Source organism: Catharus ustulatus, chromosome 28 (genome assembly GCF_009819885.2).
Source record: "Catharus ustulatus isolate bCatUst1 chromosome 28, bCatUst1.pri.v2, whole genome shotgun sequence".
In the NCBI taxonomy this organism is placed as follows: domain Eukaryota; kingdom Metazoa; phylum Chordata; class Aves; order Passeriformes; family Turdidae; genus Catharus; species Catharus ustulatus.
Genome location: NC_046248.1, coordinates 1 through 60,626, shown reverse-complemented (window position 1 = coordinate 60,626; position 60,626 = coordinate 1). Strand labels below are relative to the sequence as shown.

The following is a 60,626-nucleotide window of genomic DNA, read 5'->3' as shown; positions in this document are numbered from 1 at the left end:
CCCAGGGTGACACTGCAGGGCCTGGTGGGACCAAGGGACCAATGTGACACTGCAGAACCTCATGGGAGCAAGAGGCGACACTGCAAAACCAAGGGGCCTGTGTGAAACCACGGGGCCCTATGAAACTGAGACTGAAATCAGCCAGATAGAAACTTTCCAACACAATTTGACTATTAAAAAGTGTTTTGCCAATTAAGAGGGGCAATTTAAAGAACACAGACACCAATGGAAAGAATGATCTTTTACTGAAAATATAAAGGCAACACAAAAATGAAATGATATATTCAATAAAACTATGTTCTTGGCTTTAGCAACAAGCAAATGCAAGCAAGGTAATGCAGCTAATCATTGCTATATGAGAGAAAGGACAGGGATTGAGAAAAAACCATCACCAATTGCTGAAATACTTTACCACCATCCAGAGACTGCAGTCGCTGGGGAGCTGCGTTTCACAGTGAGGATCTGGAGAACCCTTCCCAGCAATTGGCAAAATCCTACACTCTGTGTCCACCCATAGGTGTGGTCTACAATTTCGCCCCAAAAGTGGGTCCAGCTTTTATAGTCCCAAATCAATTATTTGAAGTGCCTTGATTATATTTTTAGCACAGAAACTCCTGGATCTGATGGCACATATCGTGGCCAGCAGGGACCAGGGCTTGGCCAGAGCCCAGACCTTGAAGGGGAGGGTTTTCCCCTAAAATACCCTACTAACAAGCCTCTATTCATGTCAACTGGGAAAGTTTCTTCAAATGATACATGTCTTGCACATGTCTACACAAAGTTATACAGAGCTAGCATAAGCATCTTTGTCATCTTATTTTTAGCTAAATAATAGTCACGGTGTTAATCACACAGAGCCCAGGATTCATCCTGTCAGTCAGCTCTAGCTGAGGCTGGCTGCTCAGGCCCCAGCACATCACCAGGCAGGAGCAGGAGTTGAGCCTGGCTATGCTGGGCATGCTGCATATCACCAAGGAGGAGAGGCAGAGCCCCCACACAGTTCTGCAGCCATGTCAGGTGAGCCGGGGGTGGAGGGGACAGTGTGGCACCCACAGGACAGCCCAGCATGTCTGGGGACAGCCTGGCAGCCACTGGAAAGCCTGGCACCCAAAGGGAGAGTGTGACATCCATACAGACAACCTGATATCCATCAGGACAAACTGGCACCCGTGAGGACAGTGTGACATCCATAGGGAGAGCCTGACATCCGTCAGGACACACTGGCACCCATGAGGACAGTGTGGCACCCATAGGGGCAGCCTGGCATTGCTGGGGATAGCCTGACATCCATCAGGACACACTGGCACCCATGAGGACAGTGTGGCACCCATAGAGGCAGCCTGGCATTGCTGGGGATAGCCTGACATCCATCAGGACACAATGGCACCCAAGGGTGTCGCTATCATGCGAGGAAAGGAAATGACAGCAACACAGGCTGCTTCCACAAGACGAGGTGGTTTATTGAACAAGCTTGGTCATTTTATAGCATGGTTCACAAAGCTCAGGCAGAACAGAAAGTTATTGGACAGAATAAGAAAACAACCTCTGCCACGTACTCACAGTACACTTGCATGAAAAACAACAGGTGTCTAATCTGTGTTTTTTCCTATTCTATCGCCTGATAGAACTATCTGCCTGGGAAACTCAGCTAGAGGTCTGCAGCCCAAAGCTGTGTATCCAAAAGAGCCTGGGAAGGATTCTAGGTATCTAAGAAAAACTGAAGCTGTGTACTTTTCACAGCCTGAGAAAATGCTGACTGAAATTTTCCTAGGCCACCAGCAGTGTCCACAAGTCCCCCTTTTTAAATTAAAAAAGCAAAGAAAGAGAAGTGTTTGTAATCCCCTACAGGGCCCTTGCAAAGGAGAACAAACACAACCCAAGAGACCTGAGGACATCTGAGGTGCCCAGAGAAATTTTCAAGCCTTCTCAATCTTTTCCCTGCAAAATACAATAACAAAAATCCCGCCACCATTCACCAGACTTATCTCTAGTGCATTCCAGAAAACCTATCTAACAATGTCCCAGAACTTAAAACAGCTCCAAGGAAAACAGGCGAATGTTCACCCTCTGCTTGTAGAGGGTCCATCTGGCTGGTGATCGGCATGTTGATCAGCATTTGAAGGCTGTGCACCGGCCACATTCTGTCTCTGATGTCGCAGGTCAGTGTGGACACATCTTGCAGGTAGCCAGCGTACCCCGGTGTTGGTTGAGACGCAAGCGTACCCACGGCCCCAAACGATAAGGTCATGTGGGCCCTCCCACTCATTTGTGGTCAAGTCCTGTATAAAGACCTTCGCTCGAACCAGGCGTGTCTTGTCTGCAGCTTGCAACGAAGTGAAATGATTCAGGATTATTGGAATCTTGTGGCACAGTAAGATGATTGATGGTATACAATCCTTTCTCCAACCAGCTGTGTGGTGTTTTCCCAGCCATTCCCCTTTTTTGTTTTTCAAGAACACGCTTCAGGGTACCATGAGCGCGTTTGACAATGGCGTGACCTGCTGGAGCATGTGGAGTGCCAAACTTGTGTGAGACTCCCCACATCTGCAAAAACTGCCTCATCTTCTGAGAGACGTAAGCAGGGCCATTGCCAGTTTTCACAGAGGAAGGAATGCCCAAGTTTGCAAAAGCCATCCTCCAATGGGCAATCACATTGTGACCTTCTCCCCAGTGTGAGCAGATGCCCACATGGCAGAGGAAAAGGTATCGACAGACACATGCACATACTTAAACCTGCCAAATTCAGCGATGTGAGTGACATCTGTCTGCCAAAGCTGCAGGGCCTATAGACCCCTGGGGTTCACCCCTGCTGGTAAAGGCACAGCAAGGCCATGACAGTCATCACAAGAGGCAACGATGTCACGAGCCTCAGTGGCCATTAGACGAAACTGCTTCTGCAAAGTATGTGCATTCTGATGGAAAAACCCATGCAATGCTCGAACTTGAGCAAGCTTGTCAGGCTGAGGCACCACACATGCGGGGTTGGCAAACCTATCAGCCCTGGCATTACCTTCCATTAGAAAAGCTGGCAAGTCCGTGTGACTCCGTATGTGCAGGATGTAATATGGATGAACTCGGTCTTGAACTGCACACCACCAGGCCTTCAGGAGCCAGAACAAGGCTGCGTTGTCAACCTCCGTCAGGAGCAAGCAATCCAAGTGCTGAGTTATGTCTACAACATAAGCAGAGTCAGTGACCAAATTCAAAGGTACCTGTGAGAATCATTGGAATGCCGTTGTGACAGCCCTCAGCTCAGTTATCCGAGCAGAACCTGACTCATGGCCCTCCAAGGATTGCCAGTCAGACTCATCCTTCCAGGTAACAATGGCCTTCCCTGTTTTGCCTGACCCGTCAGTGGAGACAGTAGGACCTTGCACTGGTCCCGACTATTTTTGGGTCTCAACGACAGTTTAACTGTCTTTGCCATGTGCAATAGCTTATGGCTGGGTAGATGATAAGCAATCTGTCCCATGAATTCTTGCACTGCACTTTGCAAGGGAACACTATTAATAAAAGCCCCTACAAAAATTTCCTGCTCTATAGGAAGTACAGTCCTGGCGGGGTCCGCTGCCATCAATTGCACGCATCTTTGACGGTAACTGCGTATCAGTCGGGCAAGGAACTCAAACACTGTAGTCACTGTCTTTTTCAGCTGATGTGGCAAAAAGACCCATTCCAGAATGTGCAAGGGATCAGACCAGGTATCATTGCATTGGGCAATGATGCCTGCAGGATGCAAATCTGGATTGACAATGAACACAGTGATGCCAATGGAAGGGTCTACTCAATATACCTGGTCAGTAGAAAGAGACTCAATGCACACCCCCCAGGCAGCCAAAACATCCCGCCCCCAGAGGTTGATCGGGGCTGCAGTGATGTAGAGTCGGACAGCAGCCGTCTGCCCTTGAAGATTCCTGACCAACACAGGCCCTTGACTAACAAAGGTCTGTGCTGTACCCCCACTCCTGCAATGGCCTGGTCAAGTGGGGCCATCGGCCGTGTGGGAGGCCAGGCAGGGAGAGAAATCACTGTCACATCCGCCCCGGTATCGATCAAACCTCTGAGCTGAATCTGAGGCGGGTTGGCTCCTGGCAGTGCCAGGGTGCACACCATTTGAGGGCGCTGATCGGAGATGTTCATGGTCCAATAGATCTGTGGCAGTCCTGTAGATCCAAAACCACTGTCTTTTCGATCCCGCTGATCAGCCCTAGGAACACAGGAACGAAAAGGCACGAGCTGAGCGATGCGCGTTCCTGAGGGAATAGTGACAGGGGGACAAGGAGTAGAAACCATCGCAAGTATTTCGCCTGTGTAATCTGCATCAATGACTCCTGGGTGAACAAAGATTCCCTGAAGAGTGGCACTAGATCATCCCATGAGCAGTGCACTCAGCCCCTGGCCCAAAGGTCCAAAGGCATCCAGAGGAGCCTTATGCACACCGGCAGAGTCTAGGACGACTGTGGCTGCGGTGTGTACATCCACCCTGGCGGAGCCCCTGGTGCGTGCTGGCTGCTGGCTGAAGAACCCTGTGTCAGCACTGGGGCCTGAGGCACTGCATGTATCTGCGCGCTGCACCCCAGAGCGCTCAGCTGTCCGTTTCCCTGGCCAGCCACAGGCTGCTTTGATTTACACTGATGGGCATAGTGACCTGGCTTTTTGCACTTAGCACGCAAAAAGGTAGGCACACCAGCCTTTTGTTGCTGTGGTTTTCCAAGGCTGCTGCTGTCTTTTCAACAAACTGTAAGAATGGCTCTCTAGGACCCTGAGTAATTTTAACATATTTTGGCCTTGGGGCTGCAGCCCCTCTTGTTTTTACAGTCTCTGCAAACCCTATCTTTTGGCACTGCTCCAGGACCAAAGGATCCCAGGTAGCTTGAAGATCAGGGCTAGAGAAACGGTGTGGCCCATTAAAACATCACTCCCCACAGCATATCTGGGGTCATCTTGTGGGTGCAGCATGTTTTCTGCAGCAGTCTTGTCAGCCGTGTGCCTCCAGTTGTGCTCAAAAACCCTAAATTGGACAGGCTGAAACAGCACCTGAGTGATGTGCCTAATGTCTAGGGTGATAACAAGCCTGTATTCAACACCCTAATAATTTGCATCACCTGAGTAGACCCAACCCCATATCTTGTAACCTTGTCCTGTAAATCTTGGACGACACGACAGGCAGTAGGGTCATGTCTGTCGGGTTGTCCCAAGCCGGGCACAGCCTTAAAAACAGGAAAGGCTTGAGGACCTTCCACGTCCCGGGGATCCACACCATTAGCTGGTGGCAGGGGATCCTCAGGAACCGACCTGAACTCAGTTGAATGCACCTGAACATTGTCCTCCACTCGAAGGACTCCTCCCCTAGGCATGCCCAGGTGCTCCAGTAAATTCCAGTCACCCTGCTGCAACGCCCGAAATCTCACAACTTCCCAAAAGCTGCGATGATTTTTCGCCTGCACTGTCACATAGCGCGGGGCAAGAGTCCACAGATTGTTGCGGGGAGAGGCTGCAGGATTGGTGCAGCGCCGGCTCTCCAGAGCAAAACCACGGCTCCAGAGAGGGGCTGCTGTCCATCGCCACCGGCAACGCAAGGCTGGAGCGATGGAGGAAGCCCCCGGGCCAGGGAGGATGACGCAGCCGTAGCTGCAGGTGGAAAGAGCTCAGCCACGGCTGCAGGAGCGGCAGCAGTGTCTGCCGCCGGTGAGGCACAGAACGATCCTGGAAATGGTGAGGGACCCGGTGGCATTTCTGAGGGACCCCACGCTTGCGGGTGGGCGGCACGGGTTGCTGGGGCCAAGGCAGGCAGAAGGCAGCATGCCTCCCACCGCCGAGGAGGTGTCCCGCCGCCCCAGCTGAAGAGGCGGGCCGGGCTCTGCCATCAGCGCTGGGGGGACGGGCGGCACCGGCCCTGCCCCTGCAGCGAGCTGTGTCTGCCAGCCCGAGCCGCCCCACGGGCAGAGGGGAGCAGACGGCACAGTAATGCTGGCTGTCTGCTGCTTCTCCGCGGGCTGTCCTGGCCCTGGTGCCCGAGAGGTGGAAACCGCGGGGCACAGCGGAGCGAACAGAGGCGGCCGGGTGACCCCGGCTTCCTGCGGGGCGCCCCTGCACTCCAAGTTTGCTAGAGAGGGGGATTTTGACCGTGGAAGTTTCGGAGAGGGCGTTAAAGTGCTGCAAGTGCCCGAAGTTGACTTCTCGGAGAGGCCACTCCCCTCCTCGGTTTCCTCCCGATTTCTCTCTGTGCCCATGTTCAGGACACGATCGACGACTCCCCAAGTAGCTACCAGGGGAGAAACTGAAGTGTCCCCTTGCCACAGAGCGTCCCACAGAAAGTCTCCCAGACTTTCCCATGGCTCCAGAGAAAAAGCTTCTTCAGGATCCTCTGGGAATCCAGCCTGTTTTACCCAAGCCAGTAATGCGATTAAGTCGTTGTCTGGAACGGGATTTTCCATGAGTTCCAGGACACCCTTCCAGATGGTGAGAATGGATTCTTGCTGCCGAGTCAAGTGAATCTCCATCATTCAGAATTTCCCACCTAGGCACTAAGCCAGGAGGAAGGGGAACAGAAGCAGTGCCTTTCTCCGATGAGGAGAGACAGAGAGAGAGAGAGAGGTCTCACGGCTTCTCGGGCAGATCTTGGTGGCTGCACTGCCTGGGCTCTCAGCTCTGCTCCGCACGCTCCGCTCCGCAGGGCACACTCCGCAGGCTGTGCTCCGCTCAGCTCCGCGGGCTCTGCTCCACTCGGGTTTTCGCAAATTCCATCCGATGCTATAAAGTGCTATCTCGGTGCACACCTCCAAATGTTGCTATAGAGCCAGGGGAAGCAAGACAGCACACACGGGCAACTTCTAGAGAAGAGGCCATTTATGGACCAAAACACAGACATATTTATAATGAGGATTGCAAAGCTCAGGAAGAACAGAGAATTATTGGACAGAAAAGGAAAAGAATCTCAGTCACGTACTCACAGTACAATTCTAAACAGTACACAGTCTAAAACAACAGGTGTCTAATCTATGTTTTTCTTTTTCTGCCTGGGAATGTCCTCAGCCCCAGCCTGTGTATTCTAAACAACGTGGGAAGGTTTTACCATTTATGAGAAACAAGAACTGTGTACTTTTCACAGCCTGAGAAAATCCTGACTGAAAATTTCCTAGGCTACAAACAGTGTCTGCAAGCTCTGACCCCACAGAGCTGCTATGACCACGTGGACAACAAGCATGGCCAAGAGCAGGACTGTGGAGGCAGTGCTGCAGATACTCCTGGATGTGTGGGCAGACTGGCCAGGGCACAGCACATGAACCTCTGATGGGGACACAATGGGTGTCTGCCCTGGCTGTGAGTTTCTGGAACCCTCCTTCCCCCACATCATCTCCCTGCCTCAGGTGTTGGGCTGAATCCTGGCCTAGAGGCAGCTTCAGGGCCACCAGGCCCAGTGCTCCCCGTGTGTTTCCCCTGGCTGCTCCCTGCCACGCTCGGGCCCTGCCACACAGACACCTCGGCACTGAGCACTGCCTCGGGGTGCTTTGTCCTTTGCAGGCAGATTTGGTGATGTGGAAGATCCTCCAGGTGCCTTGCTGGCCACATATAATGGTGATGTATTTCCCCTGCATATTTATGCAGCTGCTCTTCCAAGTGTTCTTCAGCACTCTGGATACGCCAGAGGAGGTCAAGATCTTGTGGAAGGGATGGCAAGAAGAACACGGCCTTGCCACCAGCCCCAACAGGTCCTTCTGTCACATCCCAGTCCTTCTGTCCCTGCCATGTCCCCAGGGAAGGAGCCAGCGCTCCCAGCGTGACCTGAGCTTTGCTCTGCACACAGGTTGGCAGTGCGGACCCTCAAGCCCCTGCTCTGCTTTCTGCAATGTGGGGATGTGGTGATGGCCATGGAGCGCAAGCGTGGCTGGGACATGCTGCTCGGTGTTGACACCCACCACTATGCCGTGGGTCTGCTGGCCAGGTGAGATCCCCTGCTCTCCACTGCACCCAGCATTTGTGCTCTGTGCCCGGGGTGCCCCACAGAGTTCCTGTGGCCATGGGCCAGAGGGCCTTGTCACCAAGGGACGGCCAAGCAGACTGGAAAAGGTGGGGAGAGGAGGGTGCCCAGGAGCAGCTGCCTCCCAATGGGGCCAGTGCCTTTGAATTATCGTAGGGAAAGAGCAGAGCACTGTCACACTATCCTGGGAGAGGTTTGCTCCCCCAGCTCAGGATCCTGGTTTCTTTTTTAGCCTGCTAGGGAGATGCATCATGCTTCTACAAGGCTGTGTTCCAGTATTGCACTCCACCTACTCCAGGTGCTCAGCGCACAGGAGCTATGCTGGGATCTTCCTGCCATGGCATTCATTGTGGAGGTGAGCCTGGTGGCCAGTGCTGCCTCGCTGAGCTGCCTCCCAGCTCTCTGCCCTCTGTAGCCACAGCTGCCTGGGATAGTGCCTGTGCCCTGTGCTGCTGTCTGGGCCCAGCCCTGTGCAGTTCCAGGCTCCTGTGAGCCAGCTCCTCTGTCACTGCCCTGTGCCTTTCAGGTCCTCAGGTGCCTGGACCCACATGAATGTGGTGGCAGTGTTGTAGAGATCTCATAGGGGTACCTGCAAGGCAAGTGCAGGGAGAGGTGTTGCCTGGTGCTCAGGGCCCTTCTGGAGCTCATTGACGATCTCTTGATGGGGAGAAGGGGCCAGTGGCTGAAGCTGCACTGGGGAAAAGAGCTTCAGCTGCCCGAGTGCTTTGGGACAGGCCTTTGGCCTCCGGGGCCTGAGGCAGCAGGGGGGCGTTTTACAGACTTGTGTTCCACACAGGCTGAAAAAACGTGGAGCCTGACTGAAAGCCTCATGGAGCTACTGTGGGACAAGGATGCAGAGATACTTGGGATGACGCTCACCACTCTCAGCTCTATCTTCTTGCACAAATACATCCTGATACCAAACCCCATCGCCCTGCAGCTGGCTGAGGCGCTCTTGTCTTTCTTTGACACCATAAGGCTCTGTGCCCCAGGCCATGGCCCCTGAGTACTTCTGGAAAACTTGGTGCCCTATGGATTTCAAAGTGGATGCTGAAACGGTCCTCGATTAGCCAATGGGGAGGTCTTTTCTCCTTCCTTTTATGCAGGATGATAGCCAGGTGCAGCTTCTCTCCATAAGGCTGTTCCAAGATCTGATGGAATAATACATGGAAGAGAGAGAAAAGCTTTTGGAGGATCCAGTGCACCAGAGTCTTCTCCCACTATTTTTCCACTGCCATGATGAGAATGCACATGTAACACAGGTGAGGACTGGTGGGCTGCGGGTGTCCCTCTGTCAGGGGGCTCAGCTGCCTCTTGCTCTGGTGCCTGGCGGGCTGCAGCCTCCTCCAGGCCTTGGCACAGGGACACAGGTCCTGTGCCCTGGGCTGTGGGGCCATCTCCACATCTCTGCTGCTCTGCAGGCTTCATGCAAATGCTGTACTGTGCAGTCAAATTCCTAAAGAAGGGGTATCTGAAAAAGCTGGTGGAGGAGAAACTCTACAAGTTTGCCGAGTGCCTGGTAAGGACGGCCTGGAAGCCCCAGGCTCAGCCTGGAGAAGCCCCCTGCCTGCGGTGCTCATAGTGTGCGGTTGGCAGCTGTGGCCCTGTCCAGTGCTGTACCCAGGGGCCGCACGTGCTCTTCTCCAGGCTCCTGAGGGCCCGAGCCGAGTGCCCACGGAGCCCCGGTCCAGCAGGGTTGCGGGGCAGGCCGGCACCGCGGCTTCCCGGGCACACCCGGCCCTGTGCCCCTGCAGAGCCCGGTGCCAGTGGCTGCTGGCCGCGCCTCAGGGCTGTGCAGGCAGGGGAGGCCGGGGCCGGGCACGGGCAGTGCTGGCAAGGGGGCAGAGCCCACCTGGACCCTTCCCTGCCGCCGCTCTCTGCAGCTGGCCGAGGACAGGAGCCGAGCGGCCGAGCACCTGCGCCAGGCCCTGCCGTACCTGGACAGCCCACAGGAGCCCCTGCGAGAGGCGGCCATCAGGTTCATGGGTGAGCCCGGGCTCCCTCCCCGCCCCGCCGCAGCTCGGCCCCAGCCCCGCCTGCTGCCCCGGCAGCGCCATCCGGGCCCGGTGCCGTGGAGCCCCGGCTGCCCTCGGGGGTGCTGCTGCCTTCTGGCAGCCATGCCCTTGGGCGTCAGCATGCGGCAAGGGCCCTGGCTGAGCTCTGCCGCGCCAGGAGAGCGAGTGGCCACAGGGCTGGCAGCACCAGCGCTGGCAGGGAGCTGTGCCACTGGGGCCGTGACAGGCTCTGTGTTCCCAGGGATGGCCGGGCAGTACCTGAGGGGGAATAAGGAGAAGCTCCAGGTGCTCAATCAGGGCGAGTAAGGCTGTCAGCGGCGGCTGGCAGGAGCAGCTGCAATCCCTGCTTTGACTACTGAGGGCTCTGCTCCCTGTGTAGACGGGCGGCAGCGTGGGCAGAGCACACAGATATTCAGGGGCACGTGGGGGATTCGTGTCTAGCACCTTCGAGCTGATCCCTTTGGTCCCCACTCCCTCCTGACCATGGCTAGAGTGGGCTAGGATGACCCTGCTACAGGTGTCTCCTCAGATCCCCATAGATCCAGGCTGTGTCCGTGGCACTGTTCCTCTCTCTCCCAGCCCCTCAAGTCCAGAGTTAATACGCGAGCCCATCATGATCTAACCTGAAAAATTAAGCCCAGTTCCCCCACAGAGGTAAAGAATTAGAGTCATCTTCAGGATCCAGTGAATGGGTATCTCAAGAACACACCAGGAGACACTGAAGATACCAGGAGACATCAGCTCTCTGTGCTGCTGGAGCTCCAGGCAGATGTGATGATTGGCACAGCTCTTGTGGCTTTGGCCCTCTCACTGAGTGTAGATAGCACTCTGCCTCTAGCTTTCAGACACTGCCCATCCCCTTTTTTTCCCCTCCACTTTCTGTCTCTTTTGACAGCTCCTTCCCTCCTGCCCTCTAGACCATGCCCATCCACTTTTTTCACCTTCAGCTCATCCCTTTGTTTTGCCATCCATCAATAAACAGTTTGGCTTCTTCACTTTGCCTGCATCTCTGTGGAGCTGAAGTGGTGCAAATCCAGAGAACTGGGAAACACAGGCCCCTCCTGCCGTTCTCTTCCACGCCGTGTTTTGTGCAGAGGAATGGGGGCAGATCAGGCTGGAAAGGTCTGTGTGCTGAAGCTCCAGTTCCACAACACTGGAGTTCAAGGTCTTGGCGAACACCCTGAAGCCCCTGGGTTTTAGAAGAGCCACTGCACCTGATTATGCTCTGAACCCAGCTGGGAGGGATTCCATGGCAAGCATCCACAGAGGGCAAAGGAGCTTGGAGTGCTGGAAAGTTTCAAGAATAGTTTCCTGAAAGCACAGCAATGCACAGGGTCAGGAAGAGGGCAGAAACAGAGACATCAGGGCTTCACAGAGAGCTTTGGGTGTGCCAAAGAGCACGTGAAGCAGCAGCACAGTGCCGACTGTCACACGTGTGACCATGGCAGTGTCCGAAGCACTGTCAGGCAGTGCCGGGATCCTGGGTGCTGTTCTGGTCCCCACAAGTGAGGAATCGCAGCCCCAGCCTCAGATCCAGTCAGAAAGCCAAGTAAATGAGACCAGAGACAGGGTACCCTTCCAGTCTCTCTTGGGCATGGCTGCAAAACAGCCCCTGCTCCTTCACTGGGAAAGCGCCAGAGCAGCTGTGTGTCAGGAACAAGGCAGCTGCCCAGGGGCTGTTTATCGCCTCTGACACTCAGTTCCTCAGGGCTTCCTACTGCCCTGGCCCCTCAGGTGCCTCCGGTCCCCTTGTAGCCTCCTGGCACCCACTCCCTCACACATCACCCTCGTGCCTTCCCACTGTCTTGTCCCATCACGGTCTCCTCAGCCCCTCATCCCTTCATGGCCTCCCAGTGCCTCGTCCCCTCAGGGTCTCCCCTACTCCGACCAAGGTGCCCGGCAGCAGCACTGCAGCCCCACAGGAGCTCCAGAGGAGCCTGAGCAAGAAGCCCCACAGAGCCCTCAGCAATCCAGCCAGCATCACCCAGACAGGAGGACACCGACAGTGCTTCCTGGCTGGGACAGGGGCCGTGGCCATCTCCAGGCAGTGGTCTCGCAGGGATCCCCACAGCTCTGGCCCCTGCTCACACGCTGTTACCAGCACAAAGTTTTCACTACAACCACCAAAGGCCAAGGGGCTTCTGGCCAATTTTCCTGCAACACTGCACAGGTGGGCAGCTTGCTGAGCACAAGCACACCTCTCCCCCTCTTCTCCCAGACCCTGCAGACCCTCGGCAGCAAAAGAAAGCCCCTGGGAGTCTGTGTATTCTAAAACATGCTATATTTCTATACTAAAGCAAAAGCAAAAGAAGAAGTGAACAACTTGACGAAAAAAAGAAAACAAATCCCACTGCCTCAGGTGGCCCTAGCAATCAGAGCCTCTCAGATCAGCCCTCTGCTGATCTCCAGCACTGCAGCCAGCCGAGGCCCGACAGGCGAGGCCGTGTTCTCCACATCCTGCGGAGCCCATCTCGCAGCCTCTGCAACCTGGAGATTGGGGGCTGTTCTACTGCCCTGAGCATGCACCTAGTTTCAATTGCCAGGCTTCTGACCACAAGGCTGCTGTCATCTGCCATTTCTTCAAGGGCTGGAAGAGAGAGGAACAGAGCCATGGTCAGATACCGCATCTGCATGGACAGGAGGAGATCCATGTGCCAGGGTCATCCCAGCCAGCTCTACCCATGGCCAGGAGGAATCAGGGATGAACAGGATCAGCCCAAAGCAGCTGGCCACGAATCCCCCACATGCCCCTGAATATCTGTGTGCCCTGCCCCTGCCACACCCCATCCACACAGGGAGCAGAGCCCTCGGCAGCCGGAGCAGGGGTTGCAGTTCCTCCTGCAAGCCCCTGCTGACAGCCCGCTGCCCTCACTCACCTTTGCAGAGCACCTGGAACTCTTCCTTCTGTTCCCTCAGGTACTGCCCGGCCATCCCTGGGAACACAGAGCCTGTCACGGCCCCAGTGGCACAGCTCCCTGCCAGCGCTGGTGCTGCCAGCCCTGTGGCCACTCGCTCTCCTGGCGCGGCAGAGCTCAGCCAGGGCCCTTGCCGCATGCTGACGCCCAAGGTCACGGCTGCCAGAGGGCAGCAGCACCCCCGAGGGCAGCCGGGGCTCCACAGCACCGGGCCCGGATGGCGCTGCCGGGGCAGCAGGCGGGGCTGGGGCCGAGCTGCGGCGGGGCGGGGAGGGAGCCCGGGCTCACCCATGAACCTGATGGCCGCCTCTCGCAGGGGCTCCTGTGGGCTGTCCAGGTACGGCAGGGCCTGGCGCAGGTGCTCGGCCGCTCGGCTCCTGTCCTCGGCCAGCTGCAGAGAGCGGCGGCAGGGAAGGGTCAGGCCAGGCTCTGCCCCTTTGCCAGCGCTGCCCGTTCCCGGCCCCGGCCTCCCCTGCCTGCACAGCCCTGAGGCGCGGCCAGCAGCCTCTGGCACCGGGCTCTGCAGGGGCACAGGGCCAGGTGTGCCTGGGGAGCCGCGGTGCCGCCCTGCCCTGCAGCCCCACTGGGCCAGGGCTCCGTGGGCACCCAGCTCCGGCCCAGAGGAGCCTGGAGAAGAGCCCGTGCGGCCCCTGGGTACAGCACTGGGCAGGGCCACAGCTGCCAACCGCACACAGTGAGCACTGCGGGCAGGGGGCTTCTCCAGGTTGAGCCTGGGGCTTCCAGGCCGTCCTTACCAGGCACTCGGCAAACTTCCACAGTTTCTTCTTTTCCACCAGTTTTTCAAGGTCCCTTTTCTTTAGGAATTTGGCTGCACAATTCAGCGTTTCCCAAGAGGCCTGGAGAGCAGCAGAAATATGGAGATGGCCCCACAACCCAGGGCGCAGGGCGCAGGACCCATGTCCCTGTGCCAAGGCCTGGGGGAGGCTGCAGCCCACCAGGCACCAGAGCAGGAGGCAACCGAGCCCCCTGACAGAGGGACACCCGCAGCCCATGAATCCTCACCTGTGCCACACGCCGGTTCTTATTGTGGCAGTGGATGAAGAGTGGGAGCAGGCTCTCCCGCACATGTGTCTTCAGGTGTGTTATTTCTTTTTCCAGCAGAACAGTCACCAATGCTTGAAAGATCAATATGCACACCTGCTGAACCTGGCTATCATCCTGTATGAAAGGAAGAAAAAAGACCCCAGCATTGGCTACCCAGGGCTCAGCTGGGTGCTGGCCTGCAAATCCACAGGGCACAAAGTGTCTGGGCTGCTTCCTGTGGCTGGGGGCACAGAGCCTTACATGGTCAAAGAGTGGCAGGAGCACCTCAGCCAGCTGCAGGGTGATGGGGCTGGCTATCAGCCTCTCATTTTCCACCACTATAAAGCTGAGTACCATGACTGACATCCTCATTATCTCTCCGTCTGTGTCCCGCATCAGTTCCACAAGATTTTTAGTTAGGCTCCGCATTTTTTTGGTCTGTGCAGAACACAAGTCTGTGAAAGGCCACCCTGCTGCCTGAGGCCCCAGAGGCCAAAGGCCTGTCCCAGAGCACTCAGGCAGATGATGTGGGAGGCAGGAGAGGTGGAAGCAGCTGCCCCAGCACCCAAAGCCCAGACAATCACAAAGGGCAGCTTTCCCTAGCACAGCTTCAGCCATTGCCTCCTTACCATCAAGGGATCGTCAATGAGCTTAAGAAGGGCCCTGAGTGCCAGGCGACGCCTCTCCCTGCACTCGCTCCGCAGGTGCCGTGAAAGGATTTGTAGAACACATTTACCACTGTGTTCACTCAAGTCCTGGTACTTCAGGACCTGAAAGAGACAGGACAGTGACAGGGGACCTGGCCAGCAGGAGCCCAGAACTGCACAGTGCTAGACCTGATAGCAGCACAGGGCACAGGCACCGTCCCAGGCAGCTGTGGCTATGAGAGGGCAGAGAGCTGGGAGGCAGCTCAGTGAGGCAGCGCTGGCCATCAGGCTCACCTCCACAATGAATGCCAGGGCAGGCAGATCCCAGCGTGGCTCCTCAGTGCTGAGAATGCGGAGAAGGTAGCGAAAGATGCGGGAACAAAAGCGTCGGGAGACACGGGACATCTCTCTAGAAGGAGTAAAAGTAACCACGATTATGAGCCAGGATTGGCTCCCAGAGGTCTGGTTTTTGCCCAGTATCCTGCAAGGGGGCCTGGACCATTTGCAAGCAGCTGCTTTTGCGTACCCTCCTCTCCCAGCCTTTTCCAGTCAGCTTGGCTGTCCCTCAGTGACAAGGCCCTCTGGCCCATGACCACGGGAACTGTATGGGGCACCCCAGGCACAGAGCACAAATGTCAGGGGCAGAGGGGAGAGGGGGTTCTCACCTGGCCAGCAGACCCACAGCATAGTGCTGGGTGTCAGCACAGAGCAGTGTGTTCCAAGCACACTTGCGCTCCATTGCCATCACCACAGCCTGAAGCTGCCTTCGGCAGAGCAGGGACTTCATGGCCTGCACTGCAAACCTGTGTGGAGAACAAAGCTCAGGTCATGCTGGGAACACTGGCTCCTGCCCTGGGGACATGGCAGGGACAGATGGACTGGGATGGAGAACCTGCTTGGGCTGGCAGCAAAGCCGTGTTCTTCCTGGCATCCCTTCCAGAATTTATTGAGCTCCTTTGGTGTATCCAGAGTGCTAAAGAACACTTGAGAGAGCAGGTGGACAAATAGGCGGGTGAAATGCTCTGACCCTGTAGGTGGGATGCAGGGTACCTGGAGGATCTTCCACATCACCACAGTTGCCTGCACAGGACAAAGCCCCCAGAGACAGCGCTCAGTGCCAAGGTGTCTGTGCGGCAGGGCCCAAATAAGGCAGGGATCGGCCAGGGGAAAGGCAGGGGGAGCACTGGGCCTGGTGGCCCGGAAGCTGCCCCTAGGCCAGGATTCAGCCCAGCATCTGAGGCAGGGAGATGCAGTGGGGCAAGGAGGGTTCCAGAAACTCACAGCCAGGGCAAAGACACCCGTTGTGTCCCCATCAGAGGTCCATGTGGTGTGCTCTGGCCATTTCCCCATCACATTGAGGAGTCTCAGCTGCACCAACTCTGCAGTCCTGCTCGAGGACATGATTGTCTTCCACATGGTCATTGCAGCTCTGTGGGGTGAGAGCTCTGTCTCAGGGTGGTGTCACACACAGCACCATGGCCTGGGCAGCAGCGGGGACCTGAGCTGGCTGCCAGCTCTGCCTCTGCCCACTGCCCCTCACCAGGCAGCCCAGCCCTGTGGGACAGGCCCCTGAAGGGGAGGGAGGGAGCATGGCAGCAGCCTCAGCGGCTGACATGCCAGGGCTGGGAAAGGAAGCAGACAGAGGACCCTGGGACTGGAACAGGCTGTACAGGGTTATGGGCTGGTGAGGCCTGAGCCCTCTGGGCAGGTGGGCCCCATACCTGTCACACGATGGGGCCACCCGCAGGAGAGTCATCACCACGTCAGTGGGCTGTGCCTCGGTGAGATTCACCAGGGTCCTGTCCAGCCTGTGCTCAGCAGACTCATTGGCCAGGAGCCACTGGTGGATGCACTTCACCATGGCAGGCACCTGAAGAAGGCACGGGGAGACTTGGAAAGGTGTCAGATGGAGTCATGTCCCCAGCTTCCCAAGGAAATGCTTCCCTTCCCACCGCAATGGCCTCAAAGGCTTACAGGGAGCAGCAGGCCCCAGTGGCCTGGCAGGCCACGCAATTGCTGGGAGGATCAATCCCTGGCCACAGGCTGCTTACTTGCTTTGGACTGGGCAAACCTTCTTCTCCAAGCATATCCAGCAGGGCAGCACTGGTCGTGCTGGTGTAGACATCATCGTTCTCCATGGACCCAGTGCCCATGGTGCTGGTCTCTTCCTGCCAAATGCATTTGATGAATTTGCAAGTCCGGTAGGAGAGGAAAGGACAGGGAAGAGAGGGAGTTCCATGGAGTGCTCCAAGCGCTGTGCTGGGCTCAGCAGTGACAGCAGGCCCAGCCCAGGTGGGGATGGCTGCAGTACCTGCGCTGTTCTGCGGAAGCAGCCACCGGTGGGTTCCTGTTCTTGTGTCCGGTCCATGGCTGCACCTGGCAAAGAGCGAGTGCAGCCAGGGCTGAGGGACTGCGGGAGGGGACGGAGAGCACAGCCCAGCCCTGCGCTCCCCTGGGCCTCACCAGCCCTGAGGCCCAGATCTCCTGCTCACCCTTCTGTGCTGCCTGGAACGGCACCACCTCTTCAGTCTCCTGTGCTGAGGTAGCTCCAGGAGTTTCTTCCTCCTCGTTCACCCAGGCCAGTTTGGGCACTCTTGGGGGTCTCTGCTTCATGTCAGTGACTGGATTGATGGATACTTGCAGAGAGATGCCTCGGAAAAGCTCCGAGTCAGCAAGTCCTGCAGTCCAGCCTGGAAGGCACCTGCAAGACTAAAGGCCTGGGAAAGTCTTCTCAGCAGGATAGGTCCTGCACTGTGGTCTAGAGGGCTGCAGCCACAAGGATGGGAGACTCCTCGTCAAGGATTGTGGCCAGCAAATCCCTCAGTTGTGCCACGAAGTCACCTGCAGGAGTGACACTCAGAAAAGCTCCGGGTCAGACACAAACGAGTGAGCTGTGCGGGGGCTCCTCACAGCACCGCTCTGGCGCGTCCTGTCCCGTCGCGTGCTCTGAGCACTGTGGTGTGGCTGTGTCACTGCCAGCTCCTATGTCACCACATGTCACAAAGGGTCCTTTGACACCCTGTCCTGTTCCATGCCATGGTGACCATGGTGCACTGTGTCACAAAGGGCCCTTGCACACACTGCCACCTGCCCTGTGGACAGCCTCAGCCCACCCTAAGTGGCCAGGCTGGAAGGAATCCCTTGGCCCAAGTATCAGGAATGTCAACAGGAATGTTTGGAATGGCTCTAACCATCAGCAAATGCTGCCCTGCTCTTCGGGCTCAGGGCATTTAGGAATCCTCAATTCAGGAAAGCTTTCCTTCCCAATTGCTCAACCCAAGTAGTTCCAAAAAGTTCCAAACTTGGCAACTTCATTGCCGTGGCCTGAGAATGGAATTTGAGATTTGCAAGTTTGCTTCCCATCTCAAAGCAGCAACTCATTTGCCTTCAAGTCATTCCTTGAGAGTCACTTTAGAAAACAACACTACACAGAGGCAAAAAAAATAAAAAAGCCATTCTTTGGTTTCCAAATGGTTTTCAATGAAGAGATAGTAAGACCCTAATTCTGGGGAGGAATAAAAGCTCACGAGGAACGAAAGTCCAATCAGTGTTGCAAAATTAGCCCAAACAAATGAGCAGATTGCACAATTGCCAGTTTTCCTCCTGGTGCAGATACCTAAGTGGCTCATAAAGTACAGCTGTCACCTCTTCTTCCCTGCCGGAAAATCAGGACCATTAACAGGAAAAATCAGCTATTCCTTCTGCCCTCCATAACCAAAGCTGTGCCAAAGCACAGATGCTGCCTTCAAGCTGATTCTGGTTCCAGCCCAGACCTCTCACCTTCCAGACAACTCCTTCCCCAAAACCCCCACCAACACCAACCCCCCCCTAAACAGCCTCACAGAAACCCTCAACAGCCGGCCAGGACCCCCAGCTGTCCCCATCCCTCTGCAGAGCTTTCCCAGCCTCCATCAGACCCCCTGTTTCCCTGCAGGGACCATGGCATGGCACTCAGGAGGATCTGCTCCAAGGCTTTCCCCGGTAGCCAGCTCAGGTTGCCAGGCCTCTGATTCCTGGGATCATCCTTCCCACCAACCCTTCCTGTGCACAGCTGTTCCATTCACACACTGGCGCTCAGCTCAGACTTCTGCACTTGACCAGGACTGCTGGGAAAGGATGGAGAGCAGTCTAGCAAGCTCTTTCTCCAGCTCCCTCTTTACTCTTGGGGGAGGTAGAACATTCCACAGGAAAGCAACTGCTGCCACAAGGAGTGGGCAGCATCAGGCAGCTCTGAGGGGAATCCTCAGGACTGCTGTATCCTGAGGGAATACCATTGGCTTTGACCTGTAGGCACCTGCAAAAGCTTAAAATCAGCTGCCTCAGGTTCCAGGACATCTCTTGGCCAATATCCTGATGTGCATGCAGGACTGCTGTGAAGCACCACTGGGACCCAGCAGGACAGGAGTGGCTGCCTTGTGTCCACCTAGCACCCCCTGACAGAGCCAGGGTCATCCCAAAACCAGACAAATGATCTGGTGTCAGCAGAGAGGAGTGAGGAGCACTGGGCTGGCTCCTCTCAGGGTATCTCAGCTGGCCTTGCTCCACAGAATCACTGGGTTTGAAGAGACCTTCAAGATCATCAAGTCCAATCCATGCCCTAACACCTCAGCTAAACAATGGCACTGAGTGCCACATCCAGTCTTATATGCATCCAGGGATGGTGACTCCACCACCTCCACCAGGGGCCATTGGTCTCCTTGGCCACCACGGCACACTGCTGGCTGTCAACCAGTACCCCAAGGTCCCTTCCTACCTGGGCCCTGTCCAGTCACACCATCCCCAGCCTATAACACTGCAGGGGCTTATGGAGGCCAAAATGCAGGACTCAGCACTTGGATTTATTAAACTTCATTTTATTGGACTCTGCCCATCCATCCAACACTTCCAGGTCACTCTGCAGAGCCCTCCTACTTTCCAACAGATCGACACATGCTCCCAGCCCAGTGTGTCTGTAAATTTACTAATAAAACACTCCATACCCTCATCCATATTGTCAATGAAAATATTGAACAGAACTGACCCCAGCACAGACCCCTGAGGGACACCACTGGTGACTGGCCTGGCCATCCAGGCAATTCTTAACCCAGCAAGGAATGCTTCTGTCCAAGCCATGGGCTGCAGCTTTTCCAGGCAATGCTGTGGGAGACAGTGTCAAAGGCCTTGCTGGAGTCCAAATAGACAACATCCACAGCCTTTCCTGCATCCACCAGATGTATCACCTGGTCATAAATGGAGATCAGGTTGATCAAACATGACCTACCCCTCCTAAACCCGTGCTGGCTGGGTCTGATACCCTGGCCATCCTGTAAGCACTGCATGATGGCACTCAGTATAAACTGTTCCATTCCCTTACCTGGTACTGAGGTAATTCCTAAAATTCATACAAAACATTGTGTTAGCCAGTTCAGATTAGGTAATCAAGATGTTAGAGCTTCCCACAAATGTTTACTCCAAGATGCACTGTCTTTGGTCACTTCAGGGAGTACTTTTGCATGTTGCCAAATGCTATGGATATCCCCTGCTATTTGCCGTGACTCATCTAAGTGCAACAAATGGTGTAAATTAGAATACAAACTCCTCCCATTCGGTTGTTACCATATCTAACAGCATGCACTTTTGAAAGACTACTTGTAGTGAGTTTATTTCAGTTTGTAGTCTTCTTCAGGCATCTGCTCTTGAAGTAGTAATCAGCTCTATTATGGTTGAGATGCTTGAAACGGCCTTTTGCAGTTGTGCAATTCCTCAGTTTGGGAGCAATGCCCTAACAAATCTGTGAAGCTTGATGCTGTATCACACCGGTACGTTATTGGGTGTTGTCTTAGTCAGTCTGTTCTTCCATAGCCCTTGAATACCACCTGTCATTTCATTAGTTTGATTTGTAATCTGTAACTGAGGGACAAGGTATCCCATGGTACATTGGCCAGTCCAGTTTCCTGGTAATTGTTTCAATGCTATTCCATTCCCACAAAGGCACCAAGATGCATCTGGAAGGTCGCAGCTGGTGTTAATTCTCACAGACTCGTTCCTGCTATGTCTATCAAGAAGACAGTTTGCCCACATTGGCTGAGTGACATTGACCCACCCAGGTGTGTTACCAGAAAAGTTGCTGAGATTTGCTCCAGAGTTGTTCAGCCCTATGGATATGAGAGAGTCGTTGATCGGTAGTACAGTAAATTCACGAATACAAGCCGCACTGAGTATAAGCCGCATCTCTGGGTGTTGGCAAATATTTCGGTTTTTGTCCATAGATAAGCCGCACCCGAATATAAGTCGCTCTGTCGTTCGCAGCGAGGACCCGCGTGCAATTAGTAACAGAACCGCAGGAGGGCGGGGTTTACTGGCTGAGCTAAGGCTGTGCAGGCTCAGCCCGCTAGGGGCCGCTGACAGGGCTACGTGGCCCAGCCCGGTGCTGCCGCTCGGGGCTGGCCGCCGCTGCCACTGGGCTCGGTCACCCCGGGTCGGCGCTGCCCCGCGGTGGCAGGCAGGGACGGAGCTTTCCCCGCTCCTACGGCAGCGGCGGCGGGTGGGGACGGAGCTTTCCCGCGCCCGTGGCGCCGGCGGCGGGCGCAGACAAAGCACCCCACCTCCTCCCCGAGCCGCGGCAATGGCGGCGCGCACTTCCCCCCCCCTCCCCGAGCCGCAGCAATGGCGGCGCCCCCCCCCCCCGTCCTCCCCGAACCGCGGCAATGGCGGCGCGCCCCCCCCTCAACCCCGTCCTCCCCGGGCCGCGGCAGAGGAGGAAAGAGAGCTCTCCCGCCTCTCTCCCCGCCCCCCGTGCTGCCTGCAGGGAGCCAGGGCAACACAGTAACAACTGTAACAATCGCGGAATGCCGGCTTTTACTGGCAGGTGTTTGGCTCGGCGCCCTGGCTGGCAGGTCTGGGGTTGTAAATGTCAGAAAATTATTCACATATTAGCCACCCCCGACTATTAGCCGCACTTCCGGGTTTCCACCAAAATTTTTGTCAAATTGCTGCGGTTTGTATTCGTGAAATTACTGTAATTGGAAAAGGGACTTTCCCAAGGAAGATCCTGCCTGTCTGCATTGAGCACAAGGGTTGTGTAAGCTCTAGGGGTTCAAATGTGACCAATTGCTTGGTCTGTTAAGGGGAGGTTCCACTGTTGCACCTCTCCGCTAAACCAGCAGTCCCTGAGTCCTGTATAATTAGCTGTGGTTCCTATTAGTGTTACAATTGTGATAACATCGAAGGCAGTATATAATCAATGAAAAAGACACTGGTTTATGAGTGAATTTCAATTTTAGTCCATGATCCCCAACAGGTTTGGATGTCCAGGGTGTAGTGGTTTTGGTTCGCTAATTTTAAATTTTCTTGTTGTGAGCGAGGATTTGGGGGAAGGCATCCAGGCTGAACTTTAAATGGTACAAAGAGAAACTTTAGAACTAGAAACTATAAGAAAAAAACTCAGAATGAAACTAGACTACTCTTTCTCCCCTACACACTTCCTTTCTTTCACACTGAAAACGTTTAGAAGAAACTCTGTCAGTTTACCATCTCTAAAATAGTCTTTTACCAATTCATTGGGAGAGGAGAGGAGACTTCCCTCTTCCATCTATGGAGATTTCTCCACAAGAAACAGTTTTCTTCTGGCCTTGATGTTGCAGTGATTAGGTGTCTGGGAGAATGGAATTTTGATCACTATGTAAAAACCCTTTCTTTAACTTACAGTTTTCATACAACTATTATTGAGGACCATATCAACTATGTGGCACACTTTAAGGATTATAACAGTTTAAACAAAACGTTTATTTTTGAAAAAACAGAGGTTTTTCTTCTTCCCTGGGGAGTAGCTGGATGTCTTAACCATCTTACTATTAAAACTTAAGGGATCACAGCTATTTCAACATCTACTTAATCTAACACCAATGCCTTTGTTTATAGTTAGAACAGTTATATTTACTCTGCAATATTTTTATGTGTTATAGGGAAACAAGAGTCTCTTCTTAAAAAAGGAGAAATTTCAGTCCATGACTCTCCTTCTTCCTTCTGTCTGACCTTGGTGTTTTCATGCTGTTTCTGTGTCTATCCCCATCTTGCTCCTTGTCTTTCACTCAGGAGAGAGAACAAAGTGTCTGCAAGTCTCACTTTGGGCAGTGAAAGAGTGAATACGCTGCCCGGGCAGCGCATGGTTCTGTGATCTCTTCCAGGCCGAGGCCAGCAGTTGTTTTACCATACAAAGTTTGTTAAGGCCGCGCTGGGGCTGGGCACGGATTGTAAGGGCTCAGCCAGAAAGCGGTGATGAGTTTTCTGGCTTTGTGGCTGTTTCCCGGCGTTTGCTGCATTCCATCCCAGCCGGGGCTGGGGCTCTTCCCTCCCTGCCCAGCAGCCCAGGCTGGGGGCCCTGGCCAGAGCGGGCCCGGCTGTCTCTGCCCCAGGCCGCGGGGGCGGCGGGGCGGGCCCGGCTGCCCGGAGCCGCTCTGGGCCGGCGGCAGGACAGGGTTCTGCAGAGCCGCGGGCTCCCTGCCCGTGCCCAGGGGCCGGGATCTGAGCAACAGGCCTCTGCTCCCCCTGGCTATCGGGCCCTGGGTGCAAACGGGGCCCGGCAGCTCCCTGAGCCTGTGTCAGAGCCCGCCCGGCCCTGCCCGGCCTCGGCCGCGTGGAGGGGCAGGGCCGGGGTCACCTTCGGAGAGAGAAGGCACAGAGAGCTTTCCCGGCGGGCTTTGTCTTTACTCGGGCGTTTCACAAAGACGCATCCACTTTCTCATTGGTGTAACAGTGAGTCAGTCTTAAAAGTCTGACACTGATTGGTCCTTGTCAGGTACAAAGGAAACTGCCCAGGTCTTGGCAGGTAAAATTTCAAGAAACCTTTACAAACCAGTGCACACAGGGTTTAGCCGGTGATTTCTTCACTGGTGCAGTCAATCCAGGTAGGTCTTTCCTTTACTCAAACGGATGTAAAGGTAGTCAGGAGCTCTTGGAGCAGTCCATGCCACTTTTCTTGCAGAGGATCACCTGTAAAATTCTTCACATACACCCAGTGACCTGGATCAATTCTATGCAATTTATGATTTGGCTGCTTAGGTTGGTTCTCAAACACAGTATTAAACATCTGGTGCAACTGTTTGTTTATAGCCATTAAATATTCATAGACATATTGATTACCAACTTGAGCCAAATTTTTATCATGAGTAACATTTAATCCGTAAGGTCTGCCACAAAGCATTTCAAGTGGGCTAACTTTTTCTTTAGACCTAGCTTTTCTTCTGAGTCTGATGAGGGCGATAGGTAAAGCTTGATACCAATTTAAATTCCCTTCTTGATAAAGTTTAGCTGTCCAAAAGCAGCTTGCCAGCTGACTGAAGAATCAGTTTTATCCTACCCAGCAAAGGGGGAACCTTTGGTTCCCAGCCAGGCTGTGCAATGCCCAAATCTGGGAGCATCCCTCTGAGTCTGGACTCATCTGCAAATTTGCTGTGGAGCTTGGCTTTGAAGAAGGTGCCAGAATCCAAGTCCATTATGTTTAGCTTGCCAGTGGCCAGGTGCAGGAAGAGGTTGTCATCCTTGATGTCATCCTTGCTGTCCCCAGCAGCAGCAGCAGCCCCACCTGGTACAGCTTCTCCTTCCTTGGGGGTGAGCCCAGGCTGTCAGTGTTCTGCCCAGGGCCCCAGCTGTCAGTGAACCAGGACAAGCCAAACCAGCTTGGAGCAGAGCAGCTCAGCTCCAGCACAAGGGCTGCGTGCTCCCATCTGATGCCCCCTGTGCAGTGACACAGGCAGGACAAAAAAGTCTGGGCTTCTTTGCTTCTCATTGCCAAGGCACGTGTGGAGCTGTAACTTAGTAGGGCCCTGCATCGAAGTGTGCCTGTGGCTCTCTCCCTTCTTCTGTGGCAGATGAATATCCTGCATCCAAGGATCACAGAACAGGTCTTCCATCAAGGGCCTTTCCAAGGAGTACATGGATAAACACCACCTGATCAGATCTTGGCACTCTGGGGAGGGAACCAGAAACCACTGGTCAGTTGGAGACGGCTCCAGTCCGCTTTGCCCCACTGTTCCCATGCCCAGGCCATGCTGCATGTGCTCAGAGCTGGGCCTAAACCTTCCCACTAGTTCTTTGTTTTGGAGGAAAGCAGGAGAGCAGGACATGTGCCACCTCCTCAGCAGCTGCCAGAGTGGGATGCTCACGAGCCCGCTGCTGTCTCCCAGCACTGGTATTCCCCCTGTGCCCAGAGATGAGGATCCACCTTGAGAGAGCCGTTGTGGCAGCGAGAGCTGCTGGTCCCAGCTGATGTTCTGGCCCCTCCTGAAAGGGTGCTCCCCACAGACCATGTGGTGCAGCAGGATGCCCAGGGACCAGATGGTAGCTGCCTTGCCATAGTACCAGCCCAAGTGGATCCGTTCCAGGGGGCTGTAGGATGGTGTTCCTATGGAATACAAATGGAGTTCATCAGGGGGATCCTGCTGCTCCCAGAGCCTGGCCCCAGCATCTCTGGGCATGCAGGAGCTGCCACAGTGGCATGTGCTGTGACCTGCTGCCCTCTCACCAGCACCTGGGACTTGTGTACAAACTCGGACTTGGAAAAGAAGCCACTGGAAGAGGGCAGCAGAAGCTCTTGGAAGGCCCGACCATGACAAGGAGAAACCCACTCAGTGCTGGGGAAAAACCATGCCTTTATCCTGCCTGCGTGCATTGCCCCAAAAAGTCATTATGAGGCCAAGGCAAACAAGGAGAGCACAGAAGTCCAAGCCCTTTCTCAGCTGCACACCAAATCACATGGTGCACAGGTTGTGGCCCTGCCTCTCTGCTATCCCCACCCATGTGTGTTTCAGTTGGGCAGTCCTGGGCAGAGTGTCTGGCAAAGGCTGCCAACAGGGCTGGAAGCCGGCCCCCACCCACCCCTGCTCAAAAGCAACTCGGCTGAAGGCTCAGTGCCATGACTGGCAGCAAAAGGCAGAATCCCCAGTGCCACACCCAGGCTGGGCCTTGAGATGTTCGGCCATTAGATCCCAGGACTGGAGCAACCCCTGCATGGGTTCACGTGCAAAGTGAGTGTAGGCTGTGTCCTGCAGGTAAGTGCCACAGCCAAAGTCAAACAATTTTGCCTGCCCAGTGGCCAGGTCAGCCAGGATGTTCTCTGGTTTGAGTCCTTTCCTCTTCTGACTCTATTCCCCCATTTTGGGTCCTTTCCCCAGTTTTAGGTGCATTGTTCAGAATTTGGTCCTTTCCCTTAACTTTGGATGCCCTCCCCTGGCTTTGATGCTTTTTTGGGTTTCTGCCCCACCTCAACCCCCATCCCCACCCTTCCCCCCATATGCCCCCACCTCCTGCCCACCCCTGTCCCCCCAGGTGTCCCCCCAGGTGTCCCCCATGCCACATGGACTCTGTGACTGACACCAGGGACACCCTCGAGTCCCCTGTGGCGGCTCCCCTGTCACCACCATGGCACTGGGGCATGCACTGAGGGTCTGCAGCACCCTGGAGTGCCAGGCAGTGCTGGGTGAGCGCCCCCAGGACCCCCCCGGGTCTCACTCCAGGCAGGGGCAGCTCCTGACTGAGCTCCTTTGCCATGGGATGGGTGTCCCAGCAGGGCTGGTGGGAGGGGGTTTGGGGTGGTGGTGCTGGGGCTGACTGTGCCCTGTGCTGTGCTCCATGGTGATGTCCTGTGCCATGTCCCATGTCCTGTGCCCTGTGCCCAGCTCCATGGGCATGTCCCACGCCCGGTCCCATGTGCCATGTCCCATATCCTGTGTCCTGAGCCGTGCTCCAGGGTGATGTTCAAACCCACGGCATGTCCTGTGCCCTATGCCCTGTGCCATGTCCCATGCCACACTTCACACCATGCCCCATGCCGTGCCCCAGGCCCCACACCAAGCTGTGCATGGCTGCCTCCTTCTGTCACTGTCCCCATCACCGTCCCCATCACTGCTTCCTTCTTCCTGCAGCTCCTAGGTTAAAACCCTCAGCTTCCTCCAGGACAGGCGTGGCATTGCCCAGCCCTGGGCCCTGCTGGTGGCTGCCCTTGTCCCCAAGGATGGGGTGTGACACTGGCACACATCTGGCACACAGCTGGTATGGGGGCTGGCACCCATCTGGGACCGGGGTGAGACTGTTCTGGATAAGTGCTTGGCTTCATGGCACCAGGCCTGGGAAATGAGGCTGGGAACTGGGACTGGGGCTGGGAACTGGGACTGGACGCCACTACTGGGCACTGACACTGAGGACTGGACAGTTGGACTGGACAGCTGGGATGGGCACTGAGGCTGGACACAGGCACTGGGCACTGGCCATCATAACTGGGCTGGACGCTGGGAATGGACACTGGGAATGGACACCAGAACTGGGCACTGAGGCTGGACACTAAGACTGGACACTGCGGCTGGGCATCGGCACTGGGCGCTGAACCAGGAGCAGGATAAACCCCTCTGTCCCTTTGTCCTCCTGAGCCCCCCTTTGCCTACCCAAAGCTTGGCTGCACCAGATCCCAGCAGGATTTGGCACCTTTGGGGGATGTTTCCCAGGGAAAGAGGGGTGGTCTGGGGGTACTGGGTGTGCTGGCTCTGTCACACCCAGACCCAGATGGGGAGTGGTGACTCTACCACCTCCCTGGGTAGCCCCTTCCAATGCCCACTCACTCGTTCAGCTAAGAATTTTTTCCTAGATGAAGACTGTGTCCTCTCATTCTGTCAGTGGTTGCCTGGGAGAAGAAGGCAGCCCCCATCTGATTACAGCCTCCTTCCAGGGAGTTGGAGAGAGTGCTGCAGTTTTGGCAGCGGTGACACTCCTGGTGGGGAGAGCTGTGGGATAGGAGTCCCAGTGACACTCCTGTCCCTGCAGGGTCCCTGGCTGGGGGTCCCAGTGACATTCCTGTCCCCACCAGAGCAGTTTTGATGGAGTTCTGGTGACACTGCTGTGTCTGCAGGGTCCCTCTGAGTGCAGCAAACAGGAGTTCCCAGCTCATGGAGCCCCACTCACAGGGACTTTGCTGCTCACCCTGCTGCAGCCTGCACAGCTCCAAGGGGCTCCTTTGCACCCCTGTTTAGAGGGCCCCAAGGGATGGCCTTTATCACAACCAGGTTTCATCCTGGCCCCACTTTTGATCGACAGCTTTCTCTGCAAGTGTGATGTTATAAGTACATATTACATTATTGGCTTTTTGTCAATATTAATTCTATATGTATAATGCTGGAAAACTCAGCTGTATGGATATAGTTTCTTTTAGTTCTGTATTAACAAAACTTAGAAATAGTAGTGTGATAAATATATATTTTTCTTGGTCTATAGCATGTTAATGTAAAAAGCTTTTGTTCATGTAACTAACTCAGAGAATGGTAAAAAAGACAATCAGGAAATTCTTCACATTCTTGGATTATCCTATCTTGATGAAGACATGGGTGACAACACCAGAACTCCAGGGAAGGAATTTATTGATCAGGGAACAGACACAGAAGGGCACAACAAATAAAAAAAACAAAAACACCACCACCACCAAAAACAACAACAAAACTACAAACAAACAAACAAACAAAAAGTTGCTTTACAGATTGGGGGGCTGATTTTAAAAGCATGAAGGTCTATGAATATGAAACATGTTGATGCATTTAACGAAGAGTTTTCTGAGTTAGTGTGTGCTCTTGGCTCCATGTCAAGCACCTGGCCATTATGACCTTTTGCTTTATTGTTTGTCTCCTATTGTCTTTTAATAAACCTTGATAAAATTTACCAGGAAAGTGAACCTCGTTTTTCTCACTGCGATAAAGGCCATCCTGTGTCCCCCACAGTCCTCATCCATGGGATACACCCCCATGTCACCATCTGTGTCTGTGACCCCCTAGGCCTGATATCTCCATCCACAGCCTTGTCCACACGCAGGTCCATATGCATGTCCATGTCCATATTCATATCAATGTCCATATCCATGTCCGTATCCACGTCCATGTCACCATCCCCATCCCCACTGTATCCTCACCCACATCCCACAATGTCCCCATCCATATCTTATTTCAATGTCTTTATTTTTACCCCAATGTTGGGTGAAGGGATGAAGAAAAATGAAATAAAATCAAGGCCAAAATAAAAGGATTTACCTCTCCATGCTGGCTGAGTATGCATGTGCTTGGGTGGGTGGAAAGAACCTTTTTTAGAGGACTTTTCACTCCATTGTCTCCAAAATCTTGGGTTTTTTTTGCTGTAGTCCATCATACTTTGGCTGTGGAAGATGCCTGTGGCCCAGAGAGAATTAGACTCACTGCATGATTTAGGTTGGTAAAGACCTCCAGGACCATGCAGTATTCCTTGATGCTGCCAGATGAAATGATTGGATGCAAAAGGGGAAATATTTTGGGGTCGAAAGCAAAATCCACTGTCCCAAATGAATTCCTGATGTCAGTCTGCATCCCAGTGGATTTTTGGCCTGCTGCATCCAGATGCCCACAGGGAGCCAGGAAGATGTGGAGACCACCAGCCCAGTGTGTTCCCAATATGGATCACCAGGACCATGGATCACCAAGGCTCTGCCCAGCCAGGGTCACTGGGGAGCATCCAACGGGGTCCTCCAGTGGGGATGGAGCTGGAGGAGCACGAAGCTCTTCCTGCACACAGGGCACTCACAGGGCTTCCCTTTACCGGTGCCCCTGTTGGTGTTGGGTCACAGGAGGGTTCTCGGAGAAGCTCTTCCCACACTGGGGACACACTTCACACACCAGGGCCTCTCCCTGGTGTGGATGCACTGGTGGGTGACGAGGGTGGAGTTTTCCTTAAAGCCCTTCCCACAGGGGCAGCAGAAGGGCCTCTCCTCTGTGTGAATCTGCTGATGCTTGAGCAGACTGGATCTGCTCTGAAACTTCTTCCCACACTCAGGACACCCAAAGGGCTTCTCCCTGGTGTGGATCCTCTTGTGAGGGATCCAACTGGAGCTCAGGCTGAAGCTCTTCCCACATTCTGAGCACTTGTAGGGGCATTCCCCTGTGTGCATTGCCTGGTGCATGATCAGGTCAGTGCTGTCACAGAAGCCCTTCCCACATTCCCCACACTCGTAGGGCCGTGCCCCAGTGTGGATTCTCTGGTGGATAATCAGGTGGGAGCTGACGCTGAATCCCTTCCCACATTCCCCACACTTGTAGGGCCGTTCGCCGGTGTGCGCTGTCAAGTGTCGAATCAGGGCGGAGGTGTCTTTGCAACCCTTCCCACATTCCCCACACTCGTAGGGACATTCCCCAGTGTGCACTGTCAGGTGTTGGATCAGGTCAGAGCTCTCTCTGAATCCCTTCCCACACTTCCCACACTTGTAGGGCCGTTCCCCAGTATGGATCCTCTGGTGATGATTAAAGTGGGTGCTCTTGTGGAAACTCTTCCCACATTCCAAGCACTGAAGGGGCTTCTTGCCATCATGAAGCTGCTCATGGTCCATCAGCTCAGAGCTCTGGCCAGATCTCTGGCTGCCTTTCTGGCCTAGGGTAGGGTCTTTCCTCCTTGGATCCCCATGATCTGTGTTTGCAGCCCCTCCTTGTGCGGAATCTCGGGGGTTTTTCCTCCCTGTTGGATTCCTCTGCCATGGAGCCGATACAAACGGCCTCTTCCACGAGGTTCTGCTGCAGGGATTTGTCCTCCCTGGTCTCCATCCTCTGTTCCTTGTCTGGGGGAGGAAGGACAAGGAGAGGATGGGATTTGCCTCTGTGCCAGAGGGAACGGGAAGGAGATCCCCCCCAGTCTGTCTCCGGCAGGGCAGCATCAGCAGCAGGGCTGTCCTGTAGCCAGGGGCCGTGCTGGGCTGGGAGATGGAGCAGGATAGAGGGGGAAAGGGGCAGTGACATCCTCCTCACCTGCCTGGGTGTCCTGGGGCATCTTCCTCTCCCTCACAGCCTTTTCCTCCATCCGGATAAGACCTGGAAATGGGAAATCGTGGTTTGGGGGAAAAACAAGACGTGAGCTCATTGGCTTTGAAGGTCCCGCTGTCCAAGAGCATCTCCGAGAGTCTGGTGTCCACAAAAGACCTCCAATAATCATGAAGGAGCCCCAAAACACTGTCCCTGGAGTTCCCTGTTTGCAGTGTCCTTACTTTGGGGTTATGGGGGTCCCTGTTCTCAGAGCTGCTGGGAGGCCCATGGCTCCTGGGGATACCCCCTCTCCCGGGTCCTGCTGTGGCACCTTGAGGGCGTTTCGGGGGTCCCAGGGCTCATCCTGCCCTGATTCTGTCCCAGGGTCCCCTTCTCCAGCATCCCCCCACTCCAGGAACTCAGGGCTTCCCCCGCTCCCCACCAGCGCTTTTTAGGCTCGGGGGACCCGGACCCCGCTCATCTCCAGGCTCCACCACCCCTCCAGGCTGCCGGGGGTCTCCCAGTTCTGCTGTCGCCCCTCTCCCCACGCCGGGGCTCCCGCCTTTCATCCCCCGCCTCTCCGGGGGATCCCCAAAACCGATGTCCCGCCCCGCAGGGACCGGGCGATCGCCACGTGGGCCCCTCCAAATCCCCCCAAGGAGAATTCCCCCCATTTACGGCTCGGCTTTGGACTCCTGCAAGAGCCAAAAATATCTCCTCCTCATGTCAATAAAACAATACCTCTCCCAGGAACACACACATATATTTGGGACTCGATTCCGGAATATGCGAGGCACAAACCCCACCATCCATCCCCCAAAATAACCAAAACCCAACCAACCGAGCCGGAGGTGCCGCGACAGCCCCGGGGCGAGCTTCCCCTCCCCGCTCACCCGCGGGATGCAGGAATGCGATGCTGCCGGGGCCAGCGGAGCTGCGGGCTCAGCGGGCTCGCCCTGCAACACCGCGATTCTCCGTCTGCTGCTGCTCCTCTTCGTGCTGCCCCTGCTCCTGCTCCTCCCCTTCCTCTGTGCCTCCTCTTCCTCCCGCTGCTCCTCCGCTCGCATCCCGGACCCCCCTTTGCCACCCCCTGTGCCTCACGACCGCCGCAGCAGCGGCTGCTGGGGAGGGGGCAGCGCCCCCTGAGCCTGCAGGGGAGACAGAGACATTGAGAACTGGGAATGGAGCATCCAGAAATGCTCGGACTAAAAGGGGCTGAGAAAACTGTATGTTTGCTGCAATTTACGGTGCTTCCAACAACAGGAGGAGGGCAAGGCTCCAGGGTAAGATAAAGAGCTGGAATGTGCAAACAGGATGGAAGGACAAAGGCACCACAGGATAAGGGGGATTCTTCCGATCCCTGAATCCAGGAAAACTGGCATCAAAATCCAGATGACCAAAGGACTAAAATGACCATGTCGAGGAGACAAGATGAAAAGTTCAGCTGAGAGGAGGACTGTCTACTTCATCCCAAGGGCCCCCAGACGATCCAGCAGAGAGACCATCAAGGAGCAGTGCACAGCCACAAAGAGGCGTGGAACTAATTTTAATATGAAGCAGAGACAGGCACTGAAAATGTATGAGGTGTATTGTGCTGTGCCAGCAAAGGGGAGAAGCTCCTCTGCCCGGCTGTGCCCCAGCTTTCGGCTCACCTGCCATGTGGGTGTACAAGGTGTCCTGGAGGATGGTGCCGCACCCAAAGTCAATGAGCTTTGCCTCGCAGGTGGCCAGGTCAACGAGGACATTCTCGGCCTTGATGTCGCGGGCTGGTGCAGTGCCGCACGGCCTGCAGCACCTGGTGGAACACCCCCCACGCCACGGGCTCTGGCAGGAACCCTCCTGCGTGCAGCAGGTGCCAGAGGTCTCGGCAGCGCTCCGGACGCTCCATGACCAGCACAAAGCCATCGGGCAGCTCGAACCATTCCAGGAGCTGCATGACTCCATGGAAGCCAGGGCACGACACCATGGAGAGCAGCACCAGCTCCAAGGCCCCTGAGCCGGCCGGGAGCCCAGACCTCCATTCCCAAGGCCCGGCTTCTGCACATCAGCCGTGCAGCCAGGCAGGGGAGGGAAGCCGCCTGCATGGGGAGGCTGCACAAGTCCCTCCCTACACAAGCTCTCCTTGCACTTTTGGTCTGGGTTAGTGTTGTATGCTCAGAAGAATCTGTTCAGGAGGCTGTTCAGGGTTTATCACACTGCATGAATCCCTTGCTAGGGTTGTTGATTTGGACTTTTAAGCTTATGGTGTGTTCAGACACCTGAAAGCATGGTGTATGGCTGAGATGTTTCTCAGAGCTAGAACTAAAGGTGGTTTTAACATTAAATCTTCTCTTTGAGCTCCTTGCTTCGCACAGTAATATCTGAGGAAGCAAGTTTGGTGCTTCAGAAATTCCTTAACTCAGTCAGTTTGACACTAGGGGAACACACATTTGTCATCTCACTTGTATTCATGGTGCAGAAAAACAGAGGAGCACTGCTTGTGAGCTGTCTAACCTAAGGGACCTTGCCACCAAGAAGTTAGAAAAGTCACAGTCATTCCAGCTGCAGTGGTTTTGCTGCAATTCAGAAAGAGGTGGTTCTACACAGCTTTACTTTTGGTGTTTTCCATGTCATTTAGCTGGCCTTCATTAGGGTCTGTGTGCTGATATTAGGCAATGAAGCCTTTGGGCACCATGAAGGGAGGTGCCATAAGTAATGCCCTTCCTGGTGATGCTGTATAGCAGGCTAGTTTGGAGGTAGAACTGCTTGGGAGAGGGAAAAACCAGAGGCATGTGGAAGCTGGCTTTGTGTTACAGGAAAGCCAACGGCAGATGCAGCTGTGTTTATCCATTAATTTCTCGTACTTAAATTTCACTTGGCCATTTTTAATACCTTAGATAATGGGGCATGGTCCTCTTCATTTAGGGGGTGATCTTACCCAGCCAAGAGTTTCCTGTGACATATTTCCTAGCTATTACTCCTATGAAATGAGGCCTAGGCAGATATACCTGACTGCCTGCTTTCTGTACTGGTCCCACTCCCAATGGGTCCCACAGAGAGCTCTGGCTGGAATCAGGGGAACAGGAGAGTTTATCATCTTTGGGGAAAGGGGCAGGCAGTGCGGGAGGACTCTAAGGCTGTTGTGAGGTTATGCAGGGACCAAATGAGAAGGGACAAAGCCCAAGTTTCATCTGGCTACTGCAGTGAAATCCTAGAATCCCAGAATGATTTAGATTGGAAAGGACCTGAAAGATTGTCTACTTCCAAAGCCTGCCTGTGCGTACTGACACCCTCCACTAGACCAGGTTGCTCAGGGACCGATCCAGCCTGGTCTTGAATTCTTCCAGGCTTGGGGCATCCACAGCTTCTGTGGGTAACCTGTTCCCAGTGCCTCATCAGCCTCACAGTAAAGAATTTCTTCCTAGGAACTCTCAAAAGAGAGTAAAAATATTTCTGTAAATACATCAGCAACAAAAGCAGGATTAAGGAGAATCTCTGACTTTTATCAGAGGTGGGGATAAACACAGAACAAAGGATGAGGAAAATACTGAAGTACTTCATGCACTCTTCCTTGGGGAAAAGCTGTCAGGCTGGGCAGGCCCAGGGAGTGGTGGAACTCAATGGAATTAAATCCAGCTGGCAGCTGGTCACAAGTGGTGTTCCCCAGGGCTCAGCACTGGGGCCAGTCGTGTTCCATATCTTTATCAATGATGTGGAGGGGGGGATCAAGGGCACATCAGCCTGGGTGGGAGTGTTGATCTGCTGGAAGGTAGGAAGTCTCTGCAGAGAGATCTGGACAGGCTGGATCATGGGCTGAGGCCTCTTGTATGATGTGGGAGTATTGAGGGGGATGATGGCGACGGGCAGGACGGTCGGGACAAACGGAGAGATCTCTACAGGCAGGGCTTTCAGTTTGCAGTTTATTGCATAGGGCGTGGGTAAAGAGGGCCCTGCTTGGAGCTGCCAGACGCAGCTCAGAGCAGGGCAGAAGGAGAGTGTAGGGTGGTAGGAGTTCTAAGTAAAAGGATGAGGTAAGAGTTAAGAGATTAAGAGAGGGAACAAAGGGCTAAGAGAGAGAATAAAGAGAGCTAAGAGAAGGAATAAAGAGAGCGAATAAAGAGAGAGTAAAGAGAGTGAGTTTCCCCTTACAATAGAATAAATTGTCTTCTATGTTGAATATTCTAATTTCCACTAACCAATCTAATACAGGGTACAAATTCTCTAACATTTGCATGCAACCTATAGAAATTCCTATACTACCATGTTTTATTGCTTTCTTATCTCTAAACCTTATCTTGGACCCTTTCCCTTATGCTTGGAGAGGGTCTCTGCTGGCTCTTGGGTATTTGTGGCATCTGGCATTATCTAAACAAAGGAAGGAGGCCTTGAAGCATCAACATTGTTGCTCTCAGGCACACAGTCGAAAACTGCCATCATTTCTAACTTGCTTATGGTTTCAATATTCTCAAAATCTTTTGCTGAACAATCACATTTATAAGGTTTTCCTGATTCATCCTCCCCAACAGTATGAAGTTCAACAAGGTGAAGCGCCCTGTCCAGGACTCCGGTCACAACATCCCCAGGGGAGGCTGCAGGCAGGGGGCAGAGTGGCTGGAAAGCCACCCAGCAAACAAGGAGCTGGGGGTGCTGGTTGGCAGTGGCTGAATGTGAGCCAGCGAGTGCCTAGGTGGCCAAGAAGGCCAATAACATCCCGGCCTGGGTTGTGCTTTAGTGGTGCCTTGGCAGTGTCAGCGGTCTCAAGTTATTGGGGGGAATTCTCTGGTGTTAAAGGTGTTTTCCAGTGGAAACACTTCTGCAATTTTCAACCTGCACTCCTCGTTTTGAAGGATGCAGTCCCAAAAAGACCTACATTTGTGTTTTTAAGGAATTGTGTTTCTAGAATCTTTCCTTGAAAAGAAAGGGAATCAGGCTTTTATGAGACACTTTTATTCCTTGTCCTTAATGTGTGTGTTTGAATTGAGGTGCTTTTGTACAGAAAGGTTGGACCATGGGATAAATGCAGGTAACTTAGCAGCAATGGCACTTTTTTCATTGTTTTCTGCTTCCTTTACCCATGGGTGGCAGATTTGGGAGTATTTGTCTTGTCCTTTGAGTTCTGGCTCAGACTTGTTCATGGATATGTTGTTAAATGTTGCTGCTTAAATCCAGGTACTCTTGTATTAGAACGGAGTGAAGTATTTTAACTCCACAGTCCCCTCCCCTTCTGTTTTAACACCTCTTGGGGGAAGTCCTTTATGCCATTCCAAGTCTTTGTTATCAAATGTGTGATGGTGCTGCTGTAGCAGCAGCCTGAGTTCAGTGGGAACAACTCCAGAGCACTGGGTGCCACAGCAGTGGGCACGGTGAGAGACTTGTCTCTGCTGCCATGGCCATCCTGCCATGGGGAGAGCAGCTGCTGGGGCTTCCCCCATTCTGCTGACAGCAGTCTGCCCCACCATGTGGGCTGTATGGCCGGGATTTTGGCAGAATGTGGAAAATGTATTGTTTCAATGTATTTTTCTGTTGTCTAACATGACCTGACTGGAGCAGTTTGGTAGGCAGGACGCCCTGTGGGCTGGGCCATGGCATGGATGTGTGGCTGTCACTTGCACTGGCAATGTCATTTTTCCAGGCAGGCTCCTGATACAGCTGTGGGGGAAGGCACCAGCAACTGAATCAGGCCCAGCCAGCAGCAGCAGCACCTTGAGGAAGCCTTCATCTGCAAAGAGCCCGTCACCCCCCCTGCTCCCCCATGGCAGCACAAGATGATTCCAGTGCAGGTGAAGGGCTGCAACAGCCTGGAGACTCCTTCAGCCAGGACTTGCTGCAGTCTCATTGCTGCATCTGTGCTGGGATGATGTTGGCTGCAGCAGGGGTGTCCATGCCCAGGAATGCTGCTCAGCTCAAGGAGGCAGAGTGTGCACAAAAGCTGCACTCAAAGCACTGACCACAAAACCCTGGAGCCACTGGCAAGTGCAGCAGCTCTCCTTCATTCCATGGAAGTGAGAGCCCAGCCTTGGAGCCTGTCCCTGGGAGCAGGGAAACACTCTGAGTATGGTTCTGAATTTTCAGGGGATGCTTTTGAGGCAGGTGTTGCAGTATTTGGTTGGAGTGTGTCTGCAGGAAAGAAAGCAGGAATAAACCCAAGCCACAACCAAGGACAATCTTGGCATGGTCAATTTACACCCTACAGATACACTGATCATATTGGCCCTGGGAACACAGGGGGCTTCTAATGCAGAGTGCAAATCTTCTTTGAATAGATAGGAGAGATGAGACTTGAAGATATACAGTAATTTCACGACCATAAGGCGCACCGGACTATAAGGCGCACTTTTTTTTTGCCGCGAAGATCCGTGCTGAGCGCAACAAAGTAACTACTTAGTAATGGAATCCCACGATCATGGAGTTTACTGGCATGTGCTCAAATTGGAAACACTTTAACAGATTGGTGTAGCCTTTTAACGCAGCCCCAGGCGCCGTCCCCGTGCGCGGGGCCCGACACTCCCGCCCGCCCCCGGCTGGCGAGGCGGGGCTCACGGCTGCCGTGGTTCAGGGCGGCCAAGGCTCACACCTCGGGGTTGCTGCGGTTCAGGGTGGCACTGCCCGCTCCCTCTCTCCCTGTGCGGCTCCTGCTGGCTGGGGGGTGCCCACTCCCTCTCTCCCTGAGCGGCTGCCGCTCAGCCAACGCGGCTGGCAGGGACTGTGAGCAGGGGCTGGGCGGTCGCTCTCAGCCCGCGCGGCCGGCGGGGGCTGGGACCAAGGGGGCGGGGGGTGCCGCCCAGCCTGCGTGGCCCCGCTGGCCGGGGGCTGGCCGTTCCTGCCCCCCTCGCGGCTGGGCTCACGGCTCGCAGGTTTTTTTTGCAGTGAGGAGGTGAGCCGCGTGCAAAAAGTAATGAATTACTGCAGTTTGCAAACATTTTTCACAGACTGGTGTAGCCTTTAAATGCAGCCTCGGGTGCCCTCCCCGTGCCGCGGGCCCCCACACTCCCGCCCGTCCCCGGCAGGCGCTGCTCGCAGCTCCTGGTTACCACCACACGGCTGCGGGTCCCGGCTTTCCCTGCCCGGCATCTGCAGCTGCCACGGACCCAGGCACTCCCGCCCGGCGCTGGCTGGCGCAGCTCCTCCTCTGCACCGCCCGTGCCGTGTCGGTGGCAGTGGCTGCTCCCTGCCTCATTCTCCACACCGCCCGCGCCGTGTTGGCAGCAGTGGCTGCTCTCTCCTTCCTTCTCCGCACCGCCCACGCCATGTCGGTGGCGATGGCTGCTCTCTCCCTCCTCCTCCACACCACCCGTGCTGTGTCGGCGGTGGCAGCTGCTCTCTGCCTCCTCCTCTGCACCGCCTGCACCATGCTGGCGGCGGCAGCTGCTCCCTGCCTCCTCCTCTGCACCGCCCGCACCGGGGCCGGCGGTGGCGGCTCCCTCCTTCCCTGCGCATTGGCTGGGGCTGGCTCCCTCCCTCCCAGCGCGGCTCCTGCCGGCCGCACTGCCTGCTCCCCTCGCGACTCGGTGCTCCCGCGGCACCGCCCCCCCACTGCGGCTCCTACTTCTGGCGTGGCAAATGTCACAACTTTGCCCATATATAAGGTGCACTGGACTATAAGGCGCACTTCCGGGTTCGGGGAAGAATTTTAGTCAAAAGGGTGCGCCTTATAGACGTGAAATTACTATAATTTTCCTGATGAAGAAAAAGGGATCATACCCACTGGCCTCTAATTCAAGCTTAGTTCTGCCAAATCAAGCATGATTAGTTTTAACTGCTCTGTTGGAGGGTATTTCAGAAGGACCTGCCCCGTGCTATTTCCATTAAGAAAATCCTGAATTGTCAGGAACTGCCAAGTTCAGAAATGTTTAGAGGCAAATTGTTCTTGATGTTGGGTTTCAGTGTCTCTGCAATAAAAAAGTAGGGAATAAACCCCTGAAGCAATGAAGGAGAGCTAAGGTGGAACATTTGGATGATCAATTTGCTCCCTACAGATATCGGCCAACAGAAATCAGGGGTCAGACAGAAGCACGGGTTTAAACATGGATTTTACTGGAAAAGGAAAGAGCGCAGAAGGAAAAGGTGAGGATAGGAAGGAGCCGAAAGGCCTGAGCCATATGGAAAAAAATCTCACCAGTTTTCAGGGAAAACTGGTCCATGGTGGTCATCTCGGGCTGTGTCAGAGTTGGTGGCTGACAGCTACAGGTGATCTGGCGAGGACACCCATGGCATCACAACGTTCTGTCATTAGTTTACTCTGCTTCCTCCTTTTTGACAGTAGCCAAATCACTCATAGTGTCAGCCAGGACAGGGACTGTGACCACAGCTGACCACAAATCAGACATAGTCTTGAGATGCAAGTCCTGTTTCTTTCTTTGCCATCAATGTTGGGTCTCAGTACAGAAAAATTTCCTGTTCTTCCTCTGCTTGGTGATTGATTCCAACACTGAGGATGATATTACAGTGCTATAAAAACACCAGCAAGGCCTGCCTGCTTGCTGAGAACTCTTTGTAGTTTGCAGAAAATGCAGTCACAGCGGTGTGGGTCTTTCCTGGGTATGCACAGAAGGCCAATGTCAAGAAGAAATCCTTTCTCCCTTCTTATCATTGAAGCCTTCTAACTTTCCCTTCAGACTTCCTAACTCAATGATGTTCAGAGGAATTATGAATAGGCTAATTCCATGAAAAATAAAACCAAAGAAATTTTCTCAAAAATTCAAAAATCCCTCTAGTGCCTCAACGATTAGATATGTTTTCCATCCCAAATTTTCCTTTTTTGCCCCGAATTTCCCCCCTTTGGATCCCATTGGATGCTCTGGCTTAACCCGGACTCCATTTCCCATCAGCCACCTCGCCCACTTCCGGTAAAAAGCCTGCCGCTTTCCTTTTTATTCCGAGGCGACTTCCGCTCCCGCGTCCCGCTGCCGCCACCATGTTCCTGCAGTACTCCTTTTAGCCCCAGATTTCCCTTTTTTGGTCAAAATTCTCTTTTGTAGTTCCTCAATTCCCATTTTTTGCTCTCAGATTCTCCCTTTTTACACCCAAATTCCCCGTTTTAGACCCAAATTTTGCTTTTTGCACCCAAAATCTCCTTTTTCACACCCAAATTTCACTTTTTGGGTCCAAATTTCCCCTTTTTAATCCCAAATTTTCTTTTTTAGACCAAATTTCTCCCTCTATGAACCCAAATTTCTCTTTTTTCTCCCTAAATTTCCCATTTTTAGGTGAAAATTCTCCCTTTTTGGCCCCAAATTTCCCTTTTTGGACCCAAACATCTCATCTGGGTGCCAAGATTTCCCTTTTTAAATCCCAAATTCTCCTTTTTTGGACCCAAATGGCCCTTTTTCATCCCAAATTTCCCTTTTTTTTGCCCCAAATTTCCCCCTTTGGATACCATTGAATGCCCTGCTTTATCCCGGACTCCATTTCCCATCAGCCACCTCGCCCACTTCCGGTACAAACCCCGCTCACTTCCTTTTTTCTTCTGAGGCGACTTCCGCTCCCGCGTCCCGCCGCCGCCGCCGTGCTCCTGCAGTGCTACGAGAACGAGCGTGGGGAGCGCGTTTACACCCTGCGGGTGCGGGAGGATTTTTTGGGGGCTTTGGAGATGTTTAGAGGGGATTTGAAGAGGGGTTTAGGGAGATCCACGGGATTTGAGTGTCTGGGGTGCCGTTTGGGAGCGATACGGGGGAGTTTGGGTGTTGTGAGGGGGAGAAATCCGGGGAATTTTGTGGGGATTTTGGGGTCTCTCTGACACACTGCCCCCACAGAAGGTGGCCCCGGACGGGACCCCCACATGCTCGGCTCATCCCGCCCGTTTGTCCCCCGATGATAAATTCTCCCGGCACCGCGTGGCCCTGAAGCGGCGATTTGGGGTTCTGCTCACTCAGCGGAGCCGGCCCCTGCTCTGAGCGACCCCAAAAATCCGCCCCGGACCCCCGAGATATGCCTGAGATCCTCGGAATGATCCCTGCAATGAGAGACCCGCAAATACCCCCAGAGACCCCCAGAAGAGGAAGAAGGAGGCGATATTAAAATGTGGATGGACTGGAATAAGGTGAAAGGAAGATTTTTAGAAGGAGGAAAAATTAAATATTGAAGAATTGGGTGGTCGCGAGTCTCTGAGTTTTGCTGTCCCAATAAATTGGGGATTTTTTGTCTTGCTTTTGGGTCGGGAGGGAGTTTTGGGGGAACTTGGGCTCTAACGGCGTTTTCTGGGCCGCGGGGCGTGATGGGAGTTGTAGGCACGGGTATAATGCGGGTCAATGGGGCCGCGGGGCATCATGGAACTTACAGGCATAGCCGTAATGGCGTGCTATGGGCGCCGCGAGGCATTATGGGAGCTGTAGTCCCGGAAGTCGCTGCAACGGAGCGCTTGGGGATTCTGGGGAGCACTTGAGGGTCCACAGGGGCCCCAGGGCCCATCCTATGGGGTTGGGAAGGCCTTGAGGGGATGTTGCGGGGCTCTTACGGGTCTCTTTGGGGCGCAGGACGTGACGGGAGTTGTAGTTGGCTGAGGGAGGTGCTGTGGCCGCGGGGGATGATGGGAGATGTAGGCACAGTTAAGTCTGGATGAGGCGCGGGGCATGACGGGAGCTGGAGTCCCAACTTTGATGGCGCTCTGTGCGTACCGCGAGGCATGATGGGAGCTGTAGTCCCGAAGGCGGCGTTAGGAGGCCTCTGTGGTTTGGGCCTCTTGTGGGTCCGATGAGGCGTTTGGGGGTCCCGAGTGGGCTCGGGGAGGCTCCTGGAGGGCCCGGGGGGCGCCTATGGGGCACACGGATGGGAATAAGAGGCTCTGGGGAGCGCGGGGCCTGACGGGAGTTGTAGTCTCGTAGCCATTTGTCCGCTATGGGGTCGCGGGTCATGACGGGAGTTGAATGCACGCCGCCGTTACGCGTCTTTGGTGCCGCGATGCATGACGGGAGTTGTAGGCTGAACGCGCCTAAAATGGCGCCCACGCCAGGCCCCGCCCCCAGATTGTGTTCCCCGGTTCTGATTGGTTGTTTGCCATGACAGGCAGGCGCTTCAGCCAATGGGAGATGGCAAAGGTGGGACCGGCTTATTCAACCCCTCCAGACCCTCCCAGTACGGCCCAGTTCATCCCAGTACACCTCCAGGCCCTCCCAGTACCCCCCAGCATCCTTCCCCAGCGTTCCTAATGTCCTCCAGTATGTCCCAGTCCATTCTCGAATCACTCCCAGTTTGTCCCAGTATCCCCCAACCTCACTCCCAGTATAGCCCAGTCCCCCCCAGTCCAAACCTCCGCCCTGGCCCTGCCCACTTCCTTGGCCACGCCCCCTCCAAGTCCCCCCTCCTCCAATTTCCAGTTCCTCGTGGCTGCTCTGGGAAGGTGAGTGGGGCCCCCAGTCCCTCCCAGTAACCCCCCAGTCCCTCCCAGTAACCCCTCAGTAGCCCCCCAGTCCTTCCCAGTTCATCCCAGTAACCCTCCAGTCCATCCCACTCCCTACCAGTTCATCCCAGTAGCCCCCCCAGTCCCTCCCAGTAACCCACAGAAGTCCCCCAGTCCCTCCCAGTTCATCCCAGTAACCCCCCCAGTCCCTTCTAGTCCCTCCCAGTAACCCCCAAAACCCCCTAGTAACCTCCCAGTTTCTCCCAGTAGCCCTCACATTTCTCTCCGAGTCCCCCCCAGTTTGTTCCACTCCCACCCTGCTCAGGAATCCCAGTGACTCATCCCCCCCCAGTCCCGCCCAGTTCATCCCAGTCCCGCCCAGTTCCTCCCCAATCCACTCCCAGTGCCCCCCAGTTCATCCCAGTCACGCCCAGTTCCTCCCCAATCCCCTCCCAGTTCCCCCCAGTTCCTCCCAGTTCCTCCCCAGTTTGTCCCAGTCCCCCCCAGTTTGTCCCAGTCCCGCCCTGCTCAAGAATTCCAGTGACTCACCCGTCCCCAGTTCCATCTCAGTCCCTCCCAGTCTGTCCCAGTCTGTCCCAGTCCCATCCCAGTTCCCTCCCAGTCTGTCCCAGTTCCCCCAGTCCCCTTCCAATCCCCTCCCAGTCCATCCCAATTCCCTCCTAGTTTGTTCCAGTCCCTCCCAGTCCCCTCCCAGTCTGTCCCAGTCCCCTCCCAGTCCCCCTAATCCCCTCCCAGTCCCTCCCAGTCTGTCCCAGTTTGTCCCATTTCCCTCCCAGTTTGTCCCATTTCCCTCCCAGTTTGTCCCAGTCCCTCCCAGTCCCCCCCCCAAGTCCCCTCCTAGTCCCACCCCATTCCCTCCCAGTCTGTCCCAGTTTGTCCCATTCCCTCCCAGTGCCCCCCAATCTCCCCCCAGTCCCTCCCAGTGTGTCCCAGTTCCTCCAGTCCCTCTCCCCAGGACCCTCTGGAATTTCCCCTGCCCCCCCAGGGATCAAAGGTCACGGAATGGAGCGGGAAAGGCTCGGGGCACTGGTGATACTGGGAGGTACTGGGAATGGGACTGGGATGGACTGGGAGGGATTTCAGGGAAACTGGGATGAACTGGGAGAGACTGCGAGGAGGCTGGGAGGGAACTGGGATGAACTGGGAGAGATTTTGGGGAAACTGGGATGAACTGGGAAGTACTGGGAGAGACTGGGGGGGACTGGGAAGGAACTGAGATGAACTGGGAGGGAACTGGGAGGGACTGGGAATGGATTGGGATGGACTGGGAGGGACTGGGATGAACTGGGAATGGATTGGAATGAACTGGAATGGACTGGGAATGGATTGGGAGGGACTGGGATGAACTGGGAATGGATTGGAAGGGAACTGGGATGAACTGGGAATGAACTGGGAGGGACTGGGATGATTTCGGGGGTTACTGGGAGGAACTGGGCCCAGTGCCCCCCCCAAACTGGTTTAACTGGTGTCCCCTCCCCCATCCCAGTTCTGTCTCTGGCCAGAGGGGACCCCCCCTGGTGAGTGACTGGGACAAACTGGGACAGACTGGGAGGGACTGGGAATGAACTGGGAGGGACTGGGTCAGACTGGGAGGGAACTGGGAGAGACTCGAGGGACTGGGAGGGAACTGCAACAGACTGGGAAGGGACTGGGAATGAACTGGGAGGGACTGGGAGGGATGGGATGAACTGGGAACTGGGATGAACTGGGAAAGGACTGGGTCATACTGGTCATACTGGGATAGAAAACCCATACTGGTTTATTCTGGGTGAGGGAGGTCTGTACCCCCAGTTCATACTGGTCCATACTGGTTTATACTGGGAGGGTGGCTCCAAACTGCTCTGTACTGGTCCATACTGGTTTATACTGGTCCATGCCAGCCCATACTGGTCTGTACTGGTTCATAGTAGTTCCTGCTGGTTTATACTGGGAGGGAAGATCCACAGCGGCCCATGCTGGTTTATACTGGGAGGGTGGGCCCATACTGGTCTGTACTGGTTTATACTAGTCCATACCGGTCCATACTGGTTTATACTGGTCCATACCGGTCCATACTGGTTTATACTGGTCCATACTGGTCTATCTGACCCCTCCCTTTCCCCCCCAGATGCTGCCAATCCCTTCCATTACGGTGAGTGCTGGGAACTGGGAGGGACTGGGAGGGACTGGGAATGTCCCAAAGTGTCCCCAGGTGTCCTCAGGTGTCCCCAGGTGTGTCCCAGGTGTCCTCAGGTGTCCCCAGGTGTCACCAAGCTGTCCCTCCGTGTCCCCTCCCCAGACTGGTGTCACCTGCGCGTGGGTGGCCTCGTGGTGGCCGCGGTGCTGAGCGTGGTGGGGATCATCATCCTGTTCAGTGAGTGACACCTGTCATTGTCACCTGTGTCACTGTCACCTGTGTCACCTGTGTGTCATTGTCACCTGTCATTGTATCCTGTTCAGTGAGTGCTACCCTTGTGTCACCTGTGTGTCACTGTCACCTGTCTGTGTCACCTGTGTCACTGTCACCTGTGTCACCTGTTCAGTGAGTGCCACCCCGTCATTGTCACCTGTCTGTGTCACCTGTGTCACCTGTGTGTCATTGTCACCTGTGTGTCACTTGTTCAGTGAGTGCCACCCCGTCATTGTCCCCTGTGTCACCTGTGTCACACCTGTGTATCACCTGTCATTGTCACTTGTGTCACCTGTATCACCTGTCATTGTCACCTGTGCAGTGAGTGCCACACCTGTGTCACCTGTGTCACTGTCACCTGTGTCACCTCTGTGTCATTGTCACCTGTGTCACCTGTGTCACTGTCACCTGTCACTGTCACCTGTTCAGTGAGTGCCACCCCATCATTGTCACCTGTGTCACCTGTTCAGTGAGTGCCACCCCTGTCATTGTCACCTGTGTCACTATCACCTGTGTCACCTGCCATTGTCACCTGTGTCACTTCTGTGTCATTGTCACCTGTTCAGTGAGTGCCACCCCTGTCATTGTCACCTGTCATTGTCACCTGTGTCACACCTGTGTGTCACCTGTCATTGTCACCTGTGTCACCTGTATCACCTGTGTCATTGTCACCTGTGTCATTGTCACCTGTGTCACCTCTGTGTCATTGTCACCTGTTCAGTGAGTGCCACACCTGTGTCACCTGTGTGTCACCTGTGTCACCTGTGTGTTACCTGTGTCACCTGTCAGTGTCACTTCTGTCACCTGTGTCATTGTCACCTGTGTGTCACCTGTCACTGTCACCTGTGTGTGTCACCTGTGTCATTGTCACCTGTGTCACCTGTGTGTCACCTGTGTCATTGTCACCCATGTCACCTTTGTGTCCCCTCAGGTGGGATGTGCAAGTGCCGGAGCAAGGCCAAGTGAGACCTTGGGACATTTGGGGACACTTTGGGGATGCTTGGGGACATTCAGGGACACTTGGGGACACTGAGCTGTCCCCTCCCCCAACAGCCGCCGCCGCCCGCCCCCGAAGCTGTCACCTGTGCATGGGACAGGTGAGTGTCCCCTCCTCCCGGGGACATTTGGGGACATTTGGGGACAGTGCCACCCTGACCCTCCCCCGTCTCTCCGCAGGAGCCGCCAGCTCGTGCTGAGCTGTCCCCAAATGTCCCCAAATGTGCCCAGAATGTCCCTGGAAAGGACAATGAATAAAAAATGGGTGCAAAAAACGGATTTTGGTCATTGGGGGAGGGGCGGAGGTGACATCGGAGGGGACACTGAGCGATGGTGGCCTTGGGGACATCGGGGTGAGGGTGGCACCAGGAGGGGACACAGAGCCAGTGGTGACATCGGGGTGACAGTGGCTTTGGGGACATTGGGTCAGTGGTGGCCCTGGGGACAGCACGGGGAGGTGGCACCAGGAGGGGACATTAGGTCAGTGGTGGCCTTGGGGACATTGAGGTGACGGTGGCACCATTGAGGACAGGAGACCAGTGGTGACACTGAGGTGACAGTGGTGGCCTTAGGGACATTGGGAGATGGTGGCACCAGGAGGGGACATTGGGGTGACAGCAGTGGCCTTGGGGACATCGAGGTGATGGTGGCACCGGGAGGGGAGACAAGGCCAATGGTGACATTGAGTGATGCTGGCCTTGGTGACACTGGGTCAGTGATGGTGGCCTTCGGGACATCATAGCCATGGTGGCACCAGGAGGTGACATTGGGTGATGGTGGCAGCAGCAGGTGACACAAAACCAATGGTGACATCGGGGTGACAGTGACTTTGGGGACATCAGGTTGCTGGTGGCCCTGGGGACAGCACAGAGAGGTGGCACCAGGAGGGGACATTGGGTCAGTGGTGGCCTTGGGGACATCGAGGTGACAGTGGCTTTGGGGACATCGGGTGCCCGGTGGCATTGGGGGAATTGGGTCAGTGGTGGCCTTGGGGACATCGGGGCCTTGGTGGCACCAGGAGGGGACATTGGGGTGACCGTGGTGGCCTTGGGGACATTGAGGTGACAGTGGCACCATTGAGGACATGAGACCGGTGATGACACTGAGATGGCAGTGGTGGCTTTGGCCAACGGTGGCCTTGGTGACATCAGGGTGACAGTGGCCTTGGGGACAGCGGCATGGTGGCACCAGCAGGTGACACGAGGCCGAGGTGCCATCGGGTCACTGGTGGCCTTGGGGACATTGGGTGAGGATGGCACCAGGAGGTGACACCAAGGCAGGGGTGATGCTGGGGGTGACACTGGTGGCCTTGGGGACATCGAGGCAATGGTGGCAGTATCGAGGACATGAGACCAATGGTGACACTGAGGTGACAGCGGTGGCCTTGGTGACACTGGGTGATGGTGGCACCAGGAGGGGACAGCAGGGTGACAGTGGTGGCCTTGGGGTTATCGGGTCGCTGGTGGCCTTGGGGACACTGAGTGCTGATGCCACCAGAAGGTGACACCAAGGCAGGGGTGACATTGGGGGTGACAACGGCCTTGGGGACATTGAGGTGATGGTGGCACCATCGAGGACACGAGACCAATTATGACATTGAGGTGACAGTGATGGCCTTGGGGACATTGGGTCAGTGATGGTGTCCTTGGGGACATCAGAGCGATGGTGGCACCAGGAGGGGGACATCAGGTCAATGGTGGCCTTGGAGACATTGGGTGACCCCACGTCCCCGCTGGTGTCCGGTCAATGTCCCCGCGTCCCTCAGGTGACCGAGCCCTCGGGGATGTCCCCATGGTGTCCCCAGGTGTCCTCGGTGACGTGATGGCCACTGTCCCCGATGTCCCAATGTCCTTGGCAGCATGGTGGCCACTGTCGCCATCTGTCCCCAGCTGTCCCAGTGTCCATGGTGACGTGGTGGCCACTGTCCCAGCTGTCCCCTCATGTCTCAATGTCCATAATGACGTGATGGCCACTGTCCCCTGATGTCCCAATGTCCTTGACAGCATGGTGGCCACTGTCCCAGCTGTCCCAGTGTCCATGGTGACGTGGTGGCCACTGTCCCAGATGTCCCCTCATGTCCCAATGTCCACAATGACGTGATGGCCACTGACCCCAGATGTCCTTGGTGACACGGTGGCCACTGTCCCCTGATGTCCCCTCATGTCTCAATGTCCTCGGTGACACAGTGGCCACTGTCCCTGCTGTCCCTAGGTGCCGATGTCCTCGGTGACACTATGACACAGTGGCCACCATCCCCTCACATTCCAATGTCCTCGGTGACACAGTGGCCATTGTCCCCTCATGTCCCAATATCCTCGATGACGCGGTGGCCACTGTCCCCAGATGTCCTTGGTGACATGGTGGCCACTGTCCCTGCTGTCCCCTCACATGCCGATGTCCTCAGTGACATAATGGCCACCATCCCCTCATGTGCCGATGTCCTCGGTGACATGGTGCCCACCATCCCCACTGTCCCCTCACATCCCGATGTCCTCGGTGACACGATGACACGGTGCCCACCATCCCCACCGTCCCCTTAGGTGCCGATGTCCTTGGTGACACGGTGACACAGTGGCCACCATCCCCGCTGTCCCCTCACGTCCCGATGTCCTCGGTGACGTGCGCGTAGATCTGCATGGCCCCCTTGAAGCTGGTGGCCAGCAGGAAGTGCTGCCGGCCCGCAGCCAGCGCGACGAAGACGCGGGGCGCGGGCGCCGCCAGCTCCTGGCCAGGCTCCAGGCGGCCGCCGGCGCTCAGGCGGAACACACGGCTCGGCGCGAAGTCGTTGCCCAGCAGGACGTAGCGCTGGCCCGCCAGGAGCAGCGGCTGGAACACCAGCGAGCCGCGGGCCGGCACCTGCTGCACCTCGCGGAACATGGAGCCCTCCCAGCGCATCACCTGTGGGGTCATGGGGTCAGGTATGTGGTCAGGGGGTCAGCCATGGGGTCATGGGGTCAGTTATGGGGTCATGGGGTCAGTTATGGGGTCAGTTATGGGGTTATGGGGTCAGTCATGGGGTCACTCATGGGGTCAGCCCCAGCGCAACACCTGCGGGGTCAGGGGGTCAGTTATGGGGTCACTCATGGGGTCACTCGTGGGGTCAGCACCTGCTGCACCTTGTGGAACATGGAGCCCTCCCAGCGCATCACCTGTGTGTGGGGTCAGTTATGGAGTCAGTTATGGGGTCATGGGGTCACTCATGGGGTCAGTTATGGGGTCACTCACAGGGTTATGGGGTCATGGGGTCACTCATGGGGTCAGTTATGGGGTTACTCATGGGGTCATGGGGTCACTCATGGGGTCATGGGGTCACTCATAGGGTTATGGGGTCATGGAGTCACTCATGGGGTCAGTTATGGGGTCGCTCATGGGGTCATGGGGTCAGTTATGGGGTCACTCATGGGTCATGGGGTCACTCATGGTGTCACTCATGGGGTCACTCGTGGGGTTACTCATGGGGTCACTCATGGGGTCAGCCATGGGGTCACTCATGGGGTCAGTTATGGGGTCACTCATGGGGTCAGTTATGGGGTCAATCACGGGGTCACTCATGGGGTCAGTTGTAGGACCATGGGACAGGGTTGGAGCCCTCCTAGCATCACCTGAGCATGGGGTCAGTTATGGGGTCATTCATGGGTTCAGTTATGGGGTCATTCATGGGGTCGGGGGTCAGAGGAGGGGTCACGTGACCCTGATGGACCCCTGTGGTCATGTAATGACCACCATGACCGGGGTGACCCCACCTGACCCTGATGGACACCCATGACCACACGATGACCACATGACCCCCATGACCTCAACGGACCCCCATGACCCTGATGACCCCCATAACCCCACAGGCCTTCCAAAACCCCATAACCCCCATTAACCCAAATAACCTCACAACCCCACATCCCTCTCACCTTGGCGTCCTCCAAGAACCACATCATGCACAGGCTGCCCACAAAACCCCACAGCCCTATAACTCCATAACCCCATAACCCCACAACCCTATAACCCAATAACCCTATAATAACCCCATAATCTCACCTTGGTGTCCCCCAAAAACCTCCACAGGTGCAAGAAGACCCCACCATTGGCCCTGAAGTGCTTGGCCGTGCACACGTGCAGGATGTTGGTGTGGGGCACAATGACCCCACGACAACCCAGTAACCCCATAAATCCCTCAATAACCCCATAATCCCCCATAACCTCTCACCTTGGCATTCTCCAAAAACCTCGTCAAGCACAGGAACACGCTTGACCCAGAAGTGCTTGACCGTGCACAAGTCGGGCACGTGAGGGATTGTCGGTGTGGGGCGCAATGACCCCATAACCCAATAACTCAATAACCCAATAACTCAATAACCCCATAACCCAATAACCCCATAAATCCCCAATAACCCCATAAATCCCCCAATCCTGCTCACCTTGGCATCCCCCAAAAACCTCATCAGGCACAGGAACACGCTGCCCTTGACCCGGAAGTGCTTGGCCGCGTACACGTCGGGCACGTGCGGGATGTCGGTGTGAGGTGCGAAGCCGCCGCCGCTCCAGTGGTAAACCAGCGGCCGCCGCGCCGCGCTGCACACCACGAGCGCCGCGCGCCCGCCCAGCTCCAGGAACTCCAGGTGCGTGTCGCGCTGCCACGGCCGCAGCCGCTGGTGCGGGTAGAACCCTCCGGAACTCCAGCGAAACACGGTGCTGGTGCCGCCCTTGGAGCTGTCGGCCACCCCCAGGTAGAGGTGGCCACCGAGGCGAGCGGTGGTGATGGCATGGGGACGGTGGAGCTGGCCCGAGCCCAGCGCTTGGTGGCGGATGAAGGGCGAGTCGGGGCCACTGGAGCAGCGCCAAACCCAGGAGCTGCCGCCCAGCTGGGCCACCACCAGCAGCAGGGTGTCACCAACGGCCAGGGGGTGGCAGGCAACGGGGGAGGAGCCTGTGGGGATATTGGGGGGTCAGGCAGAGATTGGGGACATTGGGGGGATTGGGGACATTGGGGACATTGGGGGACATTGAGGGGGATTGGTGGGATGGGGGACATTGGGGACATCAGCCACCCCATTTTCCCTCTATTTTCCCTCATTTTTTCACCAATGTTCTCCACTTTTCCCCCATTTTTCCCCACTTTTCCCCATTTTTCCCCCTTTTTCCTCATTTCCCCCATTGTCCCCTGTTTTTCTATTTTTCCCCCATTTTTCCCCATTTTTCCCATTTCCCCCCGTTTCTCTCACTGTTGATGATGCTTTGGCCCCAGAATCTCCTCCCCCATTTTATCCCCCATTTCCCCATTTTATCCCCATTTTTCCCTATTTCCCCCATTTTATCCCCATTTTTCTCCACTTTTTCCCCATTTTCCCCCATTTTATCCCCATTCTATCCTCATTTTTTCCCCATTTTATCCCCATTTTTTCCCCATCTTTCCCCATTTTTCCCCATTATTTCACTTTTTCCCCATTTTTTTTCACCCATTTTCCCCATTTTTCCCCATTTCCCCCCCCATTTTATCCCCATTTACCCCTATTTTTCCCATTTTCCCCTTTTTTCCCCCCATTTCCCTCACTGTTGATGACAGTCTGGGCCCGAAATCACATCCCCCATTTCCCCCCAGTTTTTCCCCCATTTTATCCCCATTCTATTTCTATTTTTTTCCCATTTTATCCCCATTTTACACCATTTTCCCCCCTCATTTTTCCCCATTTTCTCCCCGTTTCTCTCACTGTTGATGATGCTGGAGGACCAAAATCACCTCCTCCATTTCTCCTCCCATTTTTCACATTTTTCCCCATTTCCTCCCCATTTTTCATCCATTTTCACCATTTTTTCACCCATTTTCTCCATTTTTTCACCTATTTCCCCCATTTTTTCCCCATTTCCCCCATTTCTCTCACTGTTGGTGATGCTCTGGGCTTGGAACCTCCCCCTCAGATGCTCCCACTCCCACCCCATTTTATCCCCATTTTATCTCCATTTTTTCACTTTTTTTCACTTTTTTCCCCCATTTTTCCTCCCATTTTATCCCCATTTTTTCACTTTTTCCCCATTTCCCCCCATTTTCCCCCTGTTTCTCTCACTGTTGATGACGTTTTGGACTCAGAATCTCCTCCCCCATTTTTCCCATTTTTCTCCATTTTTTCACCATTTCCCCCAATTTTTTCACCCATTTTCCCCATTTTTTCATGGATTTCCCCCCCTTTTTTTTTTTTTTAATTTCCCCCCCCCCATTTTTCCCCATTTTCCCCCCGTTTCTCTCACTTTTGATGATGCTTTGGGCCCAGAATCTCCTCCCCCATTTTTCCCCATTTTCCCCCCATTTTTCCCTATTTTCCCCCTTTTCCTCATTTATCCCCATTTTCCCCTTTTTTTCCCCATTTTATCTCCATTTTTTCACCCATTTTATACCCATTTTATTTCTATTTTATCCCCATTTTTCTCCACTTTTTCCCCATTTTATCCCCATTCTATCCCCATTTTTTCACCCATTTTTCCAATTTTCCCCCATTTTTTCACCGATTTCCCCTGTTCTCCCCCATTTTCCTCCTTTTCCCTCTGTTTCTCTTACTGTTGATGACGCTTTGGGCCAGGAATATCCTCCCCCATTTTCCCAATTTTTTCCCATTTTATCCCCATTTTATCCCTATTTCTTCCCCATTTTATCCCCATTTTTCTTTTTTTTCCCCATTTTTCCCTCTTTTCCCCCCATTTCTCTCACTTTTGATGATGCTTTGGGCCCAGAATCTCCTCCCTCATTTTTCCATTTTTTTTCCATTTTCTTCACTATTTCCCCCCAATTTTTCACCTGTTTTCCCCATTTTTTCATGGGTTTCCCCCTTTTTTTTCAATTTTTTTCCCATTTCCCCCCATTTTTTTCATGGATTTTCTCCATTTTTACACCCATTTTCCACCATTTTTTCACCCATTTTCCCCATTTTTTCCCCATTTCCCCCGTTTCTCTCACTGTTGATGATGGTTTGGGCCCAGAACCTCCTCCCCCTTTTTCCCTCCATTTTATTCCCATTTTTCCCCAATTTTTCACCAATTTTTCCATTTTTTCCCATTTTTTTCCCATTTTTTCACTGATTTCCCCCATTTTCCCCATTTTTCCCCCATTTTCCCCTGTTTATCTCACTGTTGATGATGGTCTGGGCCTGAAATCACCTCCCTCATTTTCCCCCATTTTTTCCCCATTTCCCCCATTTTCCCCTTTTTTTTCCCCATTTTTTTCCATTTTTCCCCATTTTTCACCCATTTAATCCCCATTTCCCCCATTTTCCCATTTTTATCCCCATTTTCTCCCTTTTTCCCCCCGTTTCTCTCGCTGCTGATGACGCTTTCGGCCCAGAATCTCCTCCCCCATTTTTCCCCATTTTTCCCCATTTTTCACCCATTTTTCCAATTTTTTCCCAATTTTCCCCCCATTTCCCCCATTTCATCCCCATTTATCCCCATTTTTCCCCATTTCCCCCTTTTCCCCCGTTTCTCTCACAGTTGATGACGGTCTGGGCCCGGAACCTCCCCCCGAGCTGGTCCCACTCCAGCAGGGCGCAGCCCCCGGCCACCGGCTGGCCAGCGCCACCCCCGGGTGTCCCCCGAGCCAGAACAGCGCGGCCCCGAGGGATGAGAACGGCAGGGACTGGAACGGCTGCAGCTCTGGGGACATGGGGACACCATTGGGGACATGGGGACAGCTTGGGGACATCACTGGGGACATCCCCAGTGCCACCGCCGGGTGTCCCCGGAGCGAGAACAGCGTGGCCCTGAGCGACAAGAACGGGAGAGACTGGAATGGCCACAGCTCTGGGGACATGGGGACAGTGTGGGGACATTGGGACATCACTGGGGACATCCCTGGGGACATGGGGACAGCTTGAGGACATCCCCAGGGACATTGGGGACAGCTTTGGGACATTGGGGACATCACTGGGGATATGGGGACAGCTTGGGGACACCCCCAGGGACATGGCAACATCCCCAGGGACACTGGGGATATCCCTGGGGACATGAGGACAGCTTGGGGACATTGGGGACACCCCCAGGGACATCCCCAGGGACACCTTGGGGACAGTCCCAGTCCCTCCAAGTCCCCCCCAATCCCCTCCCAGTCCCCTCCAAGCCCCTCCCAATCCCATCCCAGTCCCTCCCAGTCCCTCCCAGTATAACCCAGTTACCGTGGCGCTGGCACTGGAGCTGTCGCGGGCTCAGCAGCGCCAGGGGGGGTGCCCTGGTGGGGGAGGGGCCCCTGGCAGCGCCCCCCGCCCTCGGGGCCGGTGGGGGAGGGGCGGGCGCCCAGCCAGGCCAGTAGCCAGCGCAGGCCACAGTGACAGCACCACGGGTTGCAACGGAGGTCCCTGTGGACAGGGGGACAGAGGGATGCCAGGGTGATGCCAGGGTGACACCAGGTGGCAACAGAGTGGCATCAGTGACACCAGAGTGACACAAGTGGCACCAGATGGCATCAAAGTGGCATCAAAGTGACACCACGTGGTGTGAAATGGCATCAGAGTGGCAGCAAATGGCATCAAAGTGACACCGGAGTGACACCAGCTGGCACCAAAGTGGCAACAAAGAGACAGCAGGTGGCATCAAAGTGGCATCAAGTGGCACCAAATGGCACCAGAGTGACACCAGGTGGCACCAGACTGACATCAGTGACACCAGGTGGTGCCAAATGGCATCAGAGTGGCAGCAAATGGCACCAGAGTGACATCAGTGACACCAGAGTGACATCAGTGACACCGGAGTGACACCAGGTGGCACCAGAGTGGCATCAGAGTGACAACAGGCGTTGCCAAAGTGACAGCGGGACACCGGAGTAACGCCAGAGTGACACCAGAGTGACACCAGCTGGCGCCAGAGTGGCATGAGTGACACCAGAGCGACATCAGTGACACCCGCATGACACCAGAGTGACACCAAGTGGCACCAGAATGACATCAGTGACACCAGGTGGTGCCAAATGGCATCCAGTGGCAGCAAAGTGATACCAAATTGCATCAAAGTGACATCAAAGTGACACCAGGTGGCACCAAAGTGGCATCAGTAACATCAGGTGGCATCAAAGTGACATCAAAGTGACGCCAGAGTGACATCAAAGTGACCTCGGGTGGCAGCAAAGTGACATCAGTGACACTGGAGTCACACCAATGTGTTACTAAATGGCACCAAGTGACACCAGAGTGACACCAGGTGGTGCCAAAGTGACATCAAAGTGACACCAGAGTGACACCAGAGTGGCATCGAAGTGACATCAGTGACACCAGAGTGACACCAGGTGGCAACAAAGTGACACCAGATTGACACCAGGTGGTGCCAGAGTGACATCAAACTGACACCAGAGTGACACAAGAGTGACATCAGAGTGACACCAGAGTGACATCACAGTGACACCAGGTGGCACCAGAGTCACACCAGAGTGACATCAGGTGGTGCCAAAGTGGCATCAAAGTGACACCACGTGGCATCAGAGTGGCATCAGTGAGATCAGAGTGACACCAGAGTGACACCAGAGTGACACCAGGTGGTGCCAAAGTGACACCAAAGTGACACCAGAGTGGCACCAGAGTGACACCAGTTGGTGCCAAATGGCAACCAATTGACACCAAGTGGCACCAAGTGACATCAAAGTGACACCAGAGTGACATCAAGTGGCACCTAATGGCAATGGGTGGCACCAAAGTGACACCAATGGCATTAAAGTGGCACTAAGTGACACCAAGTGGCACCAGAATGACATCAGTGGCATCAAAGTGGCACCAAGTGGCACCAAGGTGTCACTAAATGGCACCAGAGTGACATCAGTGACACCAGAGTGACACTAGAGTGGCACCAGAGTGACACCAGTTGGTGCCAAATGGCAACCAATTGACACCAAGTGGCACCAAGTGACATCAAAGTGACACCAGAGTGACATCAAGTGGCACCTAATGGCAATGGGTGGCACCAAAGTGACACCAAATGGCATTAAAGTGGCACTAAGTGACACCAAGTGGCACCAGAATGACATCAGTGGCATCAAAGTGGCACCAAGTGGCACCAAGGTGTCACTAAATGGCACCAGAGTGACATCAGTGACACCAGAGTGACACTAGAGTGACATCATGTGACAACAAATGGCACCAAAGTGACACAAAGTGACATCAAATGGTCAAGTGGCACCAGGTGGCACGCAAGTGACATCAAAGTGACATCAGTGGCACCAAATGGCACCTAAGTGTCATTGAATGGCACCAAGTGACATCAGGGTGACACCAAAGTGACACCAAGTGGCATCAAAATGTCACCAGGTGACACTAAATGGCCTCAAGTGACATCAAAGTGTCACAAAATGGCACCAAGTGGCACCAGGTGTCACCAGGGTGTCACTGAATGTCACCCAAGTGTCACCAAGTGTTACAAGGTGGCACCAAAGTGGCACCATAGTGACACCAAAGTGACATCAAGTGGTGCCAACACCAGCAGTGTCCCCCTGTCCCCATCCCCCAATGTCCCCATGTCCCCAGTGTCCCCAAATCCCCCCGATGTCCCCACTCACCCACAGCTGGGTCAGTGTCCCCAGGTCCTGGAACAGCCCCGGTGGCAGCGACTCCAGGCGGTTGTTGGCCAAACTCCTGAGGGGACATTGGGGACATTTGGGGACATTGGGGGACACTGAGGGGACATTTGGGGACAGTGGGGACATTGGGGGACATTGGGGATATTGGGAACACTGAGGGGATTGGGGACATTTGGGGACATTTGGGGACACTCTGGGGTCACTCACAGGAATTGGAGCCCCCGGAGCCCCCGGAGAGCCGAGGGAGCGATGGAGCCCAGCTGGGAGTCCTCGATGAACCTGGGACCAGTATGGACCAGTATAAACCAGTATGGACCAGTATAAACCAGTATGGACCGGTACAGACCGATATGGACCACTACGGACCAGTATAAATCAGTAGGGACCAGTATGGACCAATATGGACCAGTATGGAGCAGTATGGATCAGTAAGGACCAGTATAAGCCAGTAGGGACTAGTATGGACCAGTATAAACCAGTATGGGCCAGTGTGGACCAGTATGGATGAGTATAAACCAGTATGGACCAGTACAGACCAGTATGGACCGGTATGTACCAGTATAAACCAGTATGGGCCAGTCCCCTCCAATTTCCGCTTTTTCCCAGTTTGTCCCAGTTCCAGTTTGACCCATCCCAGTCCTTCCCAGTATATCCCAGTTTGTCCCAGTCCCTCCCAGTTCGGCCCAGTTCATCCCAGTTTTCCCTCTCAGTTCCCTCCCAGTATAAACCAGTAACCCTCAATCCCCTCCCAGTTCTCCCCAATTTTTTCCCAGTTCCCTCCAATTCTCTCCAGTCCCTCCCAGTATAACCCAGTATAACCAGTATAACCCAGTATAACCCACTCCCTCCCACTATAACCCAGTCCCCTCCCAGTCCCTCCCAGTACAAACCAGTCCAAACCAGTACAAACCAGTATAACTCACAGGTACTCCAGTGCCCTCCCAGTCCCTCCCAGTATATCCCAGTATATCCCAGTAAGACTCACAGGTACTCCAGTGCCCCCAGTCCCCTCCCAGTACAAACCAGTATAACTCACAGGTATTCCAGTGCCCCCAATCCCCTCCCAGTCCCTCCCAGTCCCCTCCCAGTATAAATAACAGGTGCTCCAGTGCCCCCCCAGTCCCTCCCAGTTCAATCCCAGTCCATCCCAGTACAAACCAGTATATCCCAGTCCATCCCAGTATAACTCACAGGTACTCCAGTGCCCCCCAGGCCACTACCCAGTACAAACCAGTACAAACCAGTATAACTCACAGGTACTCCAGTGCCCCCCAGTGCCCTCCCAGTCCATCCCAGTACAAACCAGTACAAACCAGTATAACTCACAGATACTCCAGGGCCCCCAGTCCCTCGAAGGCTCTGTCCCCGATGGATCCCAACGGCCGAGGTGACAAGACTGGGACACAGGGGACAGAGGGGACATTTGGGGACAATTTTTGATATTTTGGATATTTTGGGATTTTTTTTGGGGGTGAATTTGGGCAGATTTGGGTCCATTAGGGATATTTTTTATTTAAATTTTTAATTATTTATTTATTTATAATTAATTTTAATTGATTTTAATTTATTTAATTTTAAAGTTATTTTTATTTATTTAATTCTTTATTTATTTAATTTTGGGGGATTTTGGGTCTTTGGGGGTCCATTTGGGTCCATTTTTGATATTTTTGGATATTTTTAATATTTTTGGGGTGAATTTTGGAGATTTTGGGTCCATTTGGGTTATTTTTTATATTTTGGGATATTTGGGGATTTTTTGAGGTGTATTCGGATTTTTTTGGGGTGAATTTTGGGGATTTTGGATCTTTTTGGGTCCATTGTTGATATTTTTTATATTTTTGGATATTTTGGGATTTTTTGGAGGGTGAATTTGGGTGGATTTGGGTCCATGTCGGATAATTTTTATAATTGTGGATATTTTGGGATTTTTGGGGTGAATTTGGGTGGATTTTTTGGGGGTGAATTTTGGGGATTTTGAGGGATTTTGGGTCCATTGTTGATTTTTTTAAATATTTTTGGATATTTGGGGATTATTGGGGCGATTTTGGGGGATTTTGGGTTTTTTTGGTCCATTGATGATAATTTTTATATCTTTGGATATTTTTAATATTTTGGGGGCGAATTTTGGATATTTTGGGTCCATTTGGGTTATTTTTTATATTTTGGGATATTTGGGGATTTTTTGAGGTGAATTTGGGATTTTTTTGGGGGTGAATTTTGGGGATTTTGGTGGTTTTGGGGTCAATTTTTTATTTTTTAATAATTTTGGATATTTGGGATTTTTGGGGATTTTTTTTGGGATTTTTGAGGTGAATTTGGGGGATTTTGGGTCCATTTGAGATATTTTTTATAATTTTGTATATTTTGGGACTATTGGGGTGAATTTTGGGGTGAATTTGGTTTTTTGGGGGTCCATTTTTGATAATTTTTATAATTTTGGATATTTGGGATTATTGGGGCGATTTGGGGAGATTTTGGGGTTTTTTGGGTCCATTGTTGATATTTTAATATTTTTTTGATATTTTTTGATATTTTTGGGATGAATTTGGGAGATTTTGGGTCCGTATGGGATATTTTTTATATTTTGGGATATCTGGGGATTATTGAGGGGAATTTGGGATTTTTTGGGGTTGAATTTTGGGGATTTTTGGGGTTTTTGCGTCCATTTAGGATATTTTTTATAATTTTGGATATTTAGGATTTTTGGGGTGAATTTTGGGGATTTTTTGGGGGTGAATTTGGGGGATTCTGGGTCACTCACAGCAGGGTCAGCCCTGGAAGGTGCCGGAAGCTCCCCTGGGGCAGGGCCTCGATGTCCCAGCGGATCAGAGAGCTGAGATTGGGGTGAAAAGGGGAAAAAATGGGAAAAAATGGGAATTGGGGACAAAAAATGGGAATTTGGGGGAAATGAAAAAAGATGGGAATTGGGGAAAATAAAAATGGGAATTCGGGGGAAAATTAAAAATGGGAATTTGGGAAACAAAAAATGGGAATTTGGGGAAAATAAAAATGGGGAATTGAGGAAAATAAAAATGGGAATTTGGGGGGGGGAAAACTGGGACTAAACAGGGATCAATTTGGGATCAAACTGGGCTAAACTGGGACTAAACTGAGCCAAACTGGGACCAAACTGGGACTAAACTGGGACCAAACTGAGATCGAACTGGGACTAAACTGTGGCTAAAGTGGTCTAAACTGGACTAAACTGAGCCAGATTGGACCAAACTGGGGCTAAACTGGGCTAAACTGTGATCAAACTGGGATAAAACTGTGACTAAACTGGGATAAAACTGTGACTAAACTGGGCTAAACTCACCTAAACTGGGAGCAGACTGGGTTAAACTGGACTAAACTGGGTATAAACTGGGATCAAACTGGACCAAACCGGGACTAAATTTGGAATAAAATGGGACTAAACTGGTCTAAACTGGCACTGAACTGGGACCAAACTGGGCTAAACTGGTGGTAAACTGAGGACTAAACTGGGTTAAACTGGGATCAAAACTGGGACTAAACTGTGGCTAAACTGGGACTAAACTGGACCAAACTGGGACTAAACTGGACAAAACTGGGACCAAACTGGGACTAAACTGGGATGAAAACGGTCTAAACTGGGCTCAAATGGGATCAAACTGGGCTAAACTAGGCGCAAACTGGACCAAACTGGGCTAAACTGGGACTAACCTGGATTAAACTGGGACTGAACTGGGACCAAACTGGGACTAAACTGGGGCTAAACCGAGACCAAATTGGCTTTAACTGGGATCAAACAGGGATCAAACTAGGACTAAACCAGGTTAAATTGGGACCAAACTGGAATCAAACTGGAACTAAACTGGGATCAAACTGGGACCAAACTGGGACTAAAATGGGGCTAAACTGGGATCAAACCGGAATCAAACTGGGGCTAAACTGAGACCAAACTGGGACTAAAATGGGCTAAACTGGGACTAACTGGTCTGAACTGGTCCCAGTTCCCCTCAGGCCGAGAGTGGGGGCGGGCTTGTGGAATTACGTCATTTAATTGGGCTTGTGGGGTGCCGTCATCGGGGGCGGGGCTTGGCCAGGGAGGAACCATCGGGGATCCCGGGGGGGGTTGGGAGGTCCCAAATGTGGGGCCCAAGGGGGGGCGGGGGGGGGGGGGTTCGGATCCCAAAAATTTGAGGATCAATGCAGGGGGTCCCGGAAGGGTCCAAATTTGGGATCCCGGGGGGGTTTGGGGGGCCCAAAATCGGGGGAGGGTCCCAAAAATTTGGGGATCAAAGGGGGGGTTCCGGTAGGGTCCAAATTTGGGGATCAAAGGGGGGGTTCCGGAAGGGTCCAAATTTGGGGTCCCGGGGGGTTTTGGGGGAGGGTCCCAGAATTTGGGGTCAAAGCGAGGGGGGAGAGGGGGAATTTGGGGGTCCCAAAATTGGGGGAGGGTCCCAAAATTTGGGGATCAAAGGGAGGGTCCCGGGGGTAGTTTGGGGATCCCAAATTTGGGGTCCCAGGGGGAGTCTGGGGAGGGGTTTGGGGATCCCAAATTTGGGGGAGGGGTCCCGGTGCAGTTTTAGGGGGTCCCTAATTTGGGGGAGGGTCCCAAAATTTGGGATGAAAGGGGGGATCCCGGAAGGGTCCAAATTTGGGGTCCCGGGAGGGTTTTGGGGGGTGGGTCCCAAAATTTGGGGTCAAAGGGGAGGGGGGGAGGGGGAAATTGGGGGTCCCAAATTTGGGGGGAGGGTCCCAAAATGTGGGGTCCAAGGGGGGACATCGGGACCATCCCAATGCGAGAAAAAGTGGGTTTTTTTAGGGGGAGGGAATGAAATAAGGGAGGGGTCCCAAATTTGGGGAGGGGTCCGGGGGAGGTGGGGGAGGGTCTGGGGGGTGGGGGAGGGGCACTCACAGCGTGGCCAAGCGCGGGGGGAGCCCCCGGGGACGCCCCCGCCCCCCCCGCCCCGGCACCAGGCTCCGTCCCGGTCGCAGGCGCAGCCCCGGGACAGGCCCCGCCCCCTTTGGGAAGCCCC

At 54.2% G+C, this 60,626-nt stretch overlaps 3 protein-coding genes and 1 long non-coding RNA gene across 6 annotated transcripts; 2 read left to right on the top strand and 2 right to left on the bottom strand.

Annotated features, from left to right (window-relative positions):
• Positions 1-29,204: 29,204 nt before the first annotated feature.
• LOC117007996 (zinc finger protein 239-like) lies at positions 29,205-29,966 on the bottom strand. The gene has a single exon (XM_033081497.1). It carries the CDS (start codon positions 29,964-29,966, stop codon positions 29,205-29,207), a length of 762 nt encoding a protein of 253 aa, XP_032937388.1.
• An 8,524-nt stretch (positions 29,967-38,490) lies between these two features.
• Positions 38,491-40,458, top strand: LOC117007995 (H/ACA ribonucleoprotein complex subunit 3-like). The gene is made up of 3 exons (XM_033081496.1): positions 38,491-38,517; positions 39,770-39,910; positions 40,104-40,458. Exons 1-3 carry the CDS (start codon positions 38,491-38,493, stop codon positions 40,242-40,244), a joined length of 309 nt encoding a protein of 102 aa, XP_032937387.1. The 3' UTR covers positions 40,245-40,458.
• A 932-nt stretch (positions 40,459-41,390) lies between these two features.
• Positions 41,391-45,136, top strand: LOC117008194. Of its 3 annotated transcripts, XR_004420284.1 has the most exons (6): positions 41,391-41,686; positions 42,693-42,749; positions 43,194-43,224; positions 43,815-43,838; positions 43,986-44,060; positions 45,028-45,136. It is a non-coding gene; the product is annotated as an uncharacterized LOC117008194 (long non-coding RNA). The 3 variants fall into 3 exon arrangements; XR_004420283.1 differs by lacking the exon at positions 45,028-45,136 and having other exon boundaries at positions 43,986-44,614; XR_004420285.1 differs by lacking the exon at positions 45,028-45,136 and having other exon boundaries at positions 42,663-42,749; positions 43,986-44,614.
• Positions 45,137-45,635: 499 nt separating this feature from the next.
• LOC117008140 (leucine-rich repeat LGI family member 4-like) lies at positions 45,636-53,968 on the bottom strand. Its single transcript, XM_033081741.1, has 5 exons — positions 53,943-53,968; positions 53,240-53,419; positions 52,558-52,721; positions 49,502-50,010; positions 45,636-47,990 (listed from the first exon to the last, which is right to left on the bottom strand). Exons 1-5 carry the CDS (start codon positions 53,966-53,968, stop codon positions 47,688-47,690), a joined length of 1,182 nt encoding a protein of 393 aa, XP_032937632.1. The 3' UTR covers positions 45,636-47,687.
• Between the last annotated feature and the right edge of the window lie 6,658 nt (positions 53,969-60,626).

What these genes read in the sequence shown, in the direction of transcription:
- LOC117007996 (XM_033081497.1), bottom strand. Translation starts at nt 29,966, where the DNA reads ATGGACCATGAGCAGCTTCATGATGGCAAGAAGCCCCTTCAGTGCTTG.
- LOC117007995 (XM_033081496.1), top strand. Translation starts at nt 38,491, where the DNA reads ATGGTGGTCATCTCGGGCTGTGTCAGA. An exon ending in TCATCTCGGGCTGTGTCAGA is followed by an intron (nt 38,518 to 39,769) that starts GTTGGTGGCTGA and finishes ATTTCCCATCAG; the next exon opens with CCACCTCGCCCACTTCCGGT. An exon ending in AGCGCGTTTACACCCTGCGG is followed by an intron (nt 39,911 to 40,103) that starts GTGCGGGAGGAT and finishes CTGCCCCCACAG; the next exon opens with AAGGTGGCCCCGGACGGGAC.
- LOC117008140 (XM_033081741.1), bottom strand. Translation starts at nt 53,968, where the DNA reads ATGCGGGTGTCACTGATGTCGCTCTG. An exon ending in GTGTCACTGATGTCGCTCTG is followed by an intron (nt 53,420 to 53,942) that starts GTGTCACTCATG and finishes CCCTGTCCACAG; the next exon opens with GGACCTCCGTTGCAACCCGT. An exon ending in GGTTTTTGGGGGATGCCAAG is followed by an intron (nt 47,991 to 49,501) that starts GTGAGCAGGATT and finishes ATGACCCCACAG; the next exon opens with GTGATGCGCTGGGAGGGCTC.